The sequence below is a fragment of the Pseudomyrmex gracilis genome, unplaced genomic scaffold (assembly GCF_002006095.1).
Source record: "Pseudomyrmex gracilis isolate BER0280 unplaced genomic scaffold, ASM200609v1 scaffold_44, whole genome shotgun sequence".
Taxonomy (NCBI): Eukaryota; Metazoa; Arthropoda; class Insecta; order Hymenoptera; family Formicidae; genus Pseudomyrmex; species Pseudomyrmex gracilis.
In genome coordinates, this window is record NW_018020628.1 from 326,044 (window position 1) to 395,906 (window position 69,863).

The 69,863-nt window shown below is 36.4% G+C and overlaps 9 protein-coding genes across 22 annotated transcripts in view; 5 read left to right on the forward strand and 4 right to left on the reverse strand.

The window, feature by feature from the left end:
- The first annotated feature begins 13,467 nt into the window (after positions 1–13,467).
- LOC109853171 (EGF domain-specific O-linked N-acetylglucosamine transferase) lies at positions 13,468–17,723 on the forward strand. Of its 3 annotated transcripts, none has more exons than XM_020425009.1 (10): positions 13,468–14,412; positions 14,669–14,875; positions 15,160–15,308; positions 15,388–15,551; positions 15,867–15,987; positions 16,066–16,219; positions 16,297–16,497; positions 16,597–16,730; positions 16,807–16,909; positions 17,193–17,723. In XM_020425009.1, the coding sequence occupies exons 1-10, from the start codon at positions 14,227–14,229 to the stop codon at positions 17,451–17,453; spliced, it is 1,680 nt and encodes a 559-aa protein (XP_020280598.1). In that variant the 5' UTR covers positions 13,468–14,226; the 3' UTR covers positions 17,454–17,723. The 3 variants fall into 3 exon arrangements, with proteins under 3 accessions (XP_020280598.1, XP_020280599.1, XP_020280601.1); XM_020425010.1 differs by having other exon boundaries at positions 15,870–15,987; XM_020425012.1 differs by having other exon boundaries at positions 14,330–14,412; positions 14,674–14,875.
- Positions 17,724–17,806: 83 nt separating this feature from the next.
- Positions 17,807–19,972, reverse strand: LOC109853133 (phosphatidylinositol-glycan biosynthesis class W protein-like). 6 transcript variants are annotated; one of them, XM_020424954.1, is made up of 3 exons: positions 19,781–19,972; positions 19,664–19,693; positions 17,807–19,486 (listed from the first exon to the last, which is right to left on the reverse strand). In XM_020424954.1, exon 3 carries the CDS (start codon positions 19,439–19,441, stop codon positions 17,864–17,866), a length of 1,578 nt encoding a protein of 525 aa, XP_020280543.1. In that variant the 5' UTR covers positions 19,442–19,486; positions 19,664–19,693; positions 19,781–19,972; the 3' UTR covers positions 17,807–17,863. The 6 variants fall into 6 exon arrangements, with proteins under 6 accessions (XP_020280543.1, XP_020280542.1, XP_020280539.1 ...); XM_020424953.1 differs by having other exon boundaries at positions 17,807–19,490; XM_020424950.1 differs by having other exon boundaries at positions 17,807–19,469; positions 19,545–19,693.
- A 326-nt stretch (positions 19,973–20,298) lies between these two features.
- Positions 20,299–21,601, forward strand: LOC109853136 (proteasome subunit beta type-3). Its single transcript, XM_020424957.1, has 3 exons — positions 20,299–20,407; positions 20,625–21,190; positions 21,455–21,601. The coding sequence occupies exons 1-3, from the start codon at positions 20,405–20,407 to the stop codon at positions 21,501–21,503; spliced, it is 618 nt and encodes a 205-aa protein (XP_020280546.1). The 5' UTR covers positions 20,299–20,404; the 3' UTR covers positions 21,504–21,601.
- Positions 21,602–24,161: 2,560 nt separating this feature from the next.
- LOC109853129 (cytochrome P450 4C1-like) lies at positions 24,162–28,605 on the forward strand. Its single transcript, XM_020424944.1, has 12 exons — positions 24,162–24,640; positions 24,760–24,869; positions 25,084–25,174; positions 25,696–25,881; positions 26,189–26,282; positions 26,474–26,576; positions 26,688–26,787; positions 26,957–27,063; positions 27,154–27,222; positions 27,431–27,599; positions 27,724–27,903; positions 27,975–28,605. The coding sequence occupies exons 1-12, from the start codon at positions 24,487–24,489 to the stop codon at positions 28,133–28,135; spliced, it is 1,524 nt and encodes a 507-aa protein (XP_020280533.1). The 5' UTR covers positions 24,162–24,486; the 3' UTR covers positions 28,136–28,605.
- A 562-nt stretch (positions 28,606–29,167) lies between these two features.
- LOC109853131 lies at positions 29,168–30,407 on the forward strand. Its single transcript, XM_020424946.1, has 2 exons — positions 29,168–29,537; positions 29,722–30,407. Exons 1-2 carry the CDS (start codon positions 29,483–29,485, stop codon positions 30,366–30,368), a joined length of 702 nt encoding a protein of 233 aa, XP_020280535.1. The 5' UTR covers positions 29,168–29,482; the 3' UTR covers positions 30,369–30,407.
- Positions 30,408–30,782: 375 nt separating this feature from the next.
- On the forward strand, positions 30,783–33,066 carry LOC109853130. The gene is made up of 3 exons (XM_020424945.1): positions 30,783–31,901; positions 32,092–32,531; positions 32,593–33,066. Exons 1-3 carry the CDS (start codon positions 31,454–31,456, stop codon positions 32,881–32,883), a joined length of 1,179 nt encoding a protein of 392 aa, XP_020280534.1. The 5' UTR covers positions 30,783–31,453; the 3' UTR covers positions 32,884–33,066.
- LOC109853132 lies at positions 32,664–34,043 on the reverse strand. Of its 2 annotated transcripts, XR_002250085.1 has the most exons (4): positions 33,910–34,043; positions 33,558–33,661; positions 33,252–33,479; positions 32,664–32,752 (listed from the first exon to the last, which is right to left on the reverse strand). XR_002250085.1 is itself a non-coding variant. In XM_020424947.1 (3 exons), the coding sequence occupies exons 1-3, from the start codon at positions 33,967–33,969 to the stop codon at positions 33,311–33,313; spliced, it is 333 nt and encodes a 110-aa protein (XP_020280536.1). In that variant the 5' UTR covers positions 33,970–34,043; the 3' UTR covers positions 33,132–33,310. The 2 variants fall into 2 exon arrangements, 1 of the variants encoding a protein (XP_020280536.1); XM_020424947.1 differs by lacking the exon at positions 32,664–32,752 and having other exon boundaries at positions 33,132–33,479.
- A 4,429-nt stretch (positions 34,044–38,472) lies between these two features.
- Positions 38,473–44,069, reverse strand: LOC109853169 (uncharacterized protein F09G8.5). 3 transcript variants are annotated; one of them, XM_020425005.1, is made up of 10 exons: positions 43,791–44,068; positions 43,382–43,447; positions 42,694–42,861; positions 42,462–42,621; positions 41,680–41,766; positions 41,404–41,520; positions 41,019–41,123; positions 40,400–40,672; positions 40,209–40,301; positions 38,473–40,131 (listed from the first exon to the last, which is right to left on the reverse strand). In XM_020425005.1, exons 1-10 carry the CDS (start codon positions 43,868–43,870, stop codon positions 40,021–40,023), a joined length of 1,260 nt encoding a protein of 419 aa, XP_020280594.1. In that variant the 5' UTR covers positions 43,871–44,068; the 3' UTR covers positions 38,473–40,020. The 3 variants fall into 3 exon arrangements, with proteins under 3 accessions (XP_020280594.1, XP_020280595.1, XP_020280596.1); XM_020425006.1 differs by lacking the exon at positions 41,019–41,123; XM_020425007.1 differs by lacking the exons at positions 41,019–41,123; positions 41,404–41,520 and having other exon boundaries at positions 43,791–44,069.
- Positions 44,070–55,089: 11,020 nt separating this feature from the next.
- LOC109853153 (alpha-catulin) overlaps positions 55,090–69,863 on the reverse strand; it is a 40,755-nt gene continuing 25,981 nt past the window's right edge. For 3 of the 4 annotated variants that reach the window (XR_002250087.1, XR_002250089.1, XR_002250088.1), the window contains 10 exons: positions 64,336–64,613; positions 63,956–64,198; positions 62,029–62,292; positions 61,434–61,685; positions 60,674–60,833; positions 60,440–60,558; positions 59,982–60,311; positions 57,131–57,337; positions 56,136–56,649; positions 55,090–55,140 (listed from right to left, as the gene is read on the reverse strand). Coding sequence is in view for 1 of the 4 variants with exons in the window: in XM_020424980.1 (XP_020280569.1) it covers positions 56,257–56,649; positions 57,131–57,337; positions 59,982–60,311; positions 60,440–60,558; positions 60,674–60,833; positions 61,434–61,685; positions 62,029–62,292; positions 63,956–64,198; positions 64,336–64,613 (2,246 nt within the window). In the remaining 3 variants the exon portion in view is untranslated. Of the gene's footprint in view, positions 55,141–55,411; positions 56,650–57,130; positions 57,338–59,981; positions 60,312–60,439; positions 60,559–60,673; positions 60,834–61,433; positions 61,686–62,028; positions 62,293–63,955; positions 64,199–64,335; positions 64,614–69,863 lie in introns of those variants that run through there. The other variant, XM_020424980.1, reaches the window with a different exon arrangement.

Here is a 69,863-nt window from a genome sequence, read left to right on the forward strand (position 1 = left end):
CGATCCGCTCGTAGATCATTCGACTGCGTAGGAGAAATCTGGATGGCTCTGTGATAATCATCAATCGCCGTCCGGAATGTCAGTAAATTATGGCAATTTGATACGAAGCTCGTATCAACAGTGATCAATCTTCACCACGGTGTTTAACTCGTGTCTGGACGAAATGTTAAATTGGAGCAATTAAATTCGACACATTCGATAACGAGACTATTGCGCATAACCCGTCCTCTCCCGTCTCCCGGTGATCAAGACGCAATTAGGATCAACGATATTAAATATTTGAATCTCGGTTGCATAAAGAATTGGGCAATTCGACGTAACGTTTCAGATGCGCGCGGCACGCCAATTCCGAACGATCTCGAAATCATGATCTATCAAAGATAACCAGTTTAAGTGCGTTAACCGCTCTCGGCGCATTCACGTCGTTGAGTGATGGTTGGAGCCTAGGGCCGAGCATTGGAGCTCGTGTACCATAAAATCACTTCACTATATCAATCCGCTTATTGCCTCGTCATATATGGCCTTTGTATCGCAATAAGTCGAGGGCGAGGTGGTATACAAGAGTGTCACCTCCTCTTCCTTCTATCCGCGTCACAATAAATAGCGGCGTGAATCTCAGACAGACCTTTATGCCGAACATGTGTCGGATATTCTGACGTTTGTAGCGCGGTTTATATTGTGTCCGTTTTATGCAACTTGACGCTATCAACATAAAAGATTTAATCGGAAACGAATATATTTATAAAATGTGTATTGTATTGAAATTGTAAACATTTCGACCGGACCACGCGGAGTTTCAATTAACGTATGCGTAAATATATATATATATTATGAATACGCTATAGAAGTTTCCTCTGAATATTTTTTTCTTACGTAAAAGTTGCGCGGGCGTTATCTTTCGCACTTCTATCGCCGACCACTCTCGCAACAATGTCGACGATGAATTATATAACGCACCGTTACCCAGAATCCTTGGATGAATGCAATTGCAACGCAAGCGAGCATTCACAATCATACCGATGGTTGTAATTATTGTCTCGTAACTATATGAAGTTCCTCAATGGTAATTTATACTCGAGTGAGGTCTACGACAGTGAAATTAGCTAATATAATCATATCCCATATACTCAACTAGTACGTACGGTTGCATGAAAGTCTATCTTTCTAGAATTCTATTTCCGCATGAGAAAATGCCTTTGCAAGGAGATAATCAGGATAGAAATTCGAAAAAAAAAAAAAAAAAAAGAAACTTCCACGACATCAGATGTGAGGAAAGTGATAGTAGGCACATTAGTAGGTTGTTAACATTATATCGCGCGCCCCGATCTTATCACGTGCTATGTACAATCTTTCGCCATCGCCAACTAAATTATCAATAAATTACCAAAGAAATTTTTCAAATGACGCTTTAGAAGAACTTATATACAAAACTATTTTCTCCCGAATTATACCGAGCAAATATCGATGACGGCGCGAGACGCGAAGTTCTTCTGCGTTATTAGAAATTACGCGGCGACGCGTCTCTCGCGAGAGCGGAAGAGCGGTAACGCGATTTAACAGTGATTTAATAAGTGGACGCTGGTACGCGGTACGCGGTCGCCTCTCGACGTCTCCCCCGCCCGAAGTTGCTTCCACGATCAGGCTCCGCGCGTTATCTCTTTACCTTTTTCCGTGGTCCTTCTTCTTACCCGACGAAGCGATTCCTCCCGGTAGAGAGCTCCGCTGGATGCCGTCTCAGTGGCGCCACGCATTCCCACCCACACTTTCACATCGCGCCGGAGGAAGATTGCACGCACGCACGCACACACGCGATCGCGCGATTGCCGCGCAAGTGCAACGCGTGCATCACGCGTACATCGACGATGATGTCAGGGGAATTTGCACCTGGCGGTACGCGCATGTACGCGCGCCGGCCAGATCGTACACTATATTCGTTGCCACGACGAGGAGGAGGAAGAAGATACGTCGGATTCCACGCCGTTAGAAAGTGCGCGGTACACCCACACGGATGAGCACAGACATACGCGAAATCCTGCGGGCGATGGAAAGTCCTCGGCAACGTACGACTACATCTCACTTCGAGAGAGGTGACGGCGAATAATTATCGTCGCTGGTTTACGGCCACACGTCGGTATTGCCGTTTCCACGATAAGACTAAGTATAGAAAATAAAATACGCGCATCCCGATATGTGCATGTATATACATGGAAGCTACGGAGATTCCAATATCCGAACGGTGATAACTGACTAATTTCTTCGATTCTATTAAAAACAGAAATCTCAGTCGTAAATTAACTTTCAATGGTATTCGATTTCGAACTGCCGCACGGCAGCTAATTACGTTGTAGCGTATCCTAGTTTCGTGTCGTAACTTTTTAACGCGAAGTATCGGGAAGTAAGCAATTTCACGTGAGATTTTTTTACGAAGCAAAATCGGAGTTGTTTCAGTGATCTTAAACTTTCTTAAAGTAACGTAGTTAACATTGCGTATTCTTCCTGCACGCAATCCTGTTACGACAGTCTCGCGCGGTATCTCTGACCCATTGTCCCAAAGAGAAATAGAAATACCTTGCAAACCGTATGTTTAAGTAGTGTTGTCAGGCACCGTTAGTGCTCGCGCAATCGCACGAACAATTTGTTTTATGATCTTATTGTGCGGTTTGATAAATCGCTAATCTCAATATTCCGCAAACGAAGCGTAGCTAAATTCCAATTTGATGCACAGGAACGTGAGAAAGGGTAAGGAGTAGGTGAGCGTGAGCGCAGGTTGATCAATCTGGCAGATGGGTTACGTGCTTCTCCGGGGCGGCATCAGCGGGGCCTTAAGAGGCCTCGGAGAGGCTACTGAATTACTGACAGCCAAATAACAGGCCGATCCGCGGCGCGATGTTCCACTCGTTGTCGGTACCCTTTCTCTTCTTCTTTCCCGCACGACTGAGCAGTGCATCTCAGGCCCGCACCGCCGGGCTGTCCCAATATGGGCCAACATATTATGCATATCGGCCATCGTGGTTCTTATCTAAACGACGTAAGTACAGGCGCGTCCCTTTGGAGAAGCCGACTGCGAATGTTGCTCGTGTCCCGAGCAACCGCCGCTCGTCGGGCCAACTTGATTAGGCGGGAATCCCGTCTTGATGCCCCTGCGAAACGAAATACCTCAACGACGCGAGATTCTCGGCGACTACCGATTGATGTAACATATATTGTGTTTCTCTCCATTAATATCGAAAAAAATATCATTCGCCGACTGTTTTAAAAATACACCATGCAAAAAAAAAAAAAAAAGAAAGACGCGGATTTTATATAAAGTATTAAATCCGCGCTTGATTATAAACAGCTGTAACGCAACGCCGCCGATATATATAGGCGCCTATTCATTATCTCCGCTTCAAAAGGCTTTTAAAGGGAAGTTACGTAAAACACGTATTATACGCGTGAATACGATTAATTGCCACGATTTGTTCCATCCACTTTAATGTATGTTCATATAATCACTGTCGTTTGTTCCTTTCTCCTGCAGCCGCGCCCGAATTCGTCGTCTCCTTACTTAACATTGTGCACGTACCTGCAGAAATCGATCGGCGCGTCGATCTTGAACCGGCACGTCTAAGCCGAACGCCTCGTATACGGTGCGCTCGTTAGTATCACCTCTAGCTCAATAATTACAACCGCGCGTTATTTTTCCACGGCGATCCGATAAGATCCGGCGGCGCAGAGGTCGCGCAGAGACACAATCTATAATTACATCGGTGCGCGCCGACTGGTGCACGTATACGATCGCATTGCTTGTTAACACAGACTCGCACAATCAGCCCTCTGCTGTCCTTTTTGTTTGAGAATTATGGGAGTACTGAAGGATGCCTTGGCCTCTGCTTTGAGTTGGCGTGCAAAATAGATATATCCTTGTCTTTCGAAGAAAAATGATCGTGTTCGCTTATTTGTCTGCTGTACTCTCGAACATCTCAATGTTCCGCAGAAATATATTACATGTTGCAGCGTTATAAAGCGTTACGAAGGAACACTGTGCCGTTCAAGCAAAGCAACAAACTGCGTTTTGATACAATTTAACTTGACAAATATGTCCGATAATACCTTATCCGGCGGCTTTCTCGATATGTTTCCCCGTGGGAAAACGTGCGACGCAGCCGACACGTGCCTGGCTGGTATCTTCGATACCAGAACGATCCAGATGCGAAGGATAAACATTAATTTGTTGCCCGTCGAATACGATCGAGCCACAGGGGAGTTTAAGCGAGTATGGCAGCCTGTCGTGTCGCAGTTAGTCAACGATGAAGTCGGGACCACCCCGGTTCGTCCGGGTCGTCCTCTCGCTCTTTCGTCTCGATGCAGCGACCTCCGCAGTCCGCACTTCTCCGCCCTTCGTCGCTATTCGCTCTCTTCTCGCATTCTTTATGCGCGTCTTTCTCTTTCTCTCTCTCTTTCTTTCTTTATGTGATTCATAGACTTGGCTTTATACGAGATCAACTACATATGTAAAAGACATCTTTCATAGTGTGAAAAAAAAAAAAACATGAGAATTACAGAGATGTGATGGTTTTTAAGTGGTGTCAAAGATATTCGCGTTTATACGGAAGACGTATTTCACACGACGTGTAACAATAAAAATAGGAATCGTATGAACTTAACAACTGCGTTTTACACTCTTTACACAAAGAACAGAGAAATGATCAATTGCACGATCTCCCAACGCACTTTCGCGAACATTCGACGCACGGATTCCAATCATCTTACATCGACGTTTTCCTTGATCAATGTACCAAAGCCGTCTCTCTTGTCTCACGATCCTGAATTTGCGTAATCGTCGCGAGAAAGCGCGAGAAGAACATTGTCATCCTATCGGGTTAATGCATTCCACGTACTCGAGCAGCAGCCTTGATATTTCACCCGCCGTTCTAGGATGACCAGGCTGTTTTTCGCGTTGTTCCGCACAAGATATCACGCGCGAGTATGTTGCGAGCGAACACCCATATCTCAGGTTCAGATGCTGGGCGGGTGCGTGACGAATCTCAATCGTGTGAATCCCATCGATTCACTCGATTCAAATGCATTGGCCGATTAGTGACGGTTAACCGTCGCTTGAATGGCGAGAGACAAACGAGATGTCACGATTGCAAGGTACCGCTGACTAGGATTTTACTGCTGTTTGTATTGTCGACGAGATCTGCTGAAGATTCCGACTTCACGCATAATAATCTTCACATTATTAAAGAGCGATAATAAATGTATTTATCACCAGATCTGTACCTACACAAGTTTGAAGAATTTATCACACGCGTTTTTTGTTCCCAATAGGAATATAAATTTCCTGTTCCTTGAGATTATATTTCAATTAAAAGATGCGTAATTTTTATCTTCCGATACACTCACAGAATCTTCTGGCGATCAACGTTCGCAACAATGTTATTCGACGAGTCGTAGCCGTCGTGTGATGTTACGTCGCGCCGTTTCCCGCATTGAGAATATGATCATGTCAGAATAACCGAGTGTGTATAAGCGGCTAAAGTAGCAGTCGGCAAGAAGATAACATAAAAGCGAGAGACAGACGCGGCTTAAAACATCCGATAAGAAGCACGCGCGCGATTTCATAAAGAAGATAGCGGCTGAGAGTAGAGCTAATTAAGCGATACAATCCTCGCATTCTAAGGGCCGTCTTAAGGCTAACGTCAAACGCACGTGGAAGATACTTAAGATATCGTCGAGCATCGACTTGCCTAATTATCTGTGACACTTTTGTGCGCCGCACTTACGGCTCGAAATTTCGATGTATCACGATCATATATTTGCTTTCATGTGGGGAATAGCGCGTTGTATTGCGGGATTTTTGTTCTCTTCAAAAATTGATCTTATTTTATATCAACTTTCGCGTTTATATCCAAAAATATTTGCTTACAAAAGAGTAAATCTGTGTAAAGTAAAATGCTAAATTAATTGAACGCTAATATTCTTCTAATATTTGGTATCGTCGAAGTAATCGCGCCACGCCCTGATCACATGCGCGTATAATGCGTGTTGCGTTACACGTCGTCTTGGGTCTGAATAAGAACGTTCACCAGTGATACAGGGTAGATAGGTAGAGTTGGTGTTCCTGGCTGGTCGGAGCGCGGCGCGGACAGGTCCGCCGCAGCCAGAAGTTGATCCACGATTATGGCTTCGTGCACGCCCTTGTTCCTTCGATCTTACCTGATAACCGAGGCACTCGGTGCAAGAGTCTCAACCGTGAAACAGTTTTCGGCCGGAATCGTTTTCGTTGTCGACACGACACGGCCAACCTCCCTCGACATGGAATGTTTGTCTTGCGTTACTCCCGTAGACAACCCGCTGAGTCGCTGAATTCCTCAGCAAGTGATTCCGGCGAACTGGATAACAAACGGCGTCCCGAACATCAGGTCGGGAAGCTACTCGCTCCGAAAGTTACATTTTTTTTTTTTTGATATATCAAGTTAAAGATTTTATTTTATTTAAAAAATTGAAAAATGTAACTAAATGTTTTAATGACGAAAATTCGCAATTTGCAGAAACAAGCAAAATAAATAAACTGATTCAATAGATTCTGATAATACAAGATCAAACATTGTTTAATCGGGGAATATGTTACATAGATATTCATGTACTACAATATAAAAGTTTTCCGAGATCAGACTGGTTTCGAAATGCTATCGCGTGAAATTATACGTTGCTTTGATTATAGATTGCAAGATTATCACAATTACCCTATCTATACGCGGATAATATCTGTTATGAGCGGCGAGCTGTATGTGTGACTTAAAAAAAGATTAAAATTCTTTCTTCTCAAAGTCGGCAGGTCTGACGAATGTCATGCTTCATTTTATGGTGCGAAGAGTCATCGAGTATAATCGCGGCGCATTTACGTGAGTGAGATACGACGTTTAATGGAAGACTTATTCTAATGTTATTCTAATATGTCGCGCGATATGCAGAATACAGCCTCCCTCGGGCTCGATTTACTAATTATTATGCAGGTCTCCTGAAGCCGTTCAGCACTTTCGTGGCAAACGCGCGCGCGCGCATAATATCACACGCGACGAGAAGGAATCATGCAGGTGCAACTTGACTCGCGAATCGCACGGGAATATGTGTCTCTCACTTCCCTCGCTCGTCTTTTCTCTCTTGCAACAACCTTTCCTTTTCTCGCTACAACGAGAAACTGATTCGCACACTTCTCGCATTTCCATAAACAGACGAAGAAAGTCGCGCGCGCATTCCACGACCAGCGTGCGGAGTCTAAAAACCAAACTAGAATTTTGCGACACGAAAAAAGAGAAACGGAAGAGACGGAAGAAACACACCTGCGCTTCTCGTCGCGGCGCAACGTGGGCGTCTCTCGCAACAGCAAATGTCATCGTGATGTATTTTTCGAGGACGTTTTCTTCGTTACTACACAATCACGCAATAGTCATTGTGCATGTAAAAGTCAGCGTGTTTTGAATTTTCATAGTAATGCCGCGCGAAACATTTGGAATGAGAAGAAAGTTTTTTTTTCTATATCCTGTATAGATAAAAAAAAAAAAAGATTGGTAACCATACGCGTGTGTAAATTTTGACTTTTTCGTATAAATGTTACAATCTTCATAGTTAAAACTGGCAAGTGTTAAAAGTCGTGATAGTTACTCTCGTGGGCGTTTGAGAATAAGCATAAACCGATCATACCGAGAGCGCACCTGTAAAAAAATACCATGTTAGCAATCATATATCCTGCTTTCGAAGGGTAAATAGCTTCGAGTCTTGCTGCGTGTTGAGATCACCTTTACGAGAGGGTTTAATAGATTATAGAGACGTTAGAGAGGAGTACTTGAGACCTCCCGCCGGCGCGTGGTATTGCTCGAACTTTTGTAGACTTTTATCGCTCGTTTGTCGCTGATCAAAACCTGAACCTCTGAGACTTGCAGACATGTTCCCGTCGGCGCCAACTCGTTCGTATTGCCATGATAATTGTTTTCATAAATCATATTTTAATACATATATAATTATAAAAAGCAATTTAAAAACTCTTATTACAAAATAATTAGAATTGCGATATTGCGTATGTTACAAAGATAAATTTAAAAACTGGTTTTCCATGTTCACGGAAATAATTCCAACCAATAGAAGACTGAAGAAAGTTTTCTCTCTATCGAAAGCGACTCGTGCAGCGATCGACGGGAGAAATTGAGTGATCACTTTAATCACGTTGTAAGTACCGTCCGTGCGATAATAATCATCCCCGAAGACCGGCCGCAACCGTCCTCGTGATTATCCTCCAGAAGAGACACGTGATCCCGACGACTCTGAACGATCGAGATAACCGCGCGAGCTCCGGGGACGTTATTGACCATCCAGACGCTGCCTTTCGTACTTAAGCCGGACTCGCGATCCGGCGCAATGGAAGCGACGGAGAGGGGCTTTTTTCGAACGACGACAACTTGTCCCGCGGTGTTCACGATTCGACCTGGGCTGTGACCTCGACGTCGTAAATTCCGCGTCATAGCGGTTGTCACCGGTTCACCTTTTTACGAGCGTACCGCGGCTTGCATTCACGGCTCGCTCGAGATGTACCCGCGTTGCCAGGGTCCTCCGGATCAGTTGTGGATTGTTAAAAGAACCTCTTCGACGAGAAGTCCGTGACAGCGACTTAGTGCATCTTCCACGGCGGTTTTGCTGCTGACTTGTCCTTAAAGGACCTGAGCCCCTTCTTAAAGGACTACTTCGAATAACTCGTAAAATAAGCATATACCTATTATATATAATTTTTTAACAGTCTTTTTACAATATAAATTTCTTACTGAAACATTATTTATCGTTTAAATATTGAGAGTTGATTGAATATTAATTTCAAAATAGTAATTATGTCCAGTTTCTTTCCCTCACTCTTCATAATTAACAGAAGTCTTAAAACTGCATGTTATACAAAGATGTTTCTAATTCTGGAATTTACACATATGTAAGAATATTTTACACGTATATCCACGTTACATTGCACAGTCGTAGATTAAATATTTCGCGCAGATACAACGCTACCGTAGCGACTGTACTTTAAACGGATTTCGGAATAGGATCTGTTTATATGTGAGGCTGGTTAATGTGCCGGTTCTGTTCATCGACAGACAAAGATCCTTTTAAGATCCGAGATATGACAAAGTTTTGATTTATAGCCACGGCGTAATCGACCACGGAGAAATGACAATAATTCGTTAGCGAAAGAGTCACGTTATTGATAGCGACTCGACTCACATTGTCACCCGAGACAACGTTAATGTGACTAAGCTCCGCCTTGCTAACAGCGCTTATATGCGCAAGTATGCGCCGCGAATTATCTATCGTACTTTGTATATGATTAACGTTTCATAAGTATCTCAATTATTACCTTTTTACTTACGGATCGTGTGGAAAACAACGTTCAAGGTGATGTCTCTGCCTCCTAGAAAGAACATATATCGCAGTTTAATGGCTGATTGCTTTGTCATCGTCCTCTCGAGGACATCTCGTTCGACGCGGTCAGCAGCATTCCTGACAAAATTCCAGCTCGGATTTAACACGTAACAAAACGATCTGCTATACATTGTTATTACAGTCGCAATTTCTGAAGTGGTCTGAGAACGAGGTGCAAGTAATTTATATACGAGTTGTTTATTGTGCTTTTACGCAGTTTTTAATAAATTCACCTTCACAGTAAATAGCTTAGAAGGTTTTGCTGCTATGAGCGAAATAGCAATGGAATAATAAGAGCCTTTGATGAAAATGCACGTTATATTACGTAGATATTGGAAATTAAATAAAATATTCGGTGAGTGCGAGTTATTCGATGCGCACTTTTGAAAGCCTTGAATTAAATTTCGTTCTTATAGACAAAACCTTAAATCTACCTCGCCAGCCCTCATGCTTTATATTTTAAGCGCTTCGCGCGTTTCTCGTATACTCTATACTCGCAACATCAGAAATCGCAACCCCGTGACCCCGTCGACACGTGAAAATAAATCCCGTACAGAGTCACGAAGAAAATTCGAGGAGAGAATCTCTCCTCCAAAAGGTGAGAAAGAACGACACGAATCGAACGTCCTCTGTCCTCGTCGGCAGGTCGACGACGCCGAGTTATGCACTTAATCGTTCCGCTTCGTAATTAATCGGACCTGGTAACGAGCTGCGTGCGGAGATCCTCGCTGTTGGAATTGCGAACATTTATCACGTATTAATTAAGCGATTAGTTCGCGGCGTTGCTAACGAGGAAGCTTAGTATGTAAGAATTTCTTTGGTTAAGGCGCCATCGGGCAATTTCTACAACGCTAGTCGTCTTAGGCCCAATGGAATTCGAGCATATATAATTCTAAACGTTAGCACATCCAATAATCATGGTTTATTGATCCTTAAGAAATAACTTATTATTTCCTATCGAATAGCCAGCGGTACGTTTATCGGATATATCCAGGCCACCACTTGATTTACGTTTGTTCTTCATCAATTTTCTACGCTTTCTGTTTCTTACAATCTCCGCATCAGCGATTTCTTATACCCACGTGTCCGACTTTAATCCGAGTTTAAGTTATAATTATTGCAACGACAATCGTCACTTTTTACGTTTGCGCGTTGAAAAAAAGCGCGCGTGAACTATACACAAATATTAAAATCAAAAAAAAGCTTGTTGTAATCGAATCCGATTTGCGACATCAGTGATATAATATATTTCAGTACACAAATTTTTTTACGTTCTTGTTTCGCAAGATGCGTCGCGTCGCATGTGACGCGCTGCCCCCGCAATTTTCTCCGCCGAGAGGAACCTCAACGTGTCCACATGGGAAACATTATAGCTCTGATTTTCGCGTAGGTTGACACCAGTTCCTGGCCGTGACACGTGGCGCCAATGTGGCGGCGACAGTTGGACGTTATACGCCGATGTCACGGTGTTCGTATTACGGCACGCTGCATTTCTGCGGAAATGCTGGAGCCTCGTTTATCAATCGTTGCGCAAGGTTGCGTCACGAAATCAATCTGACGCGTGATACGTCACTGCCGCAGCGTGTCCGCGACGCTGAAGTAAATTTTACGTTACGGTCATATTTGCAGATACATCGTAAAACGACCGTCGTAACTCAAATGACGGCAATCAGTAGTTTCAATGGTCATAACTAAACATGCGAAGCTTAATAGCTCTGCTCATTTCAGAGATGTAAACCGGTTTCGAATCGCCTGGTTTTCCGATACATCCTGACGCGACAATGAGCCGTACATCTACTTCGCCGCGTTTTCCTTCTCGATTCGCGATCTAGAAAACGAAGCATCTAATTCATATACATACGTCATAAATATAATTGAATTAAATTAAAGATAAGAGAAATATTGGACATTGTCTTATAAAACCTATGTATAAAATGTCTCGCAACATAAATTTTTCTCTGTATAACATTCCCAAGCTATCTTAGCCTTATTAAGATATATCAATCGTAAAGAAACAAAATTATCAAATACGTTCAATGGTCACGCAACAAAAAACATGTTTCGGATAGATAATGTGGTCACGTCGTGACTTCTCTGACCACCGAGAAGAATTATCCTAACGATCCACGACAACAAAAGATTTACAAGAAGAAATAAAGTTGGGCACACCGGTATAAATAGCGAGCACGAGGTACCGTTGTGACCGTACCGGGGTCGGGGTGATGCGATCGTGATCGATGTAGATCGTTCTTTCGGTCTATCTGCGGCAATCCGTGCTCGGTTAGACTCGGTGTGTCTCCTACCTCAGCCAATCTACATATACCGGTAAACTACGTGCTTTTACGGGCACACATAGCGGGAGACCTTCGTGCACATGCACGCGCGAATAAGTTATACATACATATATAAATACATAACAACCGAGATCTGTTTCCGGGTCACGCTACGGCAGGTTGACGCCAAAGATATCGGCGCTATTGTCCTTCGTGCTCGATATCTACGATCCATCGCATCGATTAGCATTGATTTGTGGATCATCGTGATTGGCCCGCGGCCAATGCCGATTTACTCGGATACGTATGTAGATAGTTGCGACGGGAATCTTCCCGTCTGGCGGACGATCACGAGTAATCAGCTGGTCATTCGCCCGCGGTGAGAGACAAGATCGAAATCGCTCGATCTTCACGTAGACCTGACGCACACCATCTATGACTCGCTCGGATATTTCATAGTCAATAGCGTATCTGAATCATCGCGATTGAACGTTTAAGATTTGCTTACGTAATACACGATGAGACGTCCGCGAATTCAAGTTTGCCTTGGTTAAAATTTGAGAAGAAAACAGACTGATAGAGACTGTTGCTTAAAGCGCTGATAAATTTCTGTTAGATTCGAATCTCTACACTCTCCTTTCGCTGGTGGTTACGGGCGTAGCTTTAATTGCATCGCAACGATCTCCCGTGAACCGAGAAAGACACCTGCGACCAATGAGAGTTGCAGCTGATATCCGAGTTTCTTAGATTACATAACGATTTGTGTCTAACGGAGTGTGGGACTCCAAGTGTGTTCCAGTCAGTGAATATAGGGATATTAGATTCAAATCGTATCTCTGTATCTTTTTTCTTTCTTTTTTTTTCTCGATAAATAGAATTGTATAAACTGCGAAGATAGAATTTCTAATTCAGCCACACCTCGGAAAGATGAACAAAAATATCTCTTCAGCATGAATCAAAATTGATTTTGACAAATCTCGTTGAAACTGGCATAAAGTGCGTCTCTCTTTCTCATTTTGACAGGATTTATCTCAGATCTATCTTTTCTTTTACGTAAGAGAATAAATATTGGAAACTATTCTTTGAAATTGGTGTCAGTGTAAAATCTCTCTCTTTTTTATTCTCTTATCTATACATGCACTTACCGGAACTAAATCGTTTCGCAAAAAAACTTTTCTTTTTTTCTGCCGTTTTATTCCAACGCTGGTCAACAGCCGTTGAAAGAAAACGACGCATAAAAAAAGAAAAACTTTTATCTCTCGCTGAACAATTCTTTGCCAATTTGTACTTTGAAGTATAATATCATTTTCAATCTCTACTTTTATTATTTTATGTTTATTCTTTGATCGTATCTTCTATTTTTATTTGCTATTGTTTTTTTCTTCTGTTTCTATAAGTCAAAGTTCATTTTTATTTATAAAAACAATATAGATTTAATTCATAATTTTCTATTTCAGATAGATATATATAATTCTTTCAAAATTAATTTTGATGGAAATATTCTTACTTATTGTAGATATTCATCCTATTTGCTTTAAGTATGGCTGGTAACATATCGATAGCGGGTATCATCTGCTTCTATGTGAATTGTACGTAATATATCGATAGCAGGTAGCATATATATATATTTTTACGTTTTTCCTACTCTACCGGTGTTCTTGATAAGTGAAACCATTTGTGATCTACATGTAATGTAAAGAAACCCATAGATGGATCTAAATAAGAATACTTTCCTACAGCACAAAGCCTTATAAAACGTTACGGTTCGAAGATTCAAACCTTCAGACAATGTAGCATGGTGGGTGAGTGCATGGCTCCAGTTGTAAGTTCAAGAACCTTTTTGTGTTGCTTTGCTAGTAGAACATCCGAGTTCAACTATTTTATTTCTTGATGAAAATAAGTTATGTGAGCAAAATTTGATCGCAGACAAAGTATCCTTGACAGTGACAGTGACAGTGAATAGCTATATGTTGTGTCAGCTAATCGTGAAGAAGCGAGTAAAACATTTGTTTGTCTCTTGGGGCTCTCTATATGAGAAGAAACTTACAAAGTATATTTCAATACTTTCATCAAAGTGACTTTATTGAAGTCAACCATAAACTGCAATTCACTGTGTTCGTTCCAAACAAAATACTTTCACGTGTGCTATATAAATTTCTCTTTTATCGATTTAACTGACAGAAAAACATCGAGGTATTATTTAGAATATTAAAAAATATTAAAACTTCATTTCTTTGTGTGGTTTTCTCAAGGCAAACCAGTGTAATTTCTATGATGTAAAGTTGACTCACATCTCACACGGATCTTCAATATTGGCTCTCACCATTCCTCCGCGATCCCACGTGTGTGTAAGTGCGCGGGTTGCGACAAGTAGTAGGTGTGATCATATACTTACCTTCACAGGTGGTCCGTTTTTCAATCACATCAGAAACAACGGCGTTGCAAGACAAACGCGTGAAATTTTTGTGATAACATTCGAGTTTATTTTTTGTGATTTATTTACACGATGATTATGAGGACGTTGTTCGCTGTTCATCCTGTATCTCTCTCATTGGTGTTCGTATTCACGGTCACTGCCATCAGCGGCAATTACAATGATATTAATCTACCGCGAGAGCACATCAAGCATTACTTCAACTCTTTTCCCACGGAAGCAGAAAAGTGCCGTAATGATCCCGCTTGTTTATATAAGGTAAGGTTTATATTTTTATATAGATTTTAATTTCTTGACGTACTTTCACTTTCTTACAAATATTTTCTACAAATGCTATGTGTAAAATTTTATACTTTATCACAGTATATTTCTTTCTTGCGCATTGTTACCTGATTTCATTACACATAATCTTGTTTTAATTTTATAAAAGTTTTCGATCACTTGTTATATGTATGAAAAATTTGTATATAATTAGTTTTGTTTAAAATTATCGATTTTGCAATATATTTCATAGAACAGTCTCGATACAGAAGCTTGTTGGGGTTACGAGGAAAATTGCAAAGCCGCGAATTTTTTTTCCGTTCCAAATTGTGCGGGCGACCACAAAGGATGGGTCGCCACAAAAAAAGCTCAACTAGATACTTTTTTCACACAAGGCGATTTTGGATATGTACGCGATCAGAGAAAAGAAATGATGCTATTATGTCAACCAGTTTTCCAGGTAAGTTTATACTAAAAAATTAAATAAATACAAAAAAATTAAATAAATAGAAAACATGATTTTGTTTTTAATAGAAAAAAGTTCGTATTTTAATATCGACAAAAACATGTAAATTTTATTTCTATTTTCAAGTCGATTCTTTAATTATAAATAAATATATCAAAAACAATAATCTACACAAATAGCAGTTAAAAAAACAAAATATATTACAAGATCAAAAACTTCCAAGTCACAAATCATAGTTAGATTTATATCTTGACACAATTTTGCGTTTTATTTTGCAGGATGATTCATCTCTGGAATGTTCAGAACATATGAGATTTTGCAGAGCACGAAACGTAATGGTAAATTTTACAGATTTATTAAATCGTAAAGAACCTATACGATATAAAATGGACGTTTTAAAAGAAGGTCAAATTGGTGGTTACTGCATGTAAGTAAATAAAAAAAAGTAAAATAAAATAATTGGTGCGAGAAATTGGAAAGTGTCTAACTCTCTCTTCTGCGATCAGACTAGACGAAAAGAGACTGCAGGAAAATGCGGATCATATCAGTCCGTTGCAATCTTGGGGACCAGAATTACGCAATTTTCGAAGGCTACGTCGTAGGCCAATAATCGATGGCGACTGTGATATTGTTATTGAGAAACCGACTTTCTTCATGAAAATAGATGCCAGTAAGTGTGAAAACATTTGCAAAACAATTTTGCTGAATAAAGGCTATTTACACGATAAAAAGCACAAGTAATAGAAATGTTATCTTATTAGCTAGACAAGAGAGAGAGAGAGAGAGAGAGAGAGATGAAATTAAGACGATCTTAAATATAAGATCCGCCTATAAATACTGCGATTCTTGAAATTTTTATCTTGTCTTTCTACTTTCATTTTTATTACTTGTGCTTTTTATTGTGTAATGGTCTTTATTCAGCAAAATTGTTTTACTTAAATTATGGCTCATATTTATTTATATTGTTAAAGTTGTTCTATTTCAGCAGTAAACATGTACCATCACTTTTGTGATTTCGTGAACTTATACATATCATTGCACGTAAATCTATCACATCCATCTGCCTTTGATACCGACAACCACATTTTAATTTGGGAAAGCTATAGGTATCAAGCATAAAATATAAAACTGAAAAATAAAGATTAATATAAAATGAAACTATTGTCGATTTATTTTGCTTTCAGCTATCGGTCGGCGTTCCAAGATACCTTCGAAGTATTTACAAAAAATCCACTATGGGACTTAAAAACATTCAGAGGAAAGATCGTATGCTTCAAGAATTTAGTGTTTCCCCTTTTGCCGCGAATGATATTTGGACTGTATTACAATACACCACTTGTAATAAAATTGTATATCTTTGCATCAAGATACACCATAATCCAAGAAAAACAGTTAAGAGAGCATTTTTTATTTAGATTTATGGCTGTGAAAAATCCGGATTATTTAAATCCTTTAGCGATCACGTGTTGCATCGACTACAAATACCTCTAAATCAAAGACAAGATCGGAAGATTCACGTTACATTGTTGAGCAGAGACACTCAGTACAGAAGAATCTTAAATGAAAACGAATTGGTAAAAGCTTTGAAAGAAAATCCAGAATATAAAGTTAGAAAGGTAAAATTTCAACGCCAAAGTTGTGTAGTTGCAATCAATATTTTATTGATGTTATTTGATTTTTTTTTTCATATAATCGACTCTTTCTCATTGTTCTAGGTAGTATACAATAAAAACGTGCCATTTAAAAAACAATTAGAAATCACTAGAAATACCGATATATTTATTGGTATTCACGGTGCCGGATTGACACATTTGATGTTTCTGCCAGATTGGGCAGCAGTATTTGAAATGTAAGATCAATTCCTTATATAATATTTCTATGATTATACAATTGTAAATGTTGTACATACGTTACTATTTTTTCAGATATAATTGCGAGGATCCTAACTGTTACAAAGATCTTGCACGATTAAGAGGTATGAAATATTTCACATGGAAGGATACATCAAAATTAATGCAAGAAGACCCGGTGCGTTTATACAAATTTTTTTAATATCACTATTATCGACAATCTTTTCGATTATTATAATTAAATATAATTATAATAATCTATAATAATAGTAGTAGTAGTAGATAGTATTGTATGTGAGCAAAGTTCTTATTTAATAATAGACATTTATATATTTATATGCGTAGAATATCTCTATTTCATTGAATTTCTTTTCTCATTCTTTAATAGAAACTTATATTTATGTACAATGTATATATGTGCAATCATATTATTTCTTAATAAATTAATACTTAATTTATAGGGAACGCATCCTGATGGCGGAGCTCATGCCAAATTCACGAATTACAGTTTCGATATCAAAGAGTTCCTGAGAATCGTTTCGCTTGCAAGAAATCATGTAAAAAATCATAATGCGTTTAAGAAGTTTATTAACAATAATTTTCCTACTGAAACACAAAATGATACCGAGATGACAGATAATGAGTCAATGCAATCTTCCAGTTCGAAAGAATCAATCCAATTACAATCAGAATCAAATATATTATCTAAGGATGAATTATAAAGAAAACTTTCATAGATACTAAAAATTAAAAATCTTTGCATATATGATAACAGAAGTGTTACATATGTCATTTGAAATGTATTTAGCACTGATCGAATTCTTTTTACTTATTTTTATATTAATGTAAATATCTATTTTAATAAAAAAAATGCGTGATATACATGTATATAAATCAGACTAAATCTGAGTTGTGTAGCTTTGACACTTCTTTAATTAAAAATCCTTAATTATAAAGTTTGTATATATAAGTAGAAAGTAGCTCTTTATATGTACATATATGTTTAGATATAAATTATATAAATTTTCTTTTCAATTATAAATTAATATTTCAATTATAAAAACTAGAAGTATAGTACAGTTATTATAAAAATGATAAAAAAGTTATAGACATAGATCAGCTCATATAATTTTTATAATTTGATTTGTACTTGAAACCTGTAAAGTACCAGTGCTGAGAATATAGTTATGGCCATGTATACAATTAAAATTAATACAGCTACTGAATCTTTAACGTACAATGTGTACGTTACTAAATTGACAAGACCAGTCATGACGTTACTAAGCAGGAAGAAAAATAGGCTATTGTAATTTACAGCATCAAAAATCTCTAAAGATTTTTTGACTACGTATTCTTTATTTTCTTCTCTCTTATTTTCTATATCTTTCTTTACATTTAAAATTAAATCCAGCATTATTCTTTTCCCTCTTTCTTTTTTGCTTTCAACATAGGGTATATCTACTGTATGATTAATTAAATCCAACACAAAGTCTACAAGTAGCAAGAGCATAAGTAACAGAACTGTCAAGCTCAGTATCCATAAACAGTATCCGGCATTGGCTAATCTTCTTGAAACTTTAAAGTATGAATCACAGAACAATGTTGCAATATATGCAATTGCACATATAAAAGATAATTTAATGCACAACAATATAGACGCATTGTAGCTTATTACAACATCAACATTGTACAGTTTAATGGAAGTGGTCATCTTTAATTTTGTATGAAACTTTTGATATGTAGAATATATTATTCTTCCGACAGCTATACCAAGAAAATATAATCCTACATAACCAGGTACAGAAATTAGACCTTCTCGATTTGCGGAGAAAAACTCATCTCTAGGACTATTTCCCAATACCCACGTTTTTAAACCTTTGGTGTTCATTGTGTATTCGTGCATTCCTAATATCCAAATGCCTGAGAAAAGTGAGTACTTTGAACTAATAGTACTGGTAATCATACTAATGATAAATTTAACAACAGCTAATGTTACAAAAAAATTCCAATGAACGCCATATTCAGAGACATGCTTCTGATATCCTATTAATTCCACTGCTACAAAACGTCCGAGACCTAACAACAACAGAAGCGCACAATTTCGAAAACAATCTTTTAAATTTTTTCTTAAAATGTCTTGAAATCTTGTTTGACGATCAAGAAAAAAATCTCGAGTCTGTGGCGCAACTACGGCATTGGCTAATATAAACAATCCAACACCTGTATCCATTAAACTATATCCATATACTTCTGTTTTTGCAAACTTTCGCGGAAAACTACGGAAATCGACGGCCAAAATACAAATCGCAGTTATAATATTAGTTAATGCACGAAAATTTGTTAAAAAAGGTTTCCTGGTAGCAATGGACGGCACAGCTGTATTGGAACGAATAGTTTTCTCATTCCATAACAGCGTTAGATTCATCGCAGAAATAAATATCATTACAATACACATGCTACCACTATATTCCGACAGTACAGTGCAACATAAGATAGTCGGAATGACAATTAGCATAAACTCTATGATGACATTCACATTTTTGTGTTGAGTGCATTTTCTAAAAACTCCCAGAGTTGTTGTTGTCAACAAGATACCACAAACGTTCGGTAAAAGTGTGAAAATAACCTCATACGGCGTTGTACCTCCGTGATCGGAAACGAACGCTTCTTTTTCGAGTCGGTAATGTTCCTTGGTCACCGAGGATGCCATTGATACAGAAATATCGAATTCTGACGTTCTACGAATGTTTCCAACCTAACTATAATTTTGTACAGTTAACATAAGAAAAAAACATACCTGGCAATAAACTTACAGTCGCCAATTTTCGCCGTTAATGTATTATTTGGATGAGCTTGTAATGTTCATGATGATAAATTATACATCACATCGCGTCAGTTTAGCGCAAATGTTATCTATCCGGTACGCACTTACGTGACAGAGTTCCTGGACGAAGGAAAACGCCTGCGCATAAACATACACGTGCAAGTCTGTCAAATATATGCATATCATTTTTGTATAGCAAAAGAAAAAACTCCAAAAATAACTTACGTGTCCATAAATCTTTCCAAAATCTTGAAATCGCTCTTGCGTTGCATCGAACCATGACTATTAGCAGCAATTAGCAGAGAGATCAATCAATCAATCGATGTGTAGCGGCTCAGAGAAAATGTAGAGAATACACACCAATATATGTACGAATAGCTCTTTTCCTGCGATTTGATTGATGGCACCGCAGCAGTGTCGTAGGCACGGCAGATGGCGCTCATACAAAAGCGCGGCGCAGAGAGAAGACTTTTCTCTGTTCCCGTACGCGTTGATTGGTGCAGAGAGAAGCCTGAGAGCGGCCACAACCATAAGGCCTGTTCTACAATACAGTCGTAAGCTGCAAGTCGTGAGAAATTGACCAATCACAATCGATTATTCTTCTGCGATTTGACTGTAATTGGTCAATTTCTTGCTTCTGACTTCTGATTTATTGCTAATATCTCATTGTAGAAGGCCCTTTACGGAGATTCATGTGCGATGGCCTTCAGGCTTCTCTCTGCCGTACGTATCACTGTACTGTTTTTTAATTAATGCTCGTGACTCGCGTTTCCGTGCGTCGCGAAGGAACTGTTTCTGGGTTTTTGACATTTTTCTACACTGTGAAGTGTCAAATATTTGCACGGAAAAATGGTGAGTGTTTGTGTAGTATTTTTCAATTATTTACATTTTATTTCGTTGTTCTTTATAGTTGTTAAAAAGATATTTTTTTTAAATCATAATTTCAGTGAAACAACGAAAACTGTTTGTTATGGAGATAAATGTTAGGTTATCCTACTGTTAATCGCATATGACAGTGCATGTTTAAGTAATAAATATACAATAATATCGAATACTTGTTCTTTTACAGAGTATTCTTGCATATAACGGCGGTGCTGTGATCGCAATGAAAGGCAAGAATTGCGTGGCCATAGCGGCTGATCGAAGATTCGGTATACAAGCGCAAACGATAATGTCCGATTTTCAAAAGATTTTCGAGATGGGACCACATCTATATGTCAGTCTACCAGGACTAGCCACTGACACTCAGACTGTCATAGAACGGCTGCGTTTCCGTTTAAACCTTTATGAACTAAAAGAAAGCAGAAGAGTTCATCCTAAAACGTTCACTGCGATGATCTCAAATCTTTTGTATGAAAAGAGATTCGGGCCATATTTTGTCGAACCCATAGTCGCTGGATTGGATCCCGTTACAGCCGAACCGTTTGTTTGCAACATGGATTTGATAGGATCCAGAAACATAGCTGAAGATTTTGTAGTGGGTGGAACTTGTACGGAACAGCTATATGGTATGTGTGAATCGCTTTATGAGCCAGATTTAGAGCCCGATCAACTATTTGAGACTGTCAGCCAGGCTTTAGTTAATGCATTTGACAGAGATGCTATCTCTGGTTGGGGTGCTGTTGTTTATATTATGTAAGTATTTTGGAAACACTGGATTATAAAATTTAATTGCCAATATAAGTAAATTAATACTAAGATTTCTCAGATGTTGATATATCTGAAGCAAGAAACTTATATAAAATTTTTGTCCTGCAATTTATATGAAAATAAAGAAGTTTTTTACATGTTATCAACAGTAATTAACATTAAAGAAAAAAACAGTTCCAAAAATTTTATCAATTTATCATAATTCGAATGTAGATGAAGTAATAACATCTGTTTTATTCTTTTTTTCAGAGAGAAAGATAAGGTCACAAAAAGAACTATCAAAACACGAATGGATTAAACTTTTTTATATCGATATAAGCAACAATTGTCTCTTCATAATTACCATTGTAATTAAGAATTAAACGTTTCTATAGAGAATTAAATGTTTTTCTATAATTTAATATTTTTTATATGTGTAGTTTTATATTTTTTTATTACATTTTTTTTATATATATTTGCATGAGTATTTTATACATAAATCTTATATGTACATACATCGATATACCGGATGTCTGATATTCATTGGCTCTTGGACGAGCTGAAGAGCGAGAGAATCTTTTTGTATCTGGCACAAAATATCAGACTTTGCAATAATAGCAGAAACCTCTAAAACTATTCGGAAGTTTTAATACTCGAGTTTTTCTATGTAAAATCAACTATTAACATTTACAATAATAGCAAATTATTATCATCAATAATGTATATGATAAAAGATCAGTTTGCAATAGAAAAATTTTTATCATAACGTAAAAAAATCAACTATTTAAACATCTCGCTTAGCCGTACTTGACCGTTCGGGGAAGAACTGCAAGGCTTAGATGTCTGGTCGTGCTGGCCAGCTCGAGAGTCAAGAGCACCGGGGTGGTGGAGGTATGCACAAGCGAGAACCGCCTCTGTGTGCGCTCGTGGAAAAGAGTGCAGACATATAATATATATTTATATTACCAAACTCTTGAAAATTGAGTCAACAAGAAGTACTGAATATAAAAAAAAAAATATATATATAACGTTTATTCATCTCCGAACTCTTCTCAATGACAGTTAAGATGACAATGGTGCCGCTTGCATCCAAATTGTTAAAGAGAAAAATTCGGAAATGGATACAAAGTTATAGATTTATCGCGGTTCTCTTAATAGAGAGCATTAACAAAATTCTAATTTGTAAAATATTGAAACCGTACTGTAAACTTCTGATAAGATTGAAGTAAAAAATATTTAAACATTTCAATATATGTTATACAAAATATGTAAGAAAGAAATGATTGTCGTTAGAGCTGAACCAATATATTGCTTTATGTATTAAAATAATTTTAAAAAATAAAGAAAGAACGAAGCGGAAGAAAAATCTGAAAATTTATAATATACAATACGTACAAATACGTATGAGATTAATTTAAATAATAAAAAAATGTTTAAAATAGTAAAGATTTGAGCTACAAAAATTGATATATTTATGATTATTCTTTTTTTACACACTTACTTAGTTTTTTAATTAATCCGCTTATGTCTATCATGATTTTTTCATATTTATATTTTTGAATATTTTGTTAAAATAATTCATCGTTAAAACTTAACCGTCGCACTGACCTGTATGTAAATGCAACACCTTGTACATGCGTTACGGGCGTGTTGCGTGCTTTTACGTGAAATATATACTTTTATCGCACGCATACACGCATTGCGTGAAAATGTGTGAGTGTAATATTCTATATATCCTATATATCTGACACAATGACAGATTTACGTATAAAATACTCATGAAAATGTATGTAAAAAATATAAAACTACACATATAAAAAATATTAAAAAAGATACGAGAATAGCAACGATTGTTAGGAGCAAAATACGATTTTTTTATATCGCGCAATCTACATTCTACACTCTATCTGTTGCTATCTATTTGACAGCGCGATTTGTCAAAGTAGCTACAACAACGTGTTGTTTTTGATTTTCGAATTGAAGTCTCATGCATTTTACGATACTAACTAATATCATGAATATATCACGAACTAATATCATGTGTAAAAAAAAGTATCTGACGTATTGTCTAAATTTATCAAAAAGAGAGAGGATATCTCATTGGCATTTAGAAGCATCAATAAACTTAATAATTTTATCAAAGTTCTTGAAGACCTCATAGATCACAATTGCAACAATAACATTGTATGTTGCAATAACTGCTATATATGTGCAACGCATGTGGATTAGACGAAGCGAAAAATAAAAATTAAGATTGCGAAGCTGCACGATATTATGGTGCTCCCTACTGTACCAAAAAGATATACGGTGTAAACTAGCCCGGTGTATTTAGATAATATACAAGAGCATGTGTGATATATCTTTACTTACACAACTGGGAAAGATAGTTCAAAAATTGTCTTAAAAAATCAGAGAAAATGTTATTCTTTCACCGATTAATATTAATTTGTTTGAAGTTAACCACGGCTATCATCTAACGCAAACGCACAGAGAACTCTTTGATTTTGACACACATCTGTCTTTGCGCTACAGATGCCACTATGCCTCTGCCATTATATATAGTTTACAATAAAATTCATATAATCTAAAAAATAAACGGTATTTTATTAAAGTTATTATTTATTATTTTGCTAACCCTTGATACTTTTTTATATGTATCTAATCTCATAAAGATATCTCATTTTTTTTAAGTACACCTATCAGTTTTATACATATAATGTACTATTATTTCGCAATACATACATATCCATGCGGATCTAAAAAATGTTTTTACTTCAATTTTACTTATATGTTTGATGCTTATTGAATGTTTAAATAAAAAGATAGGAAAAAGGCAATAATAAGCTAACACCTGATGTTCGGATAAAGTTCTTTTTTAATTCAAAGATTTTAGAAAAATGTTAACAAACGTTTCAATCCACTATGGGATCTTCTTGAGTGTTTTAATAAAAAATTACAAAAAAATCATAATCTATTCATGAAGAATATTAATAAGAAAAGATACGCTACATAGATATTCAGTAAGAGAAAAAGAGAGGCGGAATGGCAACTAAGTAACCGTATCAGTATTACGCAAACTTCTCAATTTTACTTGTTATCATGAGAGATATAATTTTTTTTCAAGTGTTTTCTGTTTAGATATAAGATAGTCTTTCTAGATTAAAGTGAACGAAATAAAGTGGACTCAAAAAAAAAAGGTTATCATTGTTTGTTAGGCTCGTGAGCTACGAAGAACTCTTAAAACGGAACATTGAAGAAACTTGAATTCAGTTGAAACATTGTACACCGTATCACCGTGAATCATGATCATAACGATATTGTTATTGTTAATTTTGTATATAATATTATATGATTTTTATGTGCATCATAACCGAAGTGGACGACTTCTCCGCTCTATACCAGGTGCACCAAGTATTCCGATTTTGGGTTCGGCACTTTTATTACAATGTTCACAAGGCAAATATCACATGCTTCTTTTTACACACTACGTTAAAAAAAGAATAACAAAATTATCAAAAACTTTTAGATGTTACACTTTTATTTTGAATATTATCTATATTTATTGTATTTTTTAGAAGAGTCGTGGCTAGTTTTACGTTATTTCGCCGACAAAATATATCCCGTTACAAAATTCTGGGTTGGTCCTGTATGTATTATATTCCTTCGTCATCCAGATGATTTGAAGGTATGATAAAATGTAAAAATAGTGTATATATTTCTTTGCAATCATACACTGACACGTTTAGTGACTTATAAATTAATGTTGTCATCTAATTTAAGAAAAGCAAAAATCTCGAAAATTAAAAATATATACATGAGATATTTTATAAAGTGAGTAGTTGTGTTAAAAGTAGATCAGAAAAACTTAATATTTCCAGTGTGTTTTTTTGCACTTTCAGACAATTTTAAGCAGCACGAAACACATCGAGAAAAGTAGATTATATGACACATTACGTCCATGGCTTAACGACGGTCTTCTCACCAGCAAAGGTAATATAACAACATTACCATATCTGTAGTTTTTAATATTTTTGTAATCAATGATATATTATAAATTATTGTTTATTTATAAATTATTATTGTTTTATTTAATGTAAACTAACCGAATTAATGTAAAACTTTGAAACTATGTTTACATTATGAATAGAATTTAAAAAAACCATGTATATAAAAACGTGGTCTAAAAATTTTTATCGGTACAATTGCATCAACAAGATATAAGAACAAATACTAGCCAAATAATGCATGATGCGTTAAAATATGCACATGTCAAAATGTGTAACAAAGCGTGTAGTATTACTCGACTAATTAAAACTGTTTTGTTATTGAGAAATAAGAGATTCATTATAAGCATCATATTGCGTAACGCTTACTTTGTAGTATATAATAATTATTATATTATGTACACACAAGATAGAATTTGTTTTTCTTTTTTTTACTCCAATAATGTGTAATAAATTACACAAAACATTTCTTTCAACCTGATTTATATGATTTTGTTCTTTTTTCAGGGAGCAAATGGCATACTCGCCGTAAACTACTAACGCCTACATTCCATTTTCATATATTACGACAATTTGTAGAAGTTTTGATCGAAGAGGGCAACCATATGACAAACTCTCTGAAACAAAGTGAAGGAACAGTTGTAAAAGATTTAATCCCATTTGTTAGCGAATACACACTAAATGCAATATGCGGTAAATTTTGATATTTTCTGTCATATCTATGCGTGTAGGAATCATACACACCTACAGAGTCAGGACCATCGTTTCTCACGCGCTTATTGGCACACATTTATTACTTTGTATCTCATTAACTATTGCAAATTTTGCAAACTGGCAAATAACTTTTCTATTCAGTTTGACTCAATCTATCTCTATACTTCGGCTGTGTCAAAATTTTACGGACACTCTGTATATAACATTAATGAATACTAACGTCCGAATACTCAAATCTATATGCAAAGTGTTTAGTATGATACAGCTGTTCTACATGTACTTTTAGAAACCGCCATGGGTATTTCTTTGCGCAATTGTGACATGTTTCCGGAACGGTATCGGAAATCAGTATATAATATGGGTAACTTTATTATACACAGGTAATTGATGCGTATATGTATGTATACATATATACACACATATAAATTTGTACATTTAAAAATTGAGCTTGATACTAAATTTCTAAGAGCATTATTATTTCTCTCTACCTTTAACAGAAATAATTTTTTTTTTTTTACACTCTATATACTAAATTAGACTGCCTATAAATCAACGTGATTATAATGCGCAGAATGTCGAATCCCTGGTTGCACTCTGATTGGATGTTCGCATTATCGCCAACAGGTAGAAAACAAGCTGAGATGTTAAAGATATTACATGGTTTTACTGAAAAAGTACGTAAAATGTTTTGTTGATTGCTTTTCTTTTCATTTGCAAAAGTACATATATATTCCAAAAAGTATAAAATTAGGATATTATATAAAATATTTCATTTGTTCATACAGGTCATTAAAGAAAGAAAACTTTATCACGAACACACAGAGGATCGATATTTAAAAACCATTGAAAGTGATACATCGACAGATAATGTAGAAGTGATCGGAAGTACGTAACGCACTCAGATGATATTGTTGTTGAAACTTGATAGTGTAATATATAAAATAAGTTTTAGCGATATTTGAGTAAGATGATATTATAACACAACAAAGCATCTAATAATTCTTTGCTGTATATAAGAAGTGTCACAAAAATTTTATATAATTTTTTAACTTAGCTCGTAAAAAGCGACTCGCTATGTTGGATCTTCTAATAGCGGCATCTCGTGAACATCATATAACCGATTTGGATATCAGAGAGGAAGTCGACACCTTCATGTTCGAGGCACGTACATACATGTGTAGTATGCGCCCAATTTTTTTCTATATTCAGATACATATAAATTACCGAGAAATAGATAATATGTAATTACAGGGTCACGATACTACGGCAATGGGTGTGTGTTTTGCTTTGCTGTTATTAGCTGAGCACAAGGATATTCAGGTATCTCGTGATATATAAATAAAAATAGGAAAATTATGAATAAAATCAATTAATCTTTCTTTATATTTACATTAAACAAAATTAGTTACAGAATATATTTTTTAGAAGTAAATACAGATGATATTCTCATAAAATCTCAGAACCTGTATAAAAAAAAAAACATTTATAATTAAATCAGCAGAATAATACAACTTCCAATAATATATAGGATCGTGTCAGGATTGAAGTTGATGATGTGATAAAAGACAATGAAGGAAAATTAACTATGGCGTCCTTACAAAAGCTATCTTATTTAGAGAGATGCTTGAAGGAATCTCTGAGATTGTATCCTAGTGTGCCTTGGATATCGCGCAAGCTTGCAGAAGATATAAAATGTCGTATGTATTAGCGCGTTGCGATATGGATTTGTCATTATCATAGATATCAGATTATGTTACGTTGTTACGCGTCACTGCATTGTACGTAAGTGTATACATGTAAATAATAGTTTTTTTCTGATAGAGTCGTATATAGTGCCGTCTAATACACACGTGATACTTGATATCTACGCCGTTCAGAGAGATCCTCACTATTGGCCGAATCCGGACGTTTTCGATCCGGATCGATTTTTGCCCGACCGAATGCAAAATCGTCATCCTTTTTGCTACGTACCGTTCAGCGCCGGACCACGGAATTGCATAGGTAAATTGCGTAGTTCGTCTGTTTTTCTGACGAGAAAAAACAGTTTTTCTGATTCATTACGTGTGCGGCAGGTCAACGATTCGGTATGTACGAAATGAAGGCTATGATCGCACCTCTGGTGCATCATTTTTACCTGGAGCCTGTTGATTCATTGAAGAATCTTAAGATTAAGTCGGATGTGATACTTCGTCCTGCTCATCCAGTTCGTGTAAAATTCGTGCCGATTAAATAATTATTAAGGAAATTACAGAAAGAATAGGGGGAAACAGCGAGAAGTTATGAAAAACGCTTGTATTTTGCGAAATAATATCTTAACAAAGTATATTAATGTAGTTGCAAAAATTAATATTATGTTTTACAGATCTCTCTTGGCGAAAAAAGTTCTGCATATACAGACAATTTTGATATGTATTTACATATACTAACGATACTTAATATATAATCTCATATATAATTATATCGATTGCGTAATTGCGTATAAGTATGCATAATCAGATAAAAAAGTCGTCTACAGATAAAATGCTTTTTTTCTACTATTTTCTACTTTTTCTACTGTTTTGTAGACAGCGATATCAAAGAACAAAGCCACATGTACCGTGTGCAAAAGAGCATTTATATTTTATGAATTGTGGTTTAAAACTTAAAAAATGATTTATATGAAGCGTATTTGTTTAAAAATAATTAAAATACAATTATTAATATTGGAGAAAGTGCATCTCTTTACTCGAATTCACATTCTCTTGATTCTTTGTAATAAAAACATTTCGAACGTCTGCATAGTATGTAGTTCTTCATACCTTGATAGATGACAATAAGATTATCTTTTATCATATGGAGAATCAAACGTTATTAAATGTAAAAAGGTCTTAGTTGTTAAATTGTAAAATTGAAAAAACTTTTAATTACTGAAATAACTAAAAATTAGAGATACATAAAAACCTATTCGCTAAATTCAATTTTAACAAACAGACTCATAAATGTCACAGAGCATATTTTTACTAATCGCTTTTCGTGGAAAGGTGTAAGGCTTTAAAGGCCGAAGCACAGGCTGCGTTCCGAGTTACGCATATACACGTATTTATCTATAGTATACGTAAAGTACACAGACTTTTGCATAATGCATAACGTGTAAGATATAAGAGAATCAACCAATCAAAGCTTTCTATAACAAGAAGTAGGGATGAAAACAAAAAGCTGGATTGGTTGAGTTTCTTATGTCTTATGCGTTACGCAAAAGTCTGTGCTTCGGCCTTGTGCTTCGGCCTTTATGAGCCTGGCCACTCTCATCTCACTGAAGTTGGATTGCATCAGCCATATCGGTTGGATGTGCGCAGTGAATATTTTTGGACAATTGTCGGTGTTTTACACCACTTTCTTTATTATTATCTTTAATTTAAACAAATGCACAACTCCGTGGCTTGGCGTCAGGAACCCAATCCACGGTTTTAAACCTGTTATCAAAAAGACATAGAATGGCGTATGGACTAGCTTTATAGGTCTACTGAGCCAAAAGAGCACCAAACCATCTCATCTCACTGCTCTCAGTCTTTTCTCTGGTATTAAAGAGGTTATTGCTGCAATGTCAATCAAGAAGTTATGCGTGGCATTTCAAAGAATTGCAGTAAGCAGAATAAGTACGTATAACAAAGATTATAATAAGTATATTTACATAATTATGTATTTATTATATTGAATCATAACCCAACTTAACCCATTCTTATGTACATGTTCGAAAACTTTAAAACGGGACAAATTAAAAATAAATAAATAACAACGTTTAAATAATTTAACATATACTTTCAATTTTATATTTTTCAGATGTCACAGCAAGATGTTATTCGACACAGCAATCAAAATGGAATACAAACGTAACTCCGCGTCAAAAATCGAATTGTCATATGTTACACTATACAGAGCCGACACATAGTATCAAGTTTACACCTGGGACACTTAACATAGATTTTGGAGTACCAAGAAATACAGATTTAATAAAAAATATTATTGACATGCCTGTCGCAAAGATACCCTCGTTACAAGATCCTGTAACATGGGTGCCTATTCAATATGATTTTCCAGTAGCTGAAAAAACTATAGACCTTCCTGCGATCAAAGAAATCTTCGAGAAACAAGCAGTGCGTTTGATAGTGATCAGACGTAAGAAAATAAAGAAACACAAACGAAAGAAACTGCGTAAGAAAATGGCATACGAATGGGCAAAAGTAAGACAAAAGCGAACACAAAAAAGGGAAAGAGCATTTCATGCGGAGCTTATCAGTCAGATCAAAACAGCAGAAGCTTTTGATCCCAAAGAATATGTCCAGGAAAGACTTAATATTTTGAATAAGGAGAGAATACCAAGAACTTACAGAGGCGAGATTTTGCCTCAAGAAATGATCAAGAAGTTCATAGAAGAAAAGAAAAAAATACGTGAAGAAAAACGTAACATACCACGTTTAACTCTATAAATAAATTGTAATTGTAATAAATTTGTAGTTGTAATAGGATTGCCATACTGTCTTTATTTTTAATCAACGAAAACATATGTCATTTGTATCTACTGATATAAGTTTTTTTTTTTTTTGTATAAACTTTTGAAGCGCGCGCCGTTAAAGTTATTTTTTTATTCGCACGCGTCGTTGCGTTTCTTCAATAGACAGTGACCAATGACAAAAGACCTGTTTTTGTTTTTTTTAATGAACTTTCATTTTTTCTCTTTTTCTACTTTCAAGAAAAAAGAGGAAAGATGAACAATACGAGAAGGGCCCTGTTTGGTTAAACCTGGTTTATGCGGGCAAATAAGGCCTTGTTTATGCGGGTAATAATTGTTAACTTATGCCGGAACTGATACAGTTCAACTATAGGATTTCAATGCTTCCGTTTATATAAAATTGCCGAATGCGTATAAACAGAAATATTTAAAAAGATCTTAGGCCCGCATAAACTAGGCCTTACTGGCAGTACTGAAAAATCTATAGAATACGTGACGTGAACCTATAGATTTTCAATACTACCAAAATAATAAACGAAGAGAATCAAGTTCATCTAAAAAGAATAGGCCTATACGCGTCAAGTACGTAGATCTGGACCTCGATTCTTGAATTTGCGCATACAAAAGTCTATAGTACATGTGACAGTAACAGTAGAGTTTTGTATACAAAAGTTTTTCAACAATTAAGGCCCTGTTCTTATTCTCTGCACTAGGGCCGCGCGAAGCTCTACTATGCAGATGAAGAAGAACAGACCTATAGATCGTAAACATCAATCAGACATATTTGTATTCTCGTCATGATGTTTTTTCTACGAGGTTATAAATAAAAGTTTTAATGATATTTAAATTACTGTGTTTAAATTGTTTTTTAAAAAAAGTTATACAGTAGACAGTTTGCGATGGTTGTGATATTTGTGTGTGTAATAAATTTTACAAGTACACGTATATCTACACATGTTTCCTAAGTGATTGCTTCATTAGTTTGTAATGTTTTGTTGAAAGAAAAATACTTTTAAATCAAAATTGCTTGTAATGTTGTTGCACTCATAAAACTTATTAACTATGTCGAAAAGTACCACAGCAATTGCAAGACCAAAAGTTAGATTTTCCGAAGTTTCTGACAACCCTCAAAACAAAGAGGACACGAACGAACGATATAAGGAAAAGGTTATTCAGCAAACAAGTGGTCCAAGAATTAAAAGCATTATGTCTCTTAAAAAACCTGTTAGAATTGTGGATCCTAAAAAATCAAATGCTGATAGCAAAATTACATCTGAAAGTAACTGTGCGACAAAGATCTTGCCACATTCCAGTAATACTGTATCTGAAAGTACACGAAGTGCTCAGTCTTATAAAAATGTGCCAAAAGTTGAGTCAGTAAAAATTTTATATAATAATACAACCAATATACAAGGAAATGATGGTATATCGCAAATTGATAAAAACGATCAAGGTAAAGTTCTGATGGATTACAAATCAAATGTAGAACAGAAAGGAAAAGAAAATAAAGGTATGATATACAAAAATTTGAGATAAAAATCTAAATAACACAAAAAAAGGCATGTTTCAATCTAGCTGTGTTCTGATATTTACTGCTAGTGCAAAAATCTATTGTATATGTAATGGGAACTAGTAGTTAATATCATACACAGTCAGTAAATTTGTCAGCAACTAGTGATATTTGGAATTAATCATTACAGGATCTAAACATCAAAAAATGACAAAATCCCGATCTGTACCAAATATTAAGTCAAGTTACAAAGTTCCTAGAACAAGATCTTTTAGTTCTAGTACAAAATCTTCCACATCCAGTGTTACGCCATGTTATAAAACTGTGACAAGAAATAGAATATCTCCTGCTAAAAAGATGGTATTACGTGATGTATCGAGTTCGAAAGTTAGAACTTCTGTGGGACCAGGAATTTATCATCCAAAAAAAGGAAACAATACAAAAATGATGCAAAAAAAAGATGATACAAACAAAAGATATATTATTGGATCAGATGCTGAAGAACTGGCCCAACCAAAATACAATTCTATTATGTGTACTATTGATAAGCTAAAAGAATATCAACAACAAAGAATTGTTACAGATATTAATCACTTACCATCTGCACAAAAAAATATTATAAATGGAAAGGTAAGATTTTATAAAAGAGAAGAAATTTGTTCAAATTTGTTAAAGTATTTTTGCAATACAGATTTCTACAGCACTAGATTTTCCATTAGATGAGATACTTTACAAAAATTTGGTGGACTTGAGCATAGCTGAAGAGCAGTTGCCATCTACTATTACACGAAGTAAAGATCCAAAACCTCGACAAAAAGATGATGTACTGAACTTGGCTGACTTCTTCACGCCTGAAGATACAAATGAAGTTTATGAAGTTGTACAAAGTAAACCTCGGATGCCAAAGTTAGTAGAAAATTGGAATGCTTTTAAAATATGTGATATGATTCACGAATGGAAACATAGATTAGATGATATATAGGTTACAAAGTAGCGCTGCAAATGCTTCTAAGCAATGTTCTTTGTTCCTACATTTGCTAAGGAAGATAGATTGATGATTTGAAGCATTTGTAGCGCTACGTTGACTTCAGCTATAAAATAACATATTGCTTTAATTTATTCAACAAAATTATATTAAATATTAAATTGCTGTAATATAACTAATAATAACAATAATAATATAGTAATACACAAATTAAAGAAGTGAAATAAATACAATAATTACATAAATATTATATAACATTACAATTTATATACTCAATATACTGTAACATTTTTTTGTAAACAAGTTAAAGACAATAATATCACTTGTGAAATATACATCACACAAGTGATTACTTTGTAACTTACGTTTAAAACTAGACTATCATAAAGTGTGGTCCAATAAAAAATTATTTATATATCTTTACTCAGAATGAGACTTTTATTAATCTTCCATCCGTTTCAAACTCTGATGGCACTGATGTAGAATTAATTCCATAATATCTCTGACGTAAGTAAAAGTAGAGACAATTCAGATTGTAATAAAAACATGTGCCAGCTAATATCATTCCTATTACAACCGCAGCGATGATTACTCTGTTAAATGTAGACAAAAATTAGCTTTGATACGTTTAAAATGTAACATATCCTCCAAAATAAATTTAATATACTGACATGATCATCCAGATGTTATAATCCTTGTAGCTGCAACATACATTCTCGTCGCAGCAATATTCCCATGATTCACACAATCCCCATACACAGTAATGTGCACAAGCCTGAAAATAAATGTTATAACAGCCGTAATTGCAATTTTGATTAAATTTATAAGAATTCTATAAATATTAAAGTAGAAAGCAAAATTGTGATATATTATTGTGAGATAGAAATGTTTTTGTGATACGGAAGAGCGAGCTTCCCTTTAAAGTATCAGATTTCCCTACAATCTCTATGATAATTAAAAATACATAGATAAGCAAAAATCTTAATAAAATAAAAAATAATATAGAAAATATACATAAATTACCGGTGAAATCGCAAAAATCCATAATAATACAGAGTATACACTACTTGACAGATAATCCATTGTTATGTATGTACGTATTTACCACGATAAAGCCAAGTTGTACGTAAACTACACATGACCAGAGAGAAGACTGAGAGCGGCCATGCTATTGTTGTTTTTTACTACGGTTTCCAGCCGCTACTTTCAGCGCCGGGTTCCACTTTGCGTGGAATTCGCGAACTACGAAACGAGTTCCACTTTCATTCATGTCGTTGGACGTCACGCACACGGACACGGTTTCGTTTGTGTGCGTGCCTCCAACACCGATGCTCTCGATGCTTGGGAGTTCTACTTATCGACAGTAAAGTGGATGTAGCACGCATTCAAACCGAATGAAAGTGAATTTAGCACAGACTCTTACCGAGATACATTTTTATCGTATGCGCCTGAAAGTGGAACTTGTTTCGTAGTTTGCGAGTTCCACGCAAAGTGGAACCCGGCGCTGCAAGTAGCGGCTGGAAACGTCGTAAAAAACAACAATGGCATGGCCGCTCTCAGTCTTCTCTCTGGTATCGCGGCCGTCGCTCTTCCGCGAAGCGCGCGCGAGAACAAAAAATAATAAAATGGCCGGCGCGCGGACGAGAAACACGTTCAATTTGTCTCGCAATTAGTCGTGATTATTATTGTTTTAAACGCAAATATTGGTAGTACGTTGTAACACATCGGGCGTTCGAAGTGATAAATATTTGTAACGGTGCGGAAAAGAAGCAAGATATGGTAGCAGCATCCAAACTTCGCAAGAGAATTGGGCAATAATACTACAGAACAAGGTGAAGTATTATTATAAGTGAACACATCTCTCTAAATCTCACATATATACAATTTGCTTGTATTAATATTAAATAAAATATTGTTTATCATCGTTTATCATTTATATCTTTTTGTATAAATAATAATATACTATAACCATATATAATAATAATAATAATGTAATAATATATTTTATATATAATATATAACTATCTTATTATATGTTTTGCTTATGCATTTCTACTGGTGTGTGAAGTATGCGCTGTAAATACATTGCGCGCGTCGATATTTCGAGAATCGCAATATCGCGCGCTTCGATACATTCGACTTGTGGTGTGGGCAGTTGTGGCGGGCGCGCGACGCGAAGCACAAGTTCGTTCAAATCCTCTCGTGTTTTTCTCGCGACTCATTTGTCGTCTTACGCGCAAATATCAATAATTCGATGTGCGTCGCGAAGTCGAGCATTTGATACGTAAATAACGTCGTGTGCTCGCTGTTATTGCTAACTAGTGAGTTTTATTACGGTGTAATTGTATCGCGGCCGTTGGCTCTCCCGCGAGAGGCGCGCGCGAGACACAAAATGGTCACGCGACACAAAGAAGAAACGCGTCCGAATTGTTCCGTATTTCTCGCTATATATATCGTTTCGCACGCTAATATCGGTAGTATAAGTGTGTCGCTAAGTGTCGAGCGTTTGCGATGACACGTAATTGGCATCGCACACTCGCCGGTAATGCTAATAAACGAACATTATCGTGAAATCGTATCGCGGCCATTCGTGCTTGTCGTGCACGCGCGTATTGACTGATTTTGTGCAAAATATGCGGTATACATTACTGTAAAAACAGTAAGATTTCAGCAAGTAGTATTATAATATACGCCCGTACGACATTGAGTAATCAGGTGAGTGGGAGGAAGGAAGGAGAATGACTCGCGCTTACACGTGACGCGCAGTCAGTACGCATTTACCTTCGGTTGCCCTTCTATTAAGAACATGATATCGCGCATCCCAAAAACACAAGTCACGCAACAGTTCGTTTCTTTTCTGCAAAAACTAACGTTGACACATACACACAAAGTACCGTGACAACATTTAAACATTTTTATGCATTAAATTACTATTCTTCTATTTTTGTAAATTATAACAATATATTAATTGTTTTTATTATTGTCTGGTTTTAGATAGTGGAGAAAGAGATTGTTTATCTTTTCGTTCAAGTCGTCGCATGGATTCTCGTCTGCAAGATGTATCACGACTATTTTTAATCGTATTTAATTAATTTATAATGCGTGTTAGTATGTTATTTCTAAAATATTAAAGTAATTATTGATATTTTATATGATTATAAAACGAACAACTTTAGAAACGCGTTGAAAACTTTGCGTTTGAAAAATTGAACAATATCACGATATTACTCTTTCACAAAAATATGACAATTTATGTAATAATCTTATAAGTAAATATTTGCTAAAATATTGTTTTTGTGCGTTGTTCTTTTCAGACGCAGACAACTATTTTTCATGGACCAAAGAGGAAGTTGCGGCATCGAAGGCGCTAGTTCGGGCGACAGGATACTGGCACGAAGGTATGTTGTTTTCATAATCATTTTGTATGCATAACTTATAACCGTCAAATATATTTTCTTATAGGTCTTTTACTTATTAAATATTAAAGCCATATTTTGATATTAAAGTAAGCGTTAAAAACTTATCTTCAATTTAAGAGAGCAAATTTTCTTTTTATTACAGTGATGTGTAGCAGAAGGCGGCCAGCTCTCGGTGAGTACACTTTAGGGTTTTGGTGATGGTTTGAAATCGGTGCGAACCGCGCGTGTAGATCTTTGTTTTTATAAGTTTTGAAACAACGAGTACATAATTTCGATATATTACGTACTGATATATATGTAATTATGTTACATGTTCACAAAATCACACTAAAATATTATGAATTTTTTATCATACAATAAGTTATAAGTAACACAATTACGATCAAATCTATATAAAAATTAAAAGAAACATACATTCTAGAAAATTACACTTTGCTAGTTTTTAAACAAAACTTTTTAGACATATATGTATTGTAATATGATTTTAAATAATATATTTGTTATTTTTGTAAATTTTTTCTCGATGTTTCAATCTCTATCAAAGCGGAAATGAACTATGACTCAAAATGAGTCATGTGTAAGATATTACTTCAGTAAATCTCGTCGAAATAAACCGAAACTTTGTTCCGTTATAAATAAAACTTTTTCAATTCAAATTGTAAATATACAGTAATTGTTTTCATTCAATTTTGCCAAGTTTTTATATCGCAATATTTTAAAGAATTTCGTGTGTTCAGTTTGATAAAAAAAAGTGCAATAGTGATCAAAATGTGAACTGTGAAAAAAAGTAAAATGTGAAAAAGTATACTTAGACTTGGGTTAAATATAAAATTTTGCGTGTGTGTTTGTGTATATTTCGCGTCTTTCGCGTCGTGAGTGAAAATAAGTGCTACAACATGTGTGGCATACGCAAGGCACGACACAAGAATCACGCTGGACCATTTTTAATGAGAACTGTTGCAGAGGAAGATACATCGATGGACAACGAAGGGACCGCAAAAATATGAGTCAAAATCAAATTTTAAACCTTGGTACTTTTAGCTACAACTGTTTCTTTTTTATCCGAAACATAAATTTCATGCATATTGCAATCAATATGCATATTTTACAATTATTTAGTAAAAATTATAGAATTACAGTAAAAACATTAACTATAATAGACATAAAAATGTTATGTTTTATGAATTTTGTGTGAGATTTCATTATTTTCATTAACACACTAAATATGTATAAAATAAATATGTGTATTCAATGTAGCTAAAAGGAACAATTGTTTCGAAATTGCATGCGTAGTATCCGCTATATCAATCGCACTGATTTCTAATGGCGCAAATAAAGACAATCATATATAGTGATTTTCTTTATTCGCTATCTTTACATAATTTTGGTGGTGGTATATATGAATTTTCACTCAACTCAAAATTCAATTCTGTATAAACGCTTTTTGTAACAATATAATGTTTACAAGTTAACACTTTAAAATTTAAAGATTAAGTGTGTTTACATAAATTCTTAAATATATATATCTGATAAACAAGTGTTTTATAATTATATACATATTAAAATAACATATCAGTTACATATTATAAGTAACGTAACTGGACGGTTCTGAATAACAAAACTTGTTGTTTTACATTATTACAAAACATCTTACATCTAGTTACCATTAATTTAGCTGGCTGAATTGATTGGAACGGTACTGTGTGATTACAGAACAAATTTAATTTCTTGTGTTCTTCTATCGTCTGTTTGTTATATTTAATATTAGGTAATACAAGGAGTTTTGTTTTAAAAATATGCCCTATATACTTGTTCATCAGTCTAAAATTAATCTTTAATATACATTTTTATATAAGTATCTTACCTCTTAAATTATTTTTCCTTTAGTAATTTATTATTGTGTCTTTAAGTACAATTTTTTTCCATAATTATAAGAGTAACAAAAGTTTTATAAGCACAAAAAAGTAAAAACATTAATCAATTATATCAGTGTATTCACAAAAAAAAACTAACAACACAGGATCTCTCTTTTTATGCATGTATATTTAAATAAAACACACATGCAGATATTTCGATTGTAGGTTATCAGATTATATAATAGAGAGAGAGAGAGAGAGAGAGAGAAAAATATTAATTATTTTATTCTTCAAAAACTATTTTAAATTATATATACACATATAATTTAAAATAGTTTTTGCAGAATAAAATAGTTTTAATAGAATATTCTTTATATATACACGAAATTATCTTCTGCATGTGAGTGCGCGTCTTTATATTGTAAAACTTATTGCATTTCTTTAAATGTTATAAATATCCTACAATATTACTTCAAATAATTTCCTTTCTTTCTAATTATAAAAACACTAAACATGATTTTACTTAGAAAATATTTAATAGAGCATACATATACAATTTATCTTTGATTTTATATCTTATACACAAGTATAGAGAAACTGATAAATTTAACAAATGTTTATTTTATTATATATAATTTACATATATAAATATATATAGCTGATTATTCAGATCTCAGTTCTAGAAATTTAGGGAAGATTGTGTATAAGGTAATAAAACTCTAGTAAAACTTAACAACTTGTAAAATAAAATTACGCATGTATTTATCGCCCCTCTAATTATTTACTGAAATCAAGATATTATTTTAAATTCAATTTTTATAATTAACATCTTAACAACCGGCTCAAAACAGAGTCACTATGTAAACAATCAGTTTATTCGCGAATACGCTGCAACTATCGTCTCAGCAACCAGTAAATTATTCTGATCAATTAGTATTTGATAAATGAATTGTCATCTAGTAGTGGACGGCCGGTCAGTAAAGCATTAACAGAGATTATTTAAACATTCTGTCAAATACATATGTACATAAAATATGAAGAAAGTACTTGTGTCTCTTCAGTCCTTGCGGAAATATCACAATCATTTGTAAATTTTACAAATATACTTCTATGCTTCTCTCTTTTAACATAACACGACGAGACCGATCTTTTGTAAGTCTCTTTTGTTACTCTCTTACTAATTAATCGTTTCAATTTCCGTCCTTCTCTTTTTTTTTATATTGTGAAAATTATTTCTAGTCGCACTTACGTTACTTGAAAAAAAAAAAAGCAATTTGTAAAATTATCAATACAACTTACAAATTATACGTCCACGTTCCTTTTGCCGATTGGATATAACGGAGAGGCGCTATTGTATGTCTAACGTCCGGACTTTTTGATCTTCTTACGCAATCTTGACTTAAAACCCTGCATCCCTGATTCAAAATAACATTGCTATAACCACGAGGAATACTATCGCTGCTTGCTACGCGTCTTACGTCATTGGCTTTTCTCTCTTGATAATTTCTCGACGGCAAATTGTCTAACGTAGAGTCTCTAATTTTATATATAGATTGATTACTGCCGAGCAATCTCGGGCTCGGATTGATCGATACTGCTTTCGTGTTATGTGTTGAGCAAATTTTTTCGGCACATCCGTTTCGTCGATTTTGATATTTGTCGTTAGTTTCTTCACTTAACTGACGATCAAGTACATGATGCTCATCGATGTTATGATTCCCATCGTTATCAGGATACTGATTAAATGTTATTGTAGAATCAAGCGAGTCGGAGAATTCCGGGCTGGGAACCGATGACATGCTGTCAATATGGGAAAAAGTGACCGTCCCCTGTGGATTTTGGGGACGGTGTCAGAAACATCATTCTTCTAGTTCATCCATTCTATTTCTAACAGCCATCTCCACAACTTCAAGGCTCGGATAATCCAATTCTTTGACCAAGCACAGTACAGCTGATAGTATATTTGAATTCTAAAAAACAAATGCATGTTAAAAATGATAACAATATTTAACATTTGATAACGACTTATGCGTATTATAAAACATACTCTTGTTACTGGCCGCCTCTGATAGTAAAATTGTGTTCTACATTTGTCTTTTTCGGAATGCCTCACCCAACCGGGCACTTGAGTTGTGTCTTCCTGTAAACATCAAAACTAATTATGTAAAAAATCTTTCTCAAACAGTTAATCTTACATAGTACATTTGAAACAAATGATTGTATAGAATTTAATCTAACCCTTTCGACTTTTTCATTATGAACTGCCATCCTTCTTGGCTGAGGTGTCTGTTGCTGAGAGTCTTCATATTCTAACCTTGTTCTTTCGTCGTAGCTATAGTTATTTCTATCGTTGCGCTTGTCATCTGCGGTTTCACCGACAGCGTACTGTGTACGTTGCGACGTTGGTGTATACATACGCTGAGACACTTCGTTTCCACTGTATTCAGAATAAGCTCGCCTTTCATCATAATCTCCATTGTTCCGTTGTATTACTGGTCGATCATCGTAATCCTAAAATATTATTTTTTATTAAGAGCAAACAATATTTTGAAGCAAGTAGAAAATAGTATTCAGAACAAAGCTCTGTTAGTACGTTTCAGTTCAGTTTAGTTTAGTCATGGTTGTAAAAAGCGGCATGTTAGATAATAGATGGCACAAACACATATTAAATTAATAACGTCCTCTAAGCTGAGTCATACAAAGTGATGTGTAGCTAAAAGACACGTGAATCTGAAAATTCTATCTATGATGAAAAACAATGGAGATACAGTAGTCGTATCCAATGACCATCAGAGTTATTCAATGAATGTAACGATTACTACTCTGTATCGACGATGCGCAACTATGATAAATATACCTTAGATATTTCAAGAGTGTTAGTTGCCACAGTCTCACTGTTGTTGCGTGACTCTGTACGCACAGTATCATCTTTGCTCTGATTCTTTGAATGTCCATTTTGTAGCTGTTAGTATAATCAAGCGAATATAAGACTTTGAAATTTATAATTGTACTAGAGGACTAATACTTTTGAATTAATTAATTATGATGTGAAATTACTTGGATTAATTACTTTTGACCAGATGTTGCATTAAGAAGTGGATTTTATAAACAATTTGTTTTCAGATTCATATATATGTATATAACTATATTCAGTTATTAATCAGTCGTTATTTGACTTTTGAAAATGACTATTAAAAGAAACGTTATTTTTACTTCTATGAATGATGATAAGCATGACTGACCTCATATGCATACTGATTATTTTGTGAGTAATGATGGGATGTTGATGAGCTATAATTTGCGTTTCTTCTGTCAGGATCATATTTGTCATGCGTATGTTGTGTTTCATCAAAGCTTCTCTGAAAGAAAGCAGTTCTATATATATTATTTCAGTTTAATAATTATTCAAAAACCATTTTGTGAGTTAACGGATAATCCTTTTGTAATTCAATTTTTTTCCATCCATTTTGACGTTTGATGTGAAAAAAATTCAATAAAAAAGAATTTACATATATTACCTGATCGCTAGAAGAACTGTATCGCCTAGGCCGTTCCAATTCAGTTTCCTCAACGTATTCAATTGCAATATAATCAATTGCAATATCCTAATTTAGTAAATGTCATTTAGCATTTTAATAATTGTTAAAGACATTTAAAAAAAAGTAAATTAGTTTTTAAATTAATACACAAATTAAAAATATATAATTATTAATATAAGTATAATTTTAATAATGTTTAAATACATTTCTATTATTTTTGTAATATAACATGGATAATAGATTACACAGTATACAAAAAATATAAAAAATTAATGATAATAGTGTAAATATTAAGTCTATGCAATAATAATTTAGTATTTTACCATTTCCCAATATGATATTATGTGATTGTATAAATTAAGTTTTAAGACCGGCCCAGTGATCTCGCGGACTGAATGTGGGATCTGCGAGTAGGGATGTCCCAAGTTTGAATCTTCGGATTTTTCCGGGCCGGTCTCTTTCAGTCGAATTTACCGACTGAAATGCGAACTGAATCGGGCCTCCAATCAGCTAGTCCTCTAATTTAGAGGTTGAGCGCTAGATTAACAACCTAATTTACGAAACAACACCTTGCCCCGTAAAAAAAAACTTGTATTGATTATAAGACTGGAAGTTAAGTCTCGGAGCCAATAGTGGTGGTTCGGAGTCCACCTAAAATAGTAGGTTCTTGCTCGCACTCTAAATTTGAAAACTAGGTTTCTGGAGGCCCTAGCCCGACTCGGGCTGTAGCGCCAATAGAAAAGAGAAGAACTAAGTTTTACCTCTGGACTTGCTGCATCTGATTGGGGAGAAGCATCAACGTCAAGAGGATGTACTAAAGATCGACCAATTGCTAATGCAGTTTGCACTTCGTCGGATGATACTACTTTATCGTCCAATTTTTCAAGATTTGGCAATGCTCTAAGTACAGCTAATCGATATCTAGTAAAATAACACATAGGTTGTAAAAATCTTATAGGTTTTAATAATATTGGTCACGTGTTGAATATTTACCCATCTTTTTCTGCACACGGATTTTCACCAAGCCATAAGTTTCGTAAATTAGGTAATCCTTGGAGATAACAAACTTCATTTAAATCTTTGATATTGTTTCTTCTTATAAATAAATCCTTAAGCTTTTGGCAATATTGAAAATCAGCAAGGGTGTTAATATTATTTATGCTGAAAACAAATATGAATACTTTTTACTATTTATTTATACACTGCATCTTTTGTGCCTAAAGAAAAAGCAAATTTTATATAATTCTCCTCTCTCTCACACATATACACACACACAAGTTATCTTATAAATGCACAAGATGTAGATCATATATTTTTCAATGTTACTCAGCTCAATCACAATGAATACAAAGCATGTGTGGGCAGAACAACTTCTAAAGTTGTAGGTTGTGACCATGAGTTTAATACAATCATGTCCAAAGTAGGAACACATTGCAGTATCTGTGTTTACATAAGATGAGACATATCTTGGATCATGATTATCATTAGAACAGATTCATTCTTGTCTGTGATTTTTTTGCTAACAAACATTTGTAAAAAATTACAAATTTCAACAAACTTTTAAATGACTTTATACTTGTGTTTATTTGTATTATTGTCAGACAAAATTTTGCATGTGTCATAACACAATTTTCTTAGTTTGATAATTGTTGATCTAAAGTTTTGCTGTATCTCAACTTACCTCAGTGATAATACTTCTACATTCTTCATTTTTCTTAAGATGCTAACATCTGTTAATTCTGTTCCCCTGTATCAAAAATTTATATTAATATCAAATGCAGAGATATGAGCTTTGAATTTTTGTAAACACACATATACGAAGGAACAAAACTAGAGCTAAAGCAAACACAAATCTTTGCCAGTCTTCCATCTTTTGTATGTTAATATCTTGGAAATAACAGTTACGCCTGGGTGATTATAAATTCTTTTTTTCCCACGACAAGACGCGTAAAAATTCCAATAACCTAGTCGCGCGATCTTGTTTGTATGAACGTATTGCTAACTTCGAGATAATCGTAATAATCGGAAAATAAGTAACGACGGATGTTATATCGTTAAAGAAACTCCGATGTCGATGCGTAAATACTTACCAGCAATTGAGTTTCTTTACGGCGGAAAAGTCAGACACTCGTGTGCGAGCCACAACCATCTCCTCGGTGAGCTTCACCATCGTGTCATTCGCGTTTACACGTCGTTAGACGATGAAAAATCGACGTACAGTCGTCCGATGAGAAATCTAACGTTGATTTACAATGCGAGATCGAGATTCCTATCACAGCGAATTTTTTAAGCAAAACATGAACATATTCCTAACCGATCGCCATGATGCCTTACCGTCAACTAGTCGCAAAGTAGGTTGCGATTGCTGCGAACAGTGCGAACGCTTTCACTGATTGCGCTTGCTCCGTTTGTAGATCCCCGATTCATGCGCACGCAGCAACTTAAATGGTATGTCTATGCTGCAGTATTCACGCATCTTGGCATGCAATACAAACTACGTGCGACTTTGAACAAAAACACACAACGTATTTGCACATTTTTGAAAATAATATATAAGTCTTATACGTATATATAAAAAATAATAATTGTAAAATAATAACTGAATTGATCTCTTAGCGTTAAAAATATAATTATCTTCTGCGATTTTGTTTTTTTTTTTATTAACGCACACATCGATTCAGTGATATTCGAATTTTTGACATGTGGCGCGCATGCGTCAAACAAGCGGAAGTTTCGCGCCAAGTCTCTTTGCGATCGGATGTTTTGCGGCAAGAAAGTTAAATAATTTTGCAGTTTTTTCTCGTTAAAGTAAGTCGCGCGTATGAATAAATATCGAGAGTGCGCGAAAGTAATACAAGTGATATAGCACATTATTTTGTAATGTGTTTTAGTGATGCAACGAACGAAAACGTACGTACAAGTGGTGTAAGTTCAAATTTCGCACGGCACGCGCAAGAAACAATGTCAAATCTATTTGGTTACGATTACGCAAATAACTAAATTATCTCGTGTTTGTTCTTTGTCAAAAGCTGCATCGTTTTAATATGTTAATTAGTCCGCGCGGAAGAGAGGAATACTAGAATTAATTAATAGTGAATTCAGTTTTCGACGCAACGATGATAAGAAAAGATAGTGTCTGAGAATAGAGAGATGTGTTTTTTTTTAATTTTTTTCCGTAACTATAGGGTGATCGTTACATTAACTTGTGATAAATAAAAGACATTGTTCGATGTAGCGTGTGTACGTTTTTCGTACATATTAAGCAATGGCTGCGCGCGGTCAGCAAACTTCAACGCTTAGTAGGCGCTTTGTGCTTGTTGTCTATGATTGGCCTATTTCTCCCGATCTATTGCAAATATATATATATATGCCAATTGTACACGCAATAGGACACACATTAAGTGCAGAGTGCTTACTCAGCGCTTGATTTTTGCTGGCACAGCTATTGCAAAAAGCAAATTCAAGCGGAGTTTGTGCTCAACGCAGCATAAATATGGGATCACATTGGATCGGTAAGTGACCGTCACTTAAATATGTTTTGGATACAATAATTTATTTTCCATCGTCGCCCACGGCTCCAGTACATGTACAATACTCAATATATAATGATTCAATAATGTCATTAAATACGAAGTACGAAATCTATCTAAATGCTAATTGTTCTAGATCGATACTTTGTCTCGTTTGTTTGTTTTTTTTTTTTTATTTTCATACAAATAAAATGTTCGATAATCAATTATTGACAATTATATTAACATATAGGTAGGTAGGTAAACGTTTTTGTTTTGTTTTTGTCGTAATATTGCGAAGCGTCCACAAACCTACCTCCGTGAGATAAATTAGATATATATACCGACATATATCTGAAATATTCTTGTAAAAACGCCATTTCTACGTTTCTGTTTACGCGCGTGCGTGTTCTCGTGGCAATATAAAGTCGTCCTCATGAAAGTCCGTAGAAACGTCAAGCATCGATGGGAAGACCATATTTCTTACGAAAGCTCAATGCACTCGATATATTCGCGGACAAATGCGATACGATTACGCGATATTAATCTAAATTGGAGAAACGACGAAGAGAGAGATTCAGTAAAACACAATTCAGTAAAACAATCGCTCTAATTAATTAACACACGTGTAGAGATAAAGAAATTGTCAATAATCTATACACATATACGTTATTTTTATTCATAATATATTATATTCATAATAATAATTGTTTTTATAAAATATTTATATATATATATAATAAGGTTTTATATATGTATATATATATACACATTTTTTTGAAGCGCTAGCCTAAGCAACCTGCTCTCAACTTATACTTCAATATAACGAAATCCGATTTTGATCTTTTCATGATTGATGTCGCTTTGTCCGCGAACCACTAAACTAGCAACAAATGTGCAAAATTAACATTACACTTCGTTAATGAGACTGCTTATCTGACGTAATGAACATTGTGCGACTTGGCCATTTGGCACTCACGACGATTGTACGATGACGAACGTAAGAAAATCGAGTCGATTGCGAATAACTGTTCTCTTCGCGTTTGTTCGATAACATTTCGTGTATGTGTACACATGTGTGTGTATACAGGGTATGTGGTTTTTTCTTGTAAGTGCATATAAATAAGTGTGTATACCGCCGTAGGAAAAATTAAAGTTAAAATTTCGAGATGAGACCGTTTTTTGTTCAGAGCCATGCGACATCGGAAGGATGTAAAATTAGAACTGACTCAGTTCGAATGAAAGAAAAGAATTCGATACTCGTCTCGACGGATATCATGACACAAGACCATATGCCGGATATGTATATCGCGTCGCGGCCGTATTCCGAGTAGCTCGTTTCCACGTAGGCAAATATACAGTCAATAGTCGGGATCGATACGATTTGTCTTAATAAACGCGAGAAAGAGAAGTTAAGAACGTGAAAAAGTTCAGAACAGCAGAATCAAACGTAGATCGTAAATCTTATTGCGACGATAGAGCAAATTTGTTTTTTTTTTTTTTTTTTTTTTGGAGGGGGAGATAATTCTCAATAAAACCGAATAAAACACTTGATTATATTTAGCGATAATATTAACCGCGCTAATATATTCAGGTAATGTTGTATAAGAGGTGAGAAAGAGAGAATTCCACTAATATCATGTATGTTTTTTTTGTTTTTTTTTTTTTTGTTTTTTTTAATACTGCTGTCGATTTGTTTCGGTAATACATGATTTAGAGAAAGTTATCGAAGCGGTTTCTGAATTTCTTCAGCTCTAGCATACAGACATACGCTACCCCTCGCGAAATATACACGATAAGAGGTTATTACGCAGCACAAGAGCTTCTAAGCGGATCTAATAAGTTTCGAATGAACTTTGTGTAGTACATCATCGGTAGTACGTATAATTTTTTATTACTCGCCGTCGATTAAAATTACGAATTTCTCTCTCAATAATATATATCAGTCGAGGTGATCTAGCGTTAATCTATTTCGCTCCTTTAAATCACCGAGAAAGAGAGTGATTCTCGTCTCGCAAGCCTGAGTTCACGCGACATAAACTCTCTAGGACACTTCGTTTAAATACGTATAAATTTATATCAAGAGTTTGTGTTTGTTTTTTTTTGTTAATCATCGAAAAATCATCTAAACGTAAGTTCTTCTCGAAATGGAAGATTTGGTTTTTATGCGACGGTGGAAACGACGATGACGTTGTTCTATTTTGAAAAGAAAAATCCGATGAGTTGCTTACACTCAAGTGAAGAGTGATTAAGACTACTTGTTCACTCTAGCAAATGTCATAAGAAACTTTTATTTTCTAGTTTTTATTCTCGTTAATTTTATATCGAGTAAATTCGAGCTTTTAGGACATTTTTTCATCAATTGTCTAGCTATAGAAAAAGCAATAGTTTTCTTTTAATATATTACTATAATATTGTATAGCATAGTAGATTTTACGATTGTATGATTCAACGAGTGAGTCACATGCATACCCTGTAGGAAATATAGTTTAGTTCCGTGTTACTTAGCGTGTCCATCATCGTTACCAGCCGACGCAGTTCTGTTATTACACAAGTGTATGTACCATATATATTACTTGCATTGGTTGTTTTTTTCACACGTTTAAATTTTACGCGGATAGACATCGAAAAAACATTTGGCAAAACACCTGAAAAAGTCGAGGAGTGATTATAGTTCCGTTATTTAGCTGTACTCTCTACAGGGAAAGAGCGACGTGTGTAACATCGCTTTATCTCGAGATTCATTTTAGATCCCATTGAATTGACACCATCTAGTGGATAACGGGTTATCACGGGATATCGAGAGAATGAGAGAATGCATCGTTTTCCTATATGTGAAGCATAGCGTCGATTTTGGTTAGTCGTGTATGTGTATGTGTGTGTGTGTGTGTGTGTGTGTGTGTGTGTACGTAGCCACGTTAGTAAAATATAGAAACTTTGAATCCTAGTCTCTGACAATAATTTGCACTGGCCTTGTATTTTGTATTAATACTTTTTTTGTCCGTCAAAGATATACGTTAAATATCCATATCGCAACTTTTATGATGCTCTTTTTTTAATAATATGTAGATATCTGATGTCTTTATGAAAATATTAAATTACTATAAGCTTACATATATGTGTCGATGCATTTTTCATTAATGAGGTCATCAATTCGCTATTGAGATGCAGCACGCCGGTATATGAAAAGAAATCGATAAAACGTATTAAGAAAAAGTGATTCAATATATAAAAAAGAAACAGTATTTTATATGATAACAGAATCTATCACATAAATGAGATAAACAATTGAATATTTTCATTACTCTTGCCGTCCTGTATGTTTATTGAAAATCAATTGATTATACTTGATCTTGATTTTCTATAATGAATGTAATAGTTAAATAATGTATTTGATTTAATTATAAACAATTTTATTTATCGCGTTGTCTTCGACGATAATAATAAATCAATCTAAGCGAAATTTACGGAACCGACGTGCAAGTTGAAATTATTGTCATCAATGTTGTCGAATTGTTAAGTGATAAATGACGCGACGTCAGGAATATATACTGTGAGCATTGGATTCGAAAACGTTCAAGTCTTGAAGCACGCAAGTACACGAAGTATGCAAATATTCTAGTCCACTAGAGTGTACAAAAGTCATCGTTTGTAGTTTTTTTTTTCGAACATTTTTTTCACGACCGCTCTTCACTCACGCTTTTTCTATACAAATACATTTTACACGACTGCATGTTACGAATTTTACTTTTTTTACGTTTATAAACTAAGACATTAGACTGATAAACGAATTACAGGCATACTTCCGTAATATGGTAATATTCGACCACAGGCACGAAACAGTCCAACTAATATAACAGTCGTTACTATCAATATATACGTATGTGTATGTTATATTATTACGATTTGCACTCTAGCTTATTAATACTATATTATCGTAAATTATAGTAATACTTATTATACTCTTATAGTATTATTTGTGTGTAATTATATGTTAATATTATTATAATATATATATATATATATCAATATTTCTCTAGTGTCAAAATGTCACATAGTTTTTTTGCGTGTAGTTACGTAAAAAGTTTCTCTTCTTTCAAGATAGGCACAACTGATGGCAACAGAAAACATCTTCTCGAACAGTATTGATTTAATTGTTATTGAAAAATCAATGAAAACATCTTCATTAAATGTTCAAGCAAATGTGTTTTGTTGAAAAACAAGAATAAAAAGATTTATCTTTTGATATTACATTCGAAACTCATTCATAATTTTTAAAAGTTTATTTAATTTTTTAATTTCTGTTTAGTATATTTAGATTATTTCCCGCAGATCTAATATATTGTATACTTTTACCGCATTTGATCAATTATAAAAATTGCTTTTTACTTCGATTAATTTTGATACGGAAGAAAAAGATTTTGCGATCACAGCGCGAAACAATTCGTTCTTACGGCGACATAATTATCATCTCGATAGTCAATTCAAATATATTCAACGAAACTATTCTTTAATAAATCTATTCGTATAATCACACACTAACTATAGTCGACTGTATAAAACATGCTGCGTAACAGTTAAACTTTTTTCCCTGTGTAGAAGTATGTTCTTTTTTCCCTGCAATCTCTCTCTCTCAGAAAAACTTCTATCTAAGAAAAATGTTTTCCAAATTGATCACAGCTAAAACAAAGCGCGACAGTTTTGAGATAAACTCTTTCATATCTACGAGTGTGGAGTTTTTTGCACGTTACGCGCAAACATACGCTATGAACAATCTTTCATCCCGAAGAAATCTAAGGACTAATCTCGATAATTGAGGTAGAATCATACGCGGGAAAATGAATCCGATCAGATGCATAAATAATTCAAAGAATCGCTAATAGCAATAGAGTTTTATAAAGATCGATCGATTTCAAAAAGAGAGGAAGAGAATAATCGTTATGTTTAAATAATGTATAGTTCAATTACCTGCACATCTCATCGGATACATTCTCATTTCATATAAATTAGAGACAACGCACGTACACATAGTCTATTATAAATTCTTTCGAACACACCGCGATTTCCAACAAACGCTAAAATTAAACTGAACTCAACGAAAAATTTAATACACAAAACTACACTCTCTTGTTTAATAAAGTACACTACCGTTAATAATATTATTATTGCGTAGGAATTGTTCATAGGTACTATATATATTTAATAATAAATTTCCCGTAATTTTTGTTTTTTTTTTTGTAATAAATAAACGCGATCAATCAGCGCGACAATTTGGCCGATGCAAATTGGCGAATGATAATAATAACAGAAACTCAATGCTTGCGAATTGAGAACTGTAGCCCTCGTTTCTCCGTAGAAAATGCGTTTGTGCCGTTTTATACAAAAGAATTTTTCAACTTACAACCGTCTCTTATTAGAATAAATTTATCTTAAATAGTCTAAAGATACCGAACGATAACGTATGATACAGAGTCTGTACAAAAGTACTGCGTGAAACGTCTATATTCCTGTGTGTACGCGTTGTATGAATATATGTAGTGTGTGTGTATGTGTGTGTATACATATGTCCGCGGCTTCAGTGTGCACGTTACGATTTCTACGTAGCGAGATTTCAACTCGCGGAATTGCGTTTACTTAATCACGATATAATAATACAGCGATCGCTAATTATAACTTCACTCTAGGAACTCATGAGGATACCTTGATTGATTCGCGCGATTGTGAAGTTCCGCGGTCAGACTAGTTATTTCTTTTTTTTTTTTTTCTCGCGATTGCTTCAACAGAAGTTAACGCTAAAACGTCCGAGTCTATCCAGCCGATCTGTCAAACTGCATCTTTGAACATCTGCAGTTTACAAGCGCTACACACCGACGTGTATTTGTAATAACGGTTTTGCGAAAGCGCGTTATATGAGAGATAATGGAGTACGCAACAATATCCTACATATAGTCCGATGATTCTCTGACGGTAAATCACATTTGGCGAAGAAGTAATCTCGAAAGGCAAATGTATAACGCACGCGAACGTTCTAGCGCTAAATTGATCGAGTTAATTGAAACGGTTCTTTCTTTCTTTTTTTCTCTTTTTTTTTTGTGCCAGCTCTGTATAATACACACACACACACGCAGAACACGCGGTGCGTACTTTCGTGCACTTATCTCGTAAGCGAAACACGTACGCGAAATGCACGAATGATCAAACGCGTTATTCTCCGTGCGTATGTGTATACGTTTATAATGTCGTGTATGTACAGACGATACGGTCGTCGCCGGTTTTTAATCGCTAAACGGTCTGGAATAATAGCCACGGTTTTAACATTAATAATACTAGATTAATCGCTTCTGATACAATTCTTTTTTTATCTCGCTATTAGATCGCGGCGCAATCGCGTGCTCTCGACGCGCGGCCTTCTCTCTCTCTCCAGAAGAAGAGAATAACACTACAACGCGCGACGGTAACGTTTTATTTCCGATGTTATCGTCGTCGTGATTGATGCGTCGCGCGCGCGTCGAGTCGCGCGATTATGACAGATATTACACACAGACCGTGCGAAATCGCAGAAATTGTCGCGCGACAAAAATTTCGTCGTCTCTCTCTCGCGAAAGATCTCGTGAAGAATATCTCTACGTAGCACCTATTTGTCGTAAAATCGTGTAATTTAGTTTATATTACGAGCGATATCCGACATTTATAGAACGCGGACTCTTTGAAAAGTTCGCGCGAGAGAGGTGTGTGTTCCTCTCTCTCGTCGGTGATTCTCGCAAACATGTGTTTTTCGAACAGGCATTCGCGCGCACGAAGAGAACTCGATTCGAATTGAACAAACGTCGAATTGCACTGTCGTAGTGTCACTTTGCGGGACTCGAGCAAGATCTATCGCGTAAAAATTCGTCGCTCGAATGTTTCTTTTTTTTTACGAATGTAAAAAAAAAGAACTCTCTTCGAGAGCGCGAATGTTCTATTATCGTTTCACGCACAACGATCGATTCGATACATTATCAGAGATCAGGTTCGGTACTTCGACGAGATCTGTAGCTTGAATCTCAATAAGAGATTCGCGACAGTCCCAAAAGCGATTTTTTACGACTATCGCTTGGCTCGCAACATTTTCATTTCTCTTTGTGGCATCGAGATGAAGAGATTTAATACTGATAAGATGCAATCGCAGTCCGTTGGAAGTGCTCGATTTGAGAACAATATACTCAGTACACTTCGTGTCTCGCGTTTGTTTTTCACGCGATTACATACGAATGTCGTCAAATCGGACAGTCCGAGTTTTTGTACGAGTGACAAGAAATTAGGCTGACACTCACAGCATGCGATCTCGAGTGTGGTGTGACTGAATATATATATGTATATATATCTTTGCCACAAAGTACGTCCCTGACCGCCCTGCTGCCGCCCCCAGGTCACCTTGGCGTAATTATCCATCTCCTGCCCCACGTGTTCTTTATTTCTGCGGAGGTTCGATCATAGTTTGTTTTTTTTGTTTATTTCGTGGGTGCGGTTGCGTTTCGTAAATGTGTAAAAGTGACGCGTTGTTTTCTTCTGTTTGAAAATAACTCTTAATTACAAGGTCAGTGCTTAAAGAACTGTGTCTTCGATTATGTACGTACAGACGCAGTGTGGAACGCCAATAAATATATATCGTGCTTATAATGACGTTGTAATTTAGAGTCGGGTTTTTATGCAATTTATAATTGCTTAATCGTTATCTCATTTTATACTCGTTAGCTCGCAAACATTGTGCTGCGATTGCCGAGAGTTTTTGCTAGAATAGTGAATGAGAGAGATCTGAAGAACGGCTTGCCTCTTTGTTTTAATGGACGCGGGGAAAGTGTCTCTTTACACGAGTGAAGATTCGCACTTAGAAGCTGCCATCGTTCAAATTTCTCTAATTAGTCGGTGAGTTGAAATGCAACAGAGGATAGAGAAGAAAGTCGTTCGTCGGTGCGTGGCTTTACGTAAGTTTCAGACAGTTGCTCGAAGAGTCTCGTTAGCTTGCTTCTGCACTCTTAACCTTTTTTTTTTCCCGCGCACAGTACGTTTGCCTTAACGTTCACTAAAGTGCTAAAGTCGTACGTATTATTTTATTAATATACACGCGATCTACGTATATGTCCTCCTGCGCGAGTGTAACGCGACACCTCCGCGGAATCTGTTCGAAGTTGGCGTAACACGAAAGCTGAGGTCGTTGAGCCTCGGCTCATGAGTTTCGACGAAGTTTTCACACCTAAAAGGCACTGCGATCGACATTTATTAATTATTGTCGTTGCACCAACTTCTTCACGTGGAAGAACGATTTGTGTTTTGTGCGCAGTCGCTATACGTTGGCGGAAACGTTTTGCTGCATTCCTCGCAAAAGTGTATACCGAAGAAAAAAACGAAGATTAAGTATCGAAATTTATTCTTTACGTCTACAAAACCGGAAGTGCATCGGATATATCGAGCGACTTTAGCTCAGCGTCGTAACAATACGTACTGCGTGTGTTGTGAGTATAAAAAAGTCGAGTAGTAATCGTAAAAATTGAAATTTTAATAATTCATTCATCGAGGCCGATGTAAGCTAGTTTATTACGGAACGTTCCTTGAAAAATCTGGCGTTAAAAATCAAGTGTAGTAATAGAGTTCACTTGAAAGTGAAACTTCAACTAACGCAGGCAGCAGTGAAATGTAACACGCCGCGTTCGCTTGATGCAATCTCATTTTGAGAAAATGTTATTGCTGAAGCATGCAAACGCATTTTAGCCACGTTGTTGTAGGTGTGAAAATGAAATTTATTGCTCGTGCTTTGTCTTGCTCTTGTGACTCGGCGATATCGTTAACTCATCGGCAATGCCAAAGCGATCAAAGCGTGAATGGATCAGTTATAACCGAGAGCCAATTTAATTTGTCGTAAACAATACAGACGCGCACATTTTTCATCCGTCACTTTCACCTTCGGCTCTATGCCCAGCTTAGATGTAATTGTTCGCTTTTTCACGCTTTGATCGCCACGCGCGGCGGAACGCGATTGTATATATAGTAAATAAATGTTTCCCGAGCTCATAACCGCTCTCTTCGTTCGTGTAAAAACATATATATATATATGTATATATGAGATCCGCTCGCCATTGTAGCAGCGTGACAAGTTTCGTTTCTTATCGTCAGAAGCCCGAAGTTACAACTAAAACGATGTAAAGGAACATACACGTCGACATATATAGCCAAGCATTCTCTTCGTTAACATTCTCAAGCGATTATTTAAGCATATTACCGAACCGTTGCAGTATTTTAAGTAATACGTTTATCCTCTCACATTGTGAGCGATTAATCAATACTGAGACTAACTGCGAGTCCCAACTGAAACGAAAGAAGTGAGCGCTAACTGTGCGATCGGTCAAATCCCAACGTTTCAATCAGGAATCTCCCTTTTACACTAATTATTACCACACCTTCGCGATTGCTCTCGGTTGACAGCTTCGCGAAGTGCGTTAAATATTACATCCGTCCTCCCCATTTCGTATTTTTCAAATCATCAGGGCGTCCAGAGGGAACGCTTACTCACATTAACCGCAGGTTCCGAATACTGTAACTACGCGCAACACATCGCCAACGGCGGCGGCCAGGCGAGGCCACCCCCGAATACCGTATAATTCTGACGCACGCGACATCTCGTCGACGTGTACGTGTACGATTTTGATGGTCGGTGGGGCAGGCGAGGTTCTCCCTAGAAAAGTAAAAAGGAAACCCGGGTGCGGCGAGCGTCCCCCTTGGCCCGTCGGGCCATCCCGAACTGTCAGACAGACGGGTCGCTGCCGGGGGCGGAGCCCGTCTTGCTGCCGTCGACGCCAACTCCGCCACCGTCGCCGTCAGCTCCCCCGCCCTCTCCGCCCCTGTACGGCGAGCCGCCGGCACCGCGCGCCGACAGACCTCGGAAATCCAGGTTGTACTGAAAAAACGTAGAGCGCAATGGTTATTACACACGGTACACGACGCGTAGTCCCTTTGGGACTTGCAGAATTCTCGATAGGGTGGAGAATCAAGCGGAGGCTCGCCGAAAAAGATGTTCCGTTCGAAGTCCACCCCACGAGAAATAAATCAGCGTTTCTCGATGTGATTGGATTTCCGTTCCAACTTTCAACGAGCTTCCGATTGCACTAATGTTACGCTCCAAATATCTTAGCACTCGAATTAGAATGAAAATATTAGATATATGCATATATATGTTCTCGAGAAAAAGAGAGGTGTCACGTGCTGTGACATTGTTACGCTCGTGCCGTCATATTTGGCGAGTCAGTTTGAGATCTAAGTAAAAAAAGTCACATACTCTGACAAAAGAGAAGACAGACAGAAATAAAAGATAAATTTTTTTTATCTAATGCAATATTTTTTTAAACAATTTATTTTCAAAAAGAAGTGCTTCTTCCATTATCTTGTAAAAATATTTTGTTAGAGTATGCGATGTTAGTGAAAAGATATGTTAGATTTCATTACGAGATACATTGTAGCCATTCCTGTAAAGGTAGCTGAAAAAATGGATTAATTCAAATCGATTATTATTACGTGGTTTGTGTTATTGGATGGACGTGGAGGATCGCGTTGTGTGTTGCTTTAGTTCGAAGCAAAATGCGAATTAGACAAAAAAACGGAAAGATTGCAAAAAAGCCGCAAACAAAGTCTATTGTCAGCTGTTGTTAGTTCTTCTATATAAAATAATAAAAAACCGTGAAGCCATTAGCGAAGCTAAAAGGCAAAAGATTGTCGTAATTTTGGTGAAATTATTTTTCACTTCGGTCCCTTGCGAACAAGTTGAAATTGCAATTTATAAAAATTTTGGAGCGCAGTGTCACACCAAAATTACGGCGATTCGATATTGGCTGGTGATCTGACGGAAATTAAAAGATTATACAAAGCAAAATAAAAGAAACAAAACCAAAGTCGAACCTGTGCGAAGAACGTGTAGTGTTCTCGACGTGTGCGTGCGTGCGTGCGCGTGAAACGTTTTTTTCACGACAGTGTCACGTGCCACGTGCTACGGCACGACGTATTACATAAGGGCCTGCTATTATCTCGGTAGCGTGGCGTGTCTTAAGTGCTGCAGCTGTGCGTGGTGCAGCTGCAGCTGCAAGAGCTGCAGATTCTGCAGACAGTATGGCGGTTGCTGCTGCGCTCCAGGCGTCGTGAACGGCAGTGCGGACGGATGGACGAAGGCACCAGGATTCCGGGACGTCCCGGAAACGGCGGACGGATTCGGTATGGTGCCGTAATTGAAGGGAGACAGGGTGGGAGGCGGTTTCAGGATGTTATAAAATTGTGCGGACGTGAGCGGGTGGGGTTGCACGTAGGGACTCGTGGATGGCAACAATTGCGGACTAATCGGGTACAAGCAATCCTCTTCGGCCTGCCCGGGCACCATCATCGGGCTGAGTTCCGTATATTGCGGCATGACGAGATTGTGCTATAGATGGTGAATAGAACGGAAGGAGATAGAGAGAGAGAAAGAGAGAGAAAGGTGCACTCGATTTTTTTAGTCTGAACTAGTGATTCTGCGCTGTTGACTCTGCGAACCTGTACGAGTACTTGAAGTACAAATATATGTATCCTCGCGACTGATATTAGAAGTTAATGAGTGTCTGTAAAATTTTCTATCTTTCAGCAAATATCAAATCAAATACTCGCACAGAACCGATCGAGATAATTTTATAACGTCTCAATTCGAATCAGTATATATAAATTATAAATAATTTTTAATTATATACATAAAAAATATTTAGCTTATAAACACACATTATTAAGATGTCACGAAAAAAAACTGTTTATATTTTTAGACCGTACCAATTCATCCAATACAGACAACCCTGATCGCAAAGAAAATTCGCGTGTATGCTTGCTCTTAAGACATAAATCGATCGAGCGTGTAGGATATTTTCTTTGCTCACCTTTGTGGCGCAGACAAAGCACGTTGTGACCACTTTCGAGATCACATTCATGAGATTTTTCGTTTCTTGTATAACATTATCGACTTTTGTGAAAGTGGCAGCCTTGCCGACGGTAGGGTTCTTCACGGTGAATTGCAGTTGTTGAACATAAGTCGGCACACGATCCAAATTTTCCAGAAGTTCTTTCTTGTGCGGCCCACCTGGTACCTGCATCCATGTAACATCATATACAAACTCATATCTCCGTTCGTGTCGCAAGGTACATTTGTTTTTCACTTAATTTTCAACGATTTGAAAATAATCAATTGTAATACAAACAAATACTTCAGTAATACAAACAAATACTTCACATAACAAGTACTGAGTTTTTATTTATCGAATGTAAATAAATACAAAAAAAAAGGGATATAGCTAATAATAATATCTATACAAGTTCTAACACAACAAGACAAGTTAATATTCTAAAATAGTTTTGATATTGATTTTCAAATATTACATCTAAGAATTATTATTTCTATATTTTAGATTAATATAATTTTTATGATATATTATATTATATAATATATATACAAAATTTATAATATTAAAAATGTATAAGATTTATACGTAAAAATAAGATTTTTTTGTAACATTGTCCTTAAGTGTTCTCTGTTTACGTGTGATTCTATATTATTCTTTTTAAATGTCAAAACCATATATGATAAGGACGGATAAACAATCGTTGAAAATATATGTTTACCTTGCGATGTCACTATTGTTTATATTTAGAGCATTTCTTTAGAGTTTCTGTAAAGCAATGCTTGATTCTATTGTTGGCAGTTTTATTGAATGACTAATAATAAATACTTTATGATGTATTATGTAATTATAGATATTCAGAAATTTGCATCTAAAAAGTTAACAGAAAAATCGTCTATCTTTCCTAATGGAACACAATGCAAGATCTTGAACAAAATAGTTGCTCGAGATAGATATCAGAGTGACTGTGTGAAGTGGCAGTGAAATATAGTACAGACCTTGTTATTTTTGCAAGCTTCCCTTTTACGTGTATTCTGTCTTTACATGACACGTTATATGCCGTGTAAAAAATATCGTAATATTATTTTTAAAAGCTAATCTGTATTTAAAAAAGGTTACTTTTGCTTTTTGGAATATCTGTATAATGTGTAATATAAAAAAATGTTGTAGAATTTATTTGGTAAAATACTTTTCGAATACTTTTTATCGTAAAATGATATTGGAAGCTAGCAAAAATTTCGAGACATAAACTCATGCCCCAGATAGTGGAAGGAGAGGGACCACAATGCACATAGACGTCGTCCATAGACGGAAGCATTCCCGTAGCATCTAAAACACACCTTTCTAATCGTACACAAAAAAGTCGTAAATGTACGTACACAAAATAGATTTGCTAACAAAAATCATGAACGTTCGTTATGACAGAGTTATTATAAAATGACAAATGACGTAGAGGACACGGTAAAAATTATTTTCGGCTTCCAAAACATTCATCGAATAGTATGTAGTATCACCGAGGATCTCATGTAAAATGTGACAAATAATTAATTGCTATGTGAACGTGATTGTTGTACGTGTATAAAAAGTACTAGTTTATATCGGGATATGATAAATTTTAGTTTTTTCTCAAGCATATGAGATATGTTACAACATGTCATCATTGTATTTTTACACTTGCTATTTGTGATAATGATCAGTAAAAGAGAATCTACGTGCGTGATGCTGCATAGCAATAATTATGTACATATACAGAGATAATATATACAAATGTAATGATAACACTCAACACAGTGGAAAACAGTGATTGATCGCAAAAAAGAGAGATAGAGAGAAAGAGAGAAACAAAGAGAGCGCTATATATGCGGCAATGAGAGACTGATCTCCGTATAAGGCGAGAGACTGATATCTATTATAATCCAAAAGGATCTAAAGTAAAGAGAGAAAAAGTTACCTGGATGAAGGCATTCAAGAGCGAGGGTATAAAAAAAAGGATCGTATAATACAGAATATATTACAAGGTTAGCGTTTTTTTTGTTCTTTCTCTTGAGAAGAGTATAGAGAGATCAAAGTGAGATTTCGGGTGAGAGACTAGGTATATTCGGCCTAGCTAGGAGGGGGAGTTCGAAAGAGGGCAGCAAACGTGTTAATTCGAACATGTCTAATGCTAATAACGCGTGTCGAAGCTAAATCTGGTCTGGCAATCGACGCTTGGAGCTACTTTTAATGTCTTCCAAGATATCATACAATTTTGCGACTCTCTCTCGTCTATTCATCTGTCGAGTATATTAGGTATCGATTTTCCTTTTCGAAACTTTCAGAAATTAAGCTTTAACGTTCCTCAACTAAAGATAATATTGACGTATCGACAGAGATGTCTTTCACGATATATATATATATATGAACGATATGTGTGCGTATATATTATATGTTCACATAGTATATGAACATATGAACTTTTCTGTCATCGAAGATCAAACCGTTATTGTTCAGATCTATAAATGAACACGTTGCGACGTTAATCAACATATAAATGTACGTACATACATCGAATAAATTTTTGACTGGATGCAGCTTCGACATTGCGACTTACGAAGAAATGAAACTCAATAGCGTAATGTAAAAAGATTCCCAATATATATATATGTATATATAGCGAGGATCAAGAAAAAACTCGGAATCAAGTCCAATATAGAATCCGTATAATAAAAAATGGTAAAAAAGAATGATATTAGAAGTAAGGGTATAATGTAGATCAACATCAGTCCAATTAAAAAACGTGTGTCATCTCTCTCTCGATCTACGTCCGACGTGTTTCGCCGATCCGGGCACGTACCTGATAACTGAATTGTCTCACAACCTTGTACAATCTGTTCGCCTCCTCGGCGAAATACTCAGCTTGGGTGAACAGGTCCTGGGTGGTCTTCAACGCGCCCTCGCCCCGCGTGAACTGATACATCGAGAACGCCATCGACGACATGTTCTTCGCCCGCTTCACGATATCGTTGTTCTCCTCCAGAGCGCTTCCGCTCTCCTGCCACTTCTCCGTCTCGGCGTCCATTTCCGAGGTGATCAGCTTCATCTCGAGACCCGCCTTGGCGATCTTCGCTTGCTCCTCGCTGTCAAGTCGCACCGGTTTTAGCGGCTTGCTCGTCGTGCCGTGTTTCTGTAACGAGAGTATTCATACTGATGAATTATTCATTGTTTTTTGTATTGTCGATTTGTTTAGAAAGATTCTTCTTTTAAATTCAAAGATGTTATTGATTATTTGTATTCGAAGCAATTGCTACGTACTCCTGGCCGCGGCAGCGACATGTAAACTTGTTTTTCCGGCCGGTTTTGACTGAGTTCTAGCACATCTTTTGCCACTGTCGTTACGTCACTCATCAGCCACTGCCACATGTCGGTAAATACTGCAAAATATTAAAAACAAAAATATTAAAAGTAAATTATAAGTTACTATCACCGGATTTAAATATATATCAGAAAATCTCTCTCTCTCTCTCTCTTTCTCTTGAGATGACTCACCCTCGAGATTTTCCTTGGCTATCTTACTAGTGGGATGCCTGGCCAGTGTGTGCGCGGCTGTTACGACTTGCGGACCATATATTCTCAAATTGATCTCCGTGAACTTGGCCGATACTTGCAACGATTCCGAAAGTGCAACGTGTCTCAAGAGTTTGCACACCTGTAGAAGAAATAATAGTATGCAACAGCACTGATATACATATGTATTGTATATACACACACATATAGAATTATATGTATGTACATACATATATATATATATATATATATATATATATAGAATTTATATATACACGTATTTATATACATATATAGAATTTTATTTTATGGTAACTGCACCGATAAAAAAGCAATCACGTATTCTGTCTTCACTTACGTATACACACCGTGTAAATATTTTCAAAGTCACGAAGATTTATCGTTAGCGTCAGATATGAATAATGAACGCGAGCTAATACACTTAAAACCAGATGTAAAATAAATCCAATTAGGTACTGTAACTGATTACAATCTAGATATGATGGATAGACGCGCTATCATTTGCGCGTAGTGTGTCTAATGGTATAAAAAAATCAATAATCTTGTTTTAAAAGCAAAATCAAATAATCTCGTTTTAAAACCGACCTCAACTGTGTACTTGTGAGAATAATCTCGCGAGAGAGATATTTTTTTCCCGCAACTCTCGTTATTTCCGAAAGTTTGAAATTTCTAGCGGTACGCGTGAACGCGCAAAAACATATGTGTACTACTGGGAGCTTACTTCGAGAATATGTTCGATATACTCGTGGAACCTGTCGCTGCTCTCCTGCAGACGGTCGATGTCAGTGGCCAGCGCGAGATTTCTGATTGTTGACACGAGTTCTTGGCCGGCCTTTGTCACTTGGCCAAGATCGCCGGCCTGCTCCATCGTCGTTACACAGAGCTGCTGGCGGAGATCCCTGGTTGCCCGTAGGACACCCACCACCGCTTGCTCCATTTCCGAGCTAGGTGAACCCCCGCCGCCTTCGTAATTCTGACGGAACACGATGTCTATCGTTTCATACCTTGCCACCGTTTAACTTATTAGGCAAAATTTTTCACACTTCAAATTTGTTACTCAAAACATATCATCATGTTTAACGAATTTAGAATTATTATATTTATATTTGTTAATTCCCAACTTGAGATATTACGTCAAGATATTTTCGTCAAATCGCATAATTTTTTTTTCTGCGTTTAGATTTATGTCATCTCATTTCTCATAATGCGAGATATATATAACTCTTTGACGAAATTTGTTTCTCTACACGATATTAAAACACTAATGGAACTTTGTTGTACACTTTCCTGCGAGGCGAGATAAAAGATTGACTTACCATACTGTTACCGATCCGCAAGAGTGTATTGAGCTCGAGTTTCGCGCGATCACAGAGCAAAAGAATATTTTCTCTGTGTTCATGGCTCGTGTAGGCGCTGTCGGTAAAATCCTGTGTTCTCTCGACCACTGTTTCGAGGGCCGATGTAAGTGTCTCGCGACAGTCCGGTCTCAGCAGGGTCATCCTCGTTGTTTCAACGAGCCTCTCGAAGTGTTTCAATGCCGAGCAAACGGTACTGCTGTCCCAGTCTTCCTGCTGCGGGCTCTGCAAAACGGGGCGATCGTAGAAGATATATTTTTCGCGATATATAATTCCTCTTTTTTTTTTTTTAAAGGAAAGTATATTTTTCTTGATTATTTAAAACTGTTTTTTTTTTAAATGCCTTTGATAATTTTAACGAATTACTTCGATAGCGCGGGAGCAAATTCGCGATCACGTTTCATGCAAATTCGTAATGTTGGGAAACACCGACGACAAACGTTATTAAATCTTTTAAAGAGATGTCACGCTCCGGAAGCGTCCCACTTCGGCCAGGTTGTCTACAATCACTTTAGAATCGATTATGTCGCGCGGAAAGTGGGTAGTACTTAAGTGTAAAATACAAGGGTGGCTATATGTTTTTCTAGCACGGGTAAAGGTCGTTCATCATGACCCGACTTCTTTCCGCGTTTGTTTCTTCGGGAGAAATCGAGAGAGATTTTTGGAAACATGGTAAATCACGTGTAGGAAGTACATATGTATGTATAAGCAGTACATATATGCTCCTCGCCGCTTATTTGACGTTGAAAAAAATCCGGCGCAAAATTCAAGTGTCGCGTGCATTGAAACATCGGGCGTACGTAGTAGCTACGGGTAGTAAGTATGGGTATACACACAATTTAGCGCAGAAATAATCATCTTTACGATGGTCGTTTAAGCGCCTTTTCATAGCGAGACGATCTTACCCGCGAATAAGAATTTCCCATCGTTCCGAGCTAGACGTGAAATCAGCAGTTTCATTTATCGTCGATTTCACTACTTTCTATCACATTATTTCATTTCCAACTTGTTATGTAAGCTCTCCTCGTCGTTGTTAATTTTTTTTTGTTTGTTTATAATACTTTTCTCGATACATTTTAATAAAAGATATTTTTAATATTTCGGATATTAGCAAAATTTTGCAATAAACACGGATGTTGACAAAATAATATCTTATTTCAATCATTATTAGCGATTATTAGATTTGTTCAAGTATAGTCGTGTATAATATTGATTAATGATCGATTGTGTAATCGCAATTGGTAGAGTCGTGGGAATGCATTTCGCTACAAGTCTCGTATACTACTCATTTTCGACCGCTGCTTATCGATTTTACGCCAGATCAGATACCGCGCCATTATTTATGGTTTCTCTGGAGTCGTGGAAATACGGAATCTCGCTTCGATATCTCGTTACAACTTCTTCGCAAGGGCAAAACGCTCTTTCTGTTCAAGGTCGGTTAAGTAGCACATTAGCGAACGTAACGTAAATCACAATTTGGCGAACAAAGGCTCTTTGGAACACTTTCAAAGTTTTCGGAACCATTTCACCATACACGACTTTTTCATTCTCCCCCGATAACGCTCACACGCAATATGGAGCATATATGCGTGCTCAATGCAGCAGAACAATGAGACGGAGAGATGTGGATAAATGTCTGGAAAGTAACACAGCGTATTTGGCAAGCGCGATTATTACTGCATTTCTTGGCAAAGTCGCTTGACGCGAGAAACGTTCGTGTTCGCGGTGTAATTATTTTCTCGTTATTATCTCACGCGGTAATTCATATCGCACACAGTATTTAGAGTAAATAACTGCGATAAATTAATACACTGTCTTTTTGTTTGGGAGAAGCGCGTTTGTTCCCTCAGACGTGTATAATATCTATGAAAATGCGAACGTAGCTTACCTGCGAATTCGAGTAAGACTGAGATTCGCTGCAGTCCACTACGCCGTCTTTAACGACGTAATGTATCAGATCCATCGCTCTTCGCATTTGACAAAAAACGGTGTCTCTGTTCTCTCTCGCTGAAGGACACTCGGGATGCCTCAAACACGTCTTGCTGGATGTGAGCAGCATCATGGTGCTTCTTTCTAGCACCTGACGCGCCGCCGCCATCTGCGCGCGACGTCTCTCGTCTTTGAGATCGTTCTGAAAATCACGTGCCACGCATTGAATTGAATCCCGTTTCAGTCAAAAAAAAGTTCAGGCAACGTGTAACAGTTATTACGATCGCGGGATGCACGTCGATCGGCACGAAAAAAAAAAAAAAACAAGTCTCGCCTCACCTGACGATCGCCGGTTAAATGCGCCAACTCGACCATTTCACCGCCGAATTGGCTGAACGCCTTGACGAATTCGGTGAAATTCGAAACGCTTTCGAGACGTCCGAGACTGCGGGCGACCTTATCCTTGGCGTGAAGCAGTTGATTGACCACGACGATGTCTGCCAGGAGAAGAACTCTCGTCACCGAGCCCAGAAGACATCTGGCGGCTCTCACGACGGAGCCTCGGTCAGCCAAACTGTCCTCCAAGGCACATTCGCACAATTTTTCGATCGCCGAACCTAAAAAACAAAACAAAAAAAAACGACATATCGTAAGTGATAGTTTGGATTCTCTGACTTGATATACATTCTGCAGAGATTAAAAAGTGTCAAGTTCAGTCGTTCACTAAATCCTACGGCCAAATACTGAAATTAAACATCTCTTTTTTTCACGAATTACCGTAAAATTTAAGTAACCGATTTAATTATGAACCGAGCCCATTCCACTTAATTGCGACGGCTACGGGTAATTGGGTACTTGTGAGTGCTCGTAATTAGCTACTCCACTTGTGCGCTAGCTCACCTAAACAACGTGCGCGCTGTGACTTATTCATTAAAGAAGTTTAAACAAACTAAAGAAAAAGATTCGCATAGAGAACCCAAACGTAGATTTACTATATTTGAGTATAGAATAGAAATAATACGCAAATAATTTACTGTTTTCCGCTTTTATTCCAAAGTTATATATAAAATTGTTTTTATTTTTAATTCAGTTCAAAAATTCAAACAGAAGTAAATTGTAGAGTGCGAATAATCAGATTAATTTGTTACATTTGACACTCGCTTTGATCAAAATTATCTAGCTTTTTTTTTACATCAAAATATTTGTGTCAAACATGTTTATTTTATATTTTATATTTTATAAAAAAAAAATAGAAAGGATGATATTATACAATTTATTTTTTAACGATGCACATGTGCACGTAATGTGGTTTGAAAATACACGACATCAATCGAAAACTCGGAGAGCACGAGAGAACACGCTGTATCATTAAATAGTTATTTCCTGAATTAGAGGGCTGTAGTTAGCGCGAAACACAATATCGCCTCAAGCTATTGCCGTGTACTAATTGTTCATCGCCATTAGTGGCTCACGATATCCTAAACGTAAACTGTTACGGGAAAATCGATGAGAAAGCAATAGATTATTACATCGATAATGTCTGTTCCTTTTACGTAGAGTAATCATGATAAAATGTCACATATGTCGTATTCGTTAAAGTGAAGTGATAAAAATCGATTTATAAAAAACAAATCTTTCTTAACGACATGAATGTTTCATCGTTTTCGAGCTCTCATCGTTGCGAGCTTTCATTAAATACTGCTCGTCAATTCATCTCCCCGGACAATTCTCTCTCTTTCTCTCGTCTCAGCTCAACGATGTATTTATAAACTTTTCTCATAGACACTGCTGCAAATTATTCGCGCTCATCGTTCTATTCGGTGAATACTTTTCTCATTACACGCACCTTTTACTCGTTTCTCATCAAGTTAAAATGTGTAAGGCCTCTAGTTCTAATTTTTCTTTTCTTACAAATCTCATTAAGCAGCTCTCTTTGAGCTTACGCAATTTACATACTTCCTACAATCTCTATGTTGCGGAGCATTTTCTTTTTTAATTTAATACTTAACGCGAGATTAAAGACATTATAACAGAGAATATCTTCTTTACACATTTTATATGTACATTTTATACGTTCTGTGCAAAGTTTTTTTTTGATAAGACAACATATGCGCTCTCTCTCTCTCTCTCTCTCTTTCTCTCTTTCTATATATATATATATAATATATATGTATATATAATATTCATATATATTTTTTTTATCGAAAAATATAGTCAATGTTGTAAGATCAGCTAACTTGATACGGAATCCTTACAGCGTTTTATACAGACTGTGTTACGCGTCCAAGTACACCGAGATCTTGACCTAATTTAACGATGGTTGAAGTGCGCCGATGATTCCGTATGATTTCACGTAATCTACATGTTCGATTATCGACCGGATTATCGGCCCGCTCGTGTAATAATAAAAAAATCTCGCTCCGATTTCCGTGATATTTTTGTGTGCGTGCGAGATAAAAAAAAACACACGCGGCACACACGTTACTTACTCCGATATTAGTATCCCCGGTATGCATCCGGTGTATTGCATTTGGGAGATAGCAACGAACGCGACGCGCAGAAGCGTATCTCTCCCAGGAGTGCGCTTTTCATGATTCACAGGAGCAAAATGCATCGAGTATATATGCGAAACAAGAACGTTGACATTCGTGGTTTTATTTCTTGCTCTACGCGAGTGAAAAGAACCATTTTGTGCTCTGCGTTATTCATCGACATCGACGTCGAAATGTTACGCGCCATATATCCCGCGTATGGATTTATAGCTGCAGTTATAAAAAAGTGCACAAGCGGGGAAAAACGACGATCATTGTTGTACAAAATTTATGCGTTTTACCGGAGAGACGAGAAATTTTTGAGATGCCTATCAATCGCTTAATTATGTGCTACCTCCCCTAACTTCCCGCTGACACGCGATATATAATATTGAAAGAACAATTACTCGTTGCGCTTAAGCTCGCGTGATTAGCGAAGCTAATCCAGAAGTTGCGTCGAATTTGCGATTTTCTTCGACGACGATGGCGTGTGGTTGTATATTAACACACACTGTGATTTGTTTCTGAATTTCTGCTATTAGATCGACGAAATTGTGAGCATTTTACTGCAGTAATTAATGATTTAATTATCTCAAATTGATGCGCGATGTATCTTTTTGCGCTCCGATTCTACATTGTGAAAAGAGCATTATATAAATGCGGATTAGCGGATGTGATGCTCGTGGCGGTCTCGCGTTCATCAACCATCAAATTGCAGAGGAGTAAACAGCGTGGAACAAACGTTTTACGATATAATCGTGATAACGCGAGAGCTTATACGAACGATCAATGCGACTAATGAATTGCCAACTTTATTCATTAAAGAGAAAGGGGAGAGATCGGAGAGCAAAACGTTTATCTGCGGTGCCCTATCAGTGCGCGCTATTAAATCAGTTCGATGTTCAGTGCGCTTCTTCTTCGCTTAATTTTTTTATACTAACGCAAGTGATTTTTATTTGTATAAATTTTTTTTCATTCATCGTTGATAAATTTTCGATCTCTCTTTCTCTCACATTTCATATACTTCGATTCTCTGATAATTTATTTTTGCTCTCGTGCTACACGATATTTCCAGCCGCTATTTGCATGTAACCGTTTTATTGCCAATTATCTCGACTTCGATCTTCTGCGCTCATTTCTCGTGTGTACGTAGTAACGCGATTTCAATTGATTACCGAGCGAACGTTTTTTTTTTTTCGTTGTGAGGACGAAAATCGACTATGAATAATAAACTTCTATCTTTAGTTTGTACATGTACACGTTAGATATTTATATATATCTGGAAGCGCTCGAATACGCGATATTCCTTTGGCAATTATTATCCAGATACCACGCGACGGTGCGCATTCGTCATCACGCTTGAGCGGCACCAAGTTGGCACTGACTGCAATAACTACTTGTGTTCGCAACTAGATAAGCGAGACTATTCCTCAGCAACGTTGCTTTATCCACACCGTATGTACGTACGCGCGCTGTTTCCCCCGCGGTGCATAAATTTGGCATGTCGCCACTTATCTTTTACAGCGGTCGCTTCCCGTTACAGTGAGATGCGCTTTGCTCCCTCTTCTCCGAGACAGCTCCGCTGTCTCTCGACGCGCGAGTTTAAGTTTCCTCGAAGCATCGAAAATAGCGTTATCTCAGAGGAAGGAGAACATAACCGAGCGTTCGCACAAGAGCTTTTACACGCGCTGTTGTCGCGCGCGTCTTCGCCACCTGATCCCCGATTATTTATTCGTGTTTAACTGATACTCTCGTGTACACAGTTACTGCGTAGAGCTGTTTGAATCTCTTAGAGCCAGTCTACAATAAAGGTAGTAAGACCGTAGGAGTAGAGAGTAAACTAGTTTTCGGTGAAGTAACAACGGGAATAACTTAATGGGTAATTCCCACTTCAAACTATCTACTGCCTTACTGTCAGCCAATGAAAGACGCGTGTTAAAAAACGCGAAATATAATTACTTGTATAGACAAAAATGAAATAACTCCAAGAATCTTATTTCTTACTCTATACTGCCTACTTCCATTGTAGACGGCTCTTTATACACGATTATTTTTATGTGACAAAGAATAACGATTTTTCGTGGTCACATATAGTAAAACTCTTGACTCGAATCTCTGCGATCGGATGATGATCTTCGTGCATGCGAAAAATCGTCCGACACAATTTACACACAAATTCATCGCGTGTCACGTCATAGTGAATCCCGTCGGCATCGCGATAGCCTTCGCGGCTCCGCGGTTAGTTACACTTATGGCGTCTGATTTACACGCGATACGACGCGAAACGATTTGTTCAGGCCGGGGATAGACAACAACGGTTATCCCTACGTTTGCATGACTACTCCGTTACGATCGCCGCAATATCGGCGCCCTTTCGACGTCATTCTATCGCTACGCGAATTGATACGTCTCTCGTGCTCCGACAAGTAATTCGTTGCAGTAATTTAAATAATCGAATCTTCGTGTCGGACGATAGTCGGAAATCTTCTATCGATCTTATCGCAAGTTCGCGGAACACGTCGGTTTTGTATGTACCAAGTACATGTAATACATTCCGTTATGTATTACAAAAATTTCATCTGACCCGCGTGTTATACGTGTGACGCGCGAGATCGCGGTTTATTATTTATATATCACCGCTTTCCCGTAAAGCACAAGATCGATGATAGCGAGAAGAATAACTCGCTTATAATAATAGCGTCTCTTGTGTGCACGTAGAGATAAAGTTCTCCGGTATCAAATGCAACGCTGTTAACAAACGAGACGCAATTTTGCATCTCACAAACCGGTCGGTTTTTCATTTTCAATTAAACTTTTTGGTTGGATTTACGTCGACAGTTTCCGCTTTCCGAAATCAGTCTTCCGAGATCTCCAATTTGTGTCGCGGGACATTTTGCTTCCTTGAAGACCGGTCGTCTTCTTCTCTTGAATAGAATTGTTTCCCAAAAAGAGAGAGCGAGAGAGCGCGAACAGGTGTGCTTAGAAAAAGAAATATCTGTGGTCCTTATTCCGGCCATTACTTCTCCGCTATTTGGCAAGGATACGTCCGGGGACTTTTCTTGCGTGTTAAGTGGCGAAAAACCTTTCAAGGTTCGGCAAAACTGGGTCACCGCGCGCACACTGCACTTCGCCACATCGTGCGGCGTCTATGCGGGGGATTTGTCGTTCTACAATGTGCGGTCTGGCGTGAAGACACGAGAAGATATCATCTGCCGCGACTGACGATAAGGCTTTCGGCGAGCGAGCGACGTGTGCAAAGGTTACGGTTATCCTTATCCTCCGCATACGCGCGGATCCACCCCCTTTCTTCCGGGCCTCGCGTGCGGCAGATTATCT

Excerpts from the sequence above, each read along its gene's own strand:
- LOC109853171 (XM_020425009.1), top strand. The coding sequence starts at position 14,227 with ATGATTATGAGGACGTTGTTCGCTGTTCATCCTGTATCTCTCTCATTG. Across the intron at positions 14,413-14,668 it reads ATCCCGCTTGTTTATATAAG|AACAGTCTCGATACAGAAGC; the intron begins GTAAGGTTTATA and ends TATATTTCATAG. Across the intron at positions 16,498-16,596 it reads CAGAATATAAAGTTAGAAAG|GTAGTATACAATAAAAACGT; the intron begins GTAAAATTTCAA and ends TCATTGTTCTAG.
- LOC109853133 (XM_020424948.1), bottom strand. The coding sequence starts at position 19,835 with ATGGTTCGATGCAACGCAAGAGCGATTTCAAGATTTTGGAAAGATTTA. Across the intron at positions 19,720-19,780 it reads TTGGAAAGATTTATGGACAC|ACTTGCACGTGTATGTTTAT; the intron begins GTAAGTTATTTT and ends TATATTTGACAG. Across the intron at positions 19,487-19,663 it reads TCGTCCAGGAACTCTGTCAC|GTTGGAAACATTCGTAGAAC; the intron begins GTAAGTGCGTAC and ends AATTATAGTTAG.
- LOC109853136 (XM_020424957.1), top strand. Across the intron at positions 21,191-21,454 it reads GGTGCTGTTGTTTATATTAT|AGAGAAAGATAAGGTCACAA; the intron begins GTAAGTATTTTG and ends TCTTTTTTTCAG.
- LOC109853129 (XM_020424944.1), top strand. The coding sequence starts at position 24,487 with ATGATCATAACGATATTGTTATTGTTAATTTTGTATATAATATTATAT. Across the intron at positions 26,283-26,473 it reads GGTAACTTTATTATACACAG|AATGTCGAATCCCTGGTTGC; the intron begins GTAATTGATGCG and ends TATAATGCGCAG. Across the intron at positions 27,064-27,153 it reads TCGACACCTTCATGTTCGAG|GGTCACGATACTACGGCAAT; the intron begins GCACGTACATAC and ends ATGTAATTACAG.
- LOC109853131 (XM_020424946.1), top strand. The coding sequence starts at position 29,483 with ATGTCAATCAAGAAGTTATGCGTGGCATTTCAAAGAATTGCAGTAAGC. Across the intron at positions 29,538-29,721 it reads AATTGCAGTAAGCAGAATAA|ATGTCACAGCAAGATGTTAT; the intron begins GTACGTATAACA and ends TATATTTTTCAG.
- LOC109853130 (XM_020424945.1), top strand. The coding sequence starts at position 31,454 with ATGTCGAAAAGTACCACAGCAATTGCAAGACCAAAAGTTAGATTTTCC. Across the intron at positions 31,902-32,091 it reads GAAAGGAAAAGAAAATAAAG|GATCTAAACATCAAAAAATG; the intron begins GTATGATATACA and ends TAATCATTACAG. Across the intron at positions 32,532-32,592 it reads AAAATATTATAAATGGAAAG|ATTTCTACAGCACTAGATTT; the intron begins GTAAGATTTTAT and ends TTTGCAATACAG.
- LOC109853132 (XM_020424947.1), bottom strand. The coding sequence starts at position 33,969 with ATGGATTATCTGTCAAGTAGTGTATACTCTGTATTATTATGGATTTTT. Across the intron at positions 33,662-33,909 it reads GGATTTTTGCGATTTCACCG|GCTTGTGCACATTACTGTGT; the intron begins GTAATTTATGTA and ends ATTTATTTTCAG. Across the intron at positions 33,480-33,557 it reads TATAACATCTGGATGATCAT|AGTAATCATCGCTGCGGTTG; the intron begins GTCAGTATATTA and ends TACATTTAACAG.
- LOC109853169 (XM_020425005.1), bottom strand. The coding sequence starts at position 43,870 with ATGGTGAAGCTCACCGAGGAGATGGTTGTGGCTCGCACACGAGTGTCT. Across the intron at positions 41,767-42,461 it reads CAGATGCAGCAAGTCCAGAG|GATATTGCAATTGATTATAT; the intron begins GTAAAACTTAGT and ends TTACTAAATTAG. Across the intron at positions 40,302-40,399 it reads ATAATGAAAAAGTCGAAAGG|GAAGACACAACTCAAGTGCC; the intron begins GTTAGATTAAAT and ends TGATGTTTACAG.